Genomic DNA, 69,301 nt, shown 5'->3' with positions numbered 1-69,301 from the left:
AAGGAGAACAGAATTTACGCTGGATACTCGAACAAGTTTGGCACTTTTTGGGTCATTCTCCTCAACTGATTATGTGGCTTCTCAATGCATAAGGTGATCTTATGAATTAATTTTGCTCTTTTCCCTTATCTTGATTTATGCAATTGAGTTTAAACTATAAAGTATCTGTTGTTGACCTACTATGGCAATAATGACTGAGGGCTCCAGTTTTGCTGTAATTTTTTTCTCCTATATTGTGCTAATCATGCGCTTAGTGTACCTTTTGATGGGGCTAATATAGGAGGAGGATAATGCACTATCACATGGAAGCTTTCAAGAAGGTTGATTTCATAGCAACTCCTACAACTGGGTAATAATGTTACTATTTTCACATGGCAAATCTAAACAGTTATATTTCTGTATATTAGTGGTTGAACCTGTGTAAGTTTGATCTTGCAGAGATAGAGTATAATGCAAAAGTGGTCTTTTGAGTTATATTTTATATGGAAGCAAATCGGTGTGGTACCAAAATGGTCAGATATGCAGTTGCTAACTTAAGTGAAGTGCATCATGCTAGACAATATCCCTTAGTTCATATTTGTCAATCCACAAATAGACAGGAATAAGGCCCTGTTTGGATCCTTCCCAATTAATGATTAGCTAGCTAATTGATGATAGTTTCTATTAGCTAACTAAATATTAGTAAGCTAACCATTAGCTGGGTGTGTTTGGATCATGCTACACCTATGTTTCTTGGCGCCAAATTCAGGGGAGAGAGGGGAGTGGATCAGGGGTAAAAAAGAGTCAAAGACTTTAAACACCATTAGCTAGGATTAGCTGGGTTCAATCAGCTAATGAAATATTTTACTAAAAATTAGCTGAGGGATAATTAACTACTTCATTAGCTGACCTGTTTGGATCCTTAATAGCTAATTTTAGCTAGCTAATCATTAGCTAGAGGACCCAAACAGGATCTAAGTGACATCTAATCTATAAGTGTCTATCTTTGTTCCCTAGAAAGATGGTGCACCTCAAAGTATACATGGTTATTTTACATGCAAGAAGCTTTATATACCTTGCCTCTAAGGAAGTGCATTCTCTATTTCTGTAAGAACTAAGCAACTGTGCTGTTTTTCCAGCATGACGGCACCAAAAATACCACCAAGTGCTCTGAAGTCAGGAGAATCTGATTACGTTGTGTCAGGTATACTATGAGCAGGATATTGTATTTTGGGCATCTTACTTAGCTTTTTGACATGTGAAAAAAGAAATTATGACATGTCTTTGTATTCTTCACAATCCATGCTATCATGCTGAACATAAGATATTTGTTGTTTGGCAGCTTGTGTCTGTTGCTGTTTTACACTGAAGCAAGCTGGTATAAAAGAGAAACCAAGATGGGTTCCACTATAGGGCTGTAGTTATTTACCACTTTTTTGCTTGCTCGATAAGCCATTTAGCTTGAAGTTTGAACAAAACAGAACTTGGGTGGTTCCATTAATTTCGTTGTGTAGAAGGAACCGTGCCTCTTATGCTGTGTCAGTACTGGGAAGCTTTGTTCACCATCTGTATTACTTCTGAGCAATTTTCTAAGAAAAGTATTTATGCCTGCTTTTCTTTTAGCTCGATATATACATACTTTGACGCTCAGTGTAAGTATGGTTTGTTCTGCTGTGATCAGATACAACTTCTCTAACACTTGCCTTTGTTGCAGCTTACCTGATGCGATTCATCATAGCTGGGAACCTTCTCGGTCTACCAGCAATAACTGTGCCTGTGAGTGGTATCAATGTTTCATAACTGAGTACACATTGGATCTTCTAGTTACCTCTTGTGGTCTACACTGGAGCCTGACCATAACATTACCACTGGATATTATATATGAAAACTTTTGGATTATTGATGCCTATATAATTGGCTATACATTTGGCATTTCAGAGCTTGTATAAGAAAATCGATTATTTTGGTTTAATATAGGTGAAATGCAGAAACGTTATACTTTGGCGTTGCTGTTGTCTTGTCAGGTTGGTCATGACAAGCAGGGCCTTCCTATAGGTTTGCAACTGATAGGTCGGCCATGGGATGAGGCTAGCTTGCTGAGGGTGGCTTCTGCAGTGGAGGTACTGTGCTTGTGAATCATTTACTTTTGTTAGTTGTGGTTTCAGCAGGGAATCTGGTCATATAGTCATATTCACTAAGACAAAATTTATTTTCTGGCACTCATCTTTTAACATCTCTGTGATGAGCATGCACCACTCTGTATATTCTGGGTACTTAACTGATTACATAAAAAAGCTTATTTACAAGGTGGCTAGCACTTAGCATTGCAGTGTAAATAAAAGTAAGCCACGTAACTTTCTATTGAAAAGGAAACTTAATGGCAAGGAATAAATGCATATCTCACTCCGGAATATCTTGTTCTGCTTGTGGAATTCTGGGAAACCAAACATCTGAATGAGAATAATCCCGCTGCTTGCAGGAGCTGTGCCTGAAGAAACGGAACCGACCCTCCACATTTTATGACATTTTGAAGGCCTGAAATGCCATCGTATATAATTCCTCTGTTCGTGACGGCGTGGGTGGTGAGGTGTCACTGATCGTGACTGAGAAGAGTACTACCACCTCGAGTTGTCTGTAATCAGCACGATGGGGACGGCTGCAGCCTGCAGACCATTCCTGCACAATGTGTAATAAGTCTGATGTAGAAAGAAATCAATTTGTAATTGTGACATATCGACATGGATGTGCACAAGGTGTGTGAGAAACAGTGTGAATGCTGTGCTGTCTGCTGATGTCCGCCCCTTTTTCTGCAAGCTACTCTTGAATCTCCATCCTCTATCATATCGCCAAGGAGGGGCATTTTCGGGACAGATGATGGGCATGTCTGAGCGAGAACCACTCCTATCCACCAACTTTTTTTTTTCGTACGGGCGCCCTCGCCACCGCCCCATTGTGCAGCTGGTGGTGGTGGTGGTGGTGCCTCCACTTCCACCATTGATGGTCACCAGACTATCAGCACGATTCCTAAAGGCTCACTGATTGATATATCGCTGTTGCAAAGTCAGAGATTAACATCTGCGTGCTGATGTCGCAGGATAAGGATATCTATAGGCGTACTTGGCCTGTTTGTTTATCCTTGCACAAGGTTTTTGTTCAGTCCCAAATTTTATATAACCGTAGATGCTTGATCACTTTCTGTATCCTTCCATATACTTTTGGGTGAATTTTTGAACATTGAGAGGGTGCTACCATGTGTTGGTAATGGTAGCACTCTATACGTTCATTGTTTTGTATGGACAAAGAGCATCAATCAAGACTACATATCCTCACTCTAACATCATCTTGTTGTGCGCATACAATTTTTTCTTAGACCTTGTTATAAATCACATAGTCCCCTCCAATCCATTTGGTTGGCATTCTTGAGGTGAAAACTACTTTATTTTCCACTCAAATTCACGTGAATCATGATCAAAGTTATCTTTTTTTTCTCGAACGTGCAAAGGAACTGCGTATCAATATATTAAGAAGAAAGAGGTAAAGAGCCCCAAGGATCAAAGTTATATAAGCAAGCCGGGAAGAAGGCAGCTAGCTAGAGATGCTCTAAGCTTGCACAAAATTAAAGCTGACAGAAGTTTTGTCAGGGTTGATCGAGGAACAAAAGTTAAAGTTTGGCGACAAAATGCTTGGCAGAGGGAGAACCACGTGAGGAATAGTCGTACAGTACAGGACAAAACTTTATGCAAAGTAAAATAAAAGTAAAAATGGTGTGATAATTTAATTTTAAAAAATTGAAAAGGAGCGACGGCGTTCAGGTTGGCGTTGTGCGCGATCGAGCGGCTGCCGCCTCCACCTTTCCTGGCTCCGGCCTCTGTCTGCCCCCCGCCTCGCTCGCCGCCACCACGCCCACGCTCCTTCGGGAGGTTCCTCCAACTGGCGACTGGTGAGTTCCCGCCGCCGCAGCTGCCGAGAAAAGTGGAGGGCGAGGGGATCGACGGAGTAGGAAGGAGTCCGGACCAAGGGAGCCGCGGCGCAAGTCTCGCTGTCGACGTACGTGGTTCCGCTACGCCGTACAACCCCCCAACCCGCTGCTCTCTGCCCGCGGCGGCGCATCGGGTGGGCTCCGGCGGTGCCCAGGCCGTCCAACGACCGAGCGTCCTAGCCCTCTCGTCCGACGAGCTCAGTGGGCGCCCGATCGACCCCCTTCGACCAAGTGAGCGACCAAAGTACTCATTCACTACCGATCGATTCCCCTTTGATCTGTTCGTGGGTGGATGGGGGTAAAATGGATCACCGCTGTGGCTGTGGATGCATTCATGTCGTGGATTGCGGATCATTTTAGGCAAAGAAACTGCACTGCCACTGATGATATATGCTCTTGATTTGTTCATCAACACTTCCAAGTTCCAACTCTACTGATATACATGTTTATTTGGTTTCCTCAGATGCACTGCCACTAATGCTGTAGATTGCAAACCAATTGATGCACGAAACTGGACTGATCCTGTGATTTTTTCATACTTACTAGACCAATTGAACTGGATATACTTTTTAGTTGATCAATGGAAGTTATTCTTGTCATGTTCAAGGCCACATGGTTGCTCTGAACGTCCATGCAAGAGTTTCATTTTTTTTTTTTGCATCGTCGTCATCATCATGTGCTAATTCAAGGAAATAATTAAACCGTTCTTCATCAACCTTTCTCCAACTGTTTGAAGAAAATGGCTATTTTTCAGGCTGATCAGGCCATAGTCACTTAAGCTTCTCGCTTCCTTTTTCTCAGGGAGCAAGATGCCAAGATGAGATGTTGGATTCGTTCACAAATTAAGATGTAATAGCTTGGCTGTTTTCAGGTCTTAAAAGCCAATTCTTTCCAAGAAAAAGAAGAGCTGACAGATGCGGTATGGAAGAACTTTTTCAAAGGCAAGCTTGCCTTCATGCATTGAAGCAAACAGGATAAAGCTATGGCCCTCCTCACAGCCGCAGCTGGAGGAACCCTCCTTATCATAAAGCTCGACAATTTAACTCCCAGGTAACCACCTATGTTCTTTTCTCCTTTACTGTTTTTTTGGTTACCACTTCTCTGCTTTTATTATTGCCAGTTAGATTATGATTACTTGAGCTCCTCCCAACTCATTTCTCATGCACTGGGAGACATTGCCATCTATTGTTACCTGTCTTATTGATCACCTACTTAATTGACCAGCCTTGTTACACATTCAGTCCATTGCACATATCAAATATGTAAAGATCTAGTTGCTAATATTGTTGGGCTCTTTGACATGTTACTGTAGACATGATGAGGAGCGAAGTAATAGAAGCTGGAAGGCTAGTGAACCTGTGGAATGAATGGGGGATACAAATCCTGGTCCTTGTAAGCTTCTCGTTGCAAGTATTCCTCCTTGTCTTTGGAGGGATCCGCAGACGTAGCTCCTCCAGCATTCTGATGTTCTTCCTCTGGTCGGCATATCTGTTGGCCGACTCCACGGCGATATACACCCTGGGCCATCTATCAGTGGACAGCAGGTCAGATGAGCACGAGCTGGTAGCATTCTGGGCACCGTTCCTCCTGCTGCACCTCGGTGGCCCGGACAACATCACAGCATATGCGCTCGAAGATAACACGCTCTGGCTGCGCCACCTACAAACTCTTGCTGTGCAGGTCCTAGGAGCCGCTTATGTAATATACGAGTACATCGTCCGCAGCGGGACCTTGCTTCTGATGGCATCTATCTCCATGTTTGTTGCTGGTCTTCTCAAATATGGTGAGAGGATATGGGCGCTCAAGTGTGGCAACATTAGCAGCATCCGCAATAGCATCAGCGCCCGAAAGTTCAAGACTAACCCTTATCAGCTATTAACTTTGGGTACCAGTGAAGAGGAATTACTGCTTGGAGCCCACTCCCAATTCGATATCTGCAAAGGTGTCTTCGCTGATATCATAATGGCACCCAGTCACTTGGCCCGTTCACAATCTAATTCTTCTAAACAAAGTTCTGTAATATCTTATTTGGGAGAGGATCTATACAAATTGGTCGAGATGGAGCTGACTCTGATGTATGACTTCCTCTACACCAAGGCGGCGGTAATCCACACATGGTATGGCTTCTGCATCCATTTCATTTCGCTGCTTGGCACAGCCACCACGTTTATGTTGTTTCAGCTCAGTATAAACAGTAGAGGAAATGGGTACAGCAGAGTGGATGTGATTATCAGTTATGTTTTATTGGTTGGGGCTTTGGTCCTGGAAATCATATCCGTGTGCAGGGCTCTACTATCCACCTGGACATGTTCTTTATTGCACCGCAGGGGCAGGGGATGGGAGTGGCCTCTCCATGTTATCACTTCCCTTGGTCAGCGTGTCCACCCGGCAAGTAGGAGACTCTGGTCAGGCTCCATTGGTCAGTACAATTTGTTCCACTTGTGCACCCGCAACACGAATGAAATAGGGAGCAGACTAGCAATGAAATTAGGGCTCCAGGACTGGTGGAACAAGATGCACTTCTCGGGCACTTTCTCACACAGTGAAATTTTGTCAATACGAGATATCAAGAAATTGGTTTTGCAAGCATTGCAAGACAAGGAACGAGCACTGCAATACAAAAGTACTGATTCGAACTCACGGGGCAGCTTTATACTTAAAAGTATGGAAGCCTATGACGACTTTGCTCGCTGGAGTGTCAACATCGACTTTGACGAGAGCATCCTTGTTTGGCACATTGCAACCGAGGTGTACATCCGGAAATCCAAGGCCAAACATGCAAAAGAGCTCATTGAGGCTACCGAGATACTGTCCGATTACATGATGTTCCTGTTGGTGGTAAAACCCAACATGCTGCCTGGCGCTGCACGGCACAACATACATCTCACCTCCTGTGAACAACTAGAAGGACAATGCCGTGCGTTCTTTGGTGATAAGGACAACCCAGTGGCGCCATCTCCCATAAGCTGGAACCCGTACTGTATGTTTAAAGAATTGTTCCACCGTGATGGCCCTAATTGCTCCAGGATCCCACGGAGGGAGAAGCTTGCAGAGATGGCGTGGAGTTTCTCCCAATTTGCACTGGTATGGGCTGAGTGTGGGGCCTCAAGTTCATTCATATTTTGTTTGAAATCTATTTCTCCATTCTTGGAAAAAATGACCCAAGCTCTGCCTCACTGTTTGCAATTTCAATTTGCAGGTATACCTTCCATGCCAATTCAACTGAAACGCATTTTGTTGGTAAATATGTTCGATAATATAAAAGACCTTAAACAAGTTTCTATTTTCATACTTGCTGGCTTTACTAGCAGAACCAGCACATGCCTATATCCAGAGTTGCACCTAAAAGCTGTTCTATTTGAATTTCGTAATGTTCAGTTGAACTTTGTTTCCTGATTGTTTAACTACTATCCAATGAAATTGAAACGGGATCTTATGTTTTATTTTTTTAGACCTTAGTCTAAAAAAGTCAGAAACAAAGTTAAACTCACCATGCACCAATGCACTATGATAGCACACACATAGTTCATTCAATGTGCTCTGTTTTACCTAACCATCCTCCTCTGTCTCAGGGATCAGTAAGGGCACCAAATCCACATGGGGATTCCATCCGCGACAGTGCTAATATGTACGCAATCTTGCTCGCCAACGAGCTTCTGAGCATAGAGTTGCGCTGGCAAGGGCAGCGTGATCCTTTGGAACTGATCTTGGGGGTGTGGGTGGAGATGCTGTTGTATGCCGCGAACCATTGCAGCCAAGAGTCCCATGCCAGGCAGCTCAGCAACGGGTGTGAGTTCATTACCATCGTGTCGTTACTAGCACACCACTTCAAGTATTACTCAGGAGTCTCCAGAGGCACCGAAGACGGTGGTGGAAATAGCCCCACAGGCGGTTTAGATAAATTTGCATCATTTACACCTGAAACGGCCCCTCGTTCTTCAGGGAAAACTGAGAATTGACTACTTCAGTGAAACCATCATAGTTATCTGTAAATAAATATATTGAGTACTGGAATTCATTCATATAACAGTACCACATGCTGCAAGATCAACTTCCTCCCTGCATTCAAGTGTCTATTACAAGGTGAGTCTGGCGTGCTTATTCATGTGATGTGTTACTTCAATCGTTGTCTATGCTTATATGATCTTTTGATTTTCACTATCAGGATCGTGGTTGGCATTCATTCATAACCGCAAAGGGCGCAGGCTGGTGGAGCAATGCAAGTGTACGTGGTGCAGCATGTCAGGATCATGAGCGGCCATGGATCGATCCTCCTTTTTGTGGGCGTTGGTGGCCGGCATAGTGGTGAGGCAAGCCGCTAATGTGAAATCGGCAATTCTTATATATTTTTTTACATAGCTGTTGTGTAACCATAAGAAATTACACAGTATCCGAATACTGTTTCCTGCTCATGCTGTTGTCTTTCTGACATGTATGCGATCACTGTTCATTCCGTTGCTGTGAGAACTGAGAACAAGGAAAGTTGCTATCTTTTTTCCAGCATTACACACCAATGACCAACTAAACATATCTCGGCAGTTACGAGTGTCTGATTATGTTGTGGCAGGTAAAATTTAGCAGGGGTATTTTATATGAGGGCACGTGATGGTAATGGTAGGCAAGCTAGCAGAGCCAAAGAGCCTTGCTCTAAGATTGACTACTGTTCAAGGGAAGAAGACGTGTTTATAGCACTAATACCAGTAGTTTAGGTCCGCATTCCGTAAGGTACATATGTATCAAGTGTATGGCTTAATTTATTCAGACACCAGAGTAATAATAAGAAAAAGAGACATAGTATTGACGCAAGAACCAAGGATGGCTAATGACTTTGATGTTAAGGTACGATGCAACGACTGAGCCAACGACTTGTTTACTCACATATGGAAATTTCTCTCGTTGCCTGCTATTGCACCTAGTAGTTTTTATGTGGCGTAAGATTTTGAAGGAGTGGTTCCCGTGGCTCAATTGTTCAAGCACAGAATAAATGTCAGTTAGTCTTTTTTCATTTAAGCCGGTTCATTTCGTTTGGATTTTACAAATTTGGTTCTCCCAAATCCCAAAATGGCAAACAAACAAAAGAGTCTGTGGAAGCTGAACAAGATTTACAAAATTTATTATCACAGGCGCTAGCGATTTATGGCATGAAAGCATGGGCGAGAGATAGACATTGCTGTCAACCATGGGACCCACTACACCAAACTGGGTTTGCCTTGGCGGCTGAATTGGAATCGCCAAGAAATATGTTTTTTTTCTTGGTTGTACTAATAAACAACCAAAAAATATATATTACTTGGCGGTTCGAAAAAACCTCCAAGGAAACATGCAATTTTCTTGGCAGTTCAGCTATGCCGCCAAGTAAACATGCAGTTTTTTTGACAGTTCAGCTAAACCGTCAAGTAAAGTTGCAATTTTCTTGGCCGTTTGGCTAAGCCGCCAAGTAAACATGCAATTTTCTTAACAGTTAGGCTAAGCCGCCAAGTAATATGTTTTTCTTGGCATATTTCCTTGGCAGTTTGGTGGCCAAGAAAATACTTGATGATACTTATTTTCGCTTATTAACCATTATAATACATGCTTGCTATATACTTTTTCACTTGTTGAGTACCTATATTGACTTAACATATATAATATGGTTATCTTAACTTAAACATATACGACATATAGTCTTGATGTCTTGTTAAGTTCACTAACTCATGTGGCACAAACTTTAGTAGTGAATAGAAATTCATTTGTTGGCATAACAATTATTAATATAACTTCATATTTTCTACTACTATAGTAAATAAAAGGTTGTATTCAAATTTGAGGTGCATAAGAGTTCAAAATATTATGACGCATTCAAATCTCAAAATTTAACTTAAGTTAAAGGAACTATGTGAGGGATCTATCTTTTTTATGAATAATGTATACTTCAATTTTCATAAAATCCTTTGAAACTTTTATGTAAACTTTATACATCCATAAAATGATTTTTTGTAGAATTCTTTGAAACTTTTATGTAAAATTCTTTTTGCAAGAATCATTTTGATGACTTGGACAAGGAAGTTTGTTGCGGTTTGTAGTGAGTTGAGGGTAATTCTGAGTCTGTAGATAATTTTGGTAATTGATAGTGACTTGTGTATTTAGATGCATGGGTTTACTCGAGGATTATATCGTAGGGTAAATGAATTTGCAATGATCTTAGCGATAAGCCATTTTATTACTTTATCAATACATATTCTTCAAGAATGACATAAATTTGACTATATTTGTAAATTTTTTTGAATAATACGAGTGGTCAAACTTGATGTTAAAAAAGTCAAACGATCTATAATTTGAAACGGACAGAGTAGTTGCCATGCTTAGATCTTGTTTGGATACATATAGGCCCTGTTTGTTATAGCTATTATGAGAATCAATTTTCTGAGAATCCAGCTGTTCTGAGAATGTGCTATCCTGAGAATCTGTTGGCAGAATAAGCTAAGAGTTTGGCAACCTGATTATTTGCTGATTGATTGTCTGCGCTGATTGTATAATGACATGTATGCCCCTGAGCCTGATAATACCTTGTTTGGTAGCTGAATTAGCATAAAATGCAGTGATGGCATTAACCTTTTAACATTAGAGGATTAACTAAAATTTAATGAGTCATAATATATCATTCCCTAACCTATTACAATAATTTTATCTCCAAAGTAATAAAATACAAGTCATTGGACAATCATGCTATCAGAGCTGCAGCATTGGAATCACTGAAAGAACTCATCACCATCATCGGAGGATGCACTCCCATTGTCTGTGATACCCGTGCTCTCTTGTCCACCATTATCATCAACATAGTTATCAGAACGAGCATAATGTAAGGGGCTATGCCTTATAAAATTATGAAGAGCCATCATTGCAGACATTATTTTTGATTGCTTGTTGGATAGGTAGGCAAGTCCAAGAGAATACGCCACCTCATCTTTAGAACACCAAAAGAACGCTCGATCACATTCCGTAGGGATGAATGTGCATGTTGAACACCTCTTTGAAGCCCACCGGTTGTCGACCATGTTGACATTCAGGTATATGGTATCTTTGATCCTTGTAAGTTGCTAAAAACCCTTCCTATTATTAGGATACTCTAAATCAACCAGATTGTATTTTCCTTCTGTAGGATGTGGGAACTGTTGATTGTATGTCTGCAACGTATTAGCAATACACGTATTAGCAATTCCAAAATATTTAGGCTGTTCATTTGATGGGACTGTAACCCGTATATGTGTTCCATCAGTTGCATCAATACAGTCCTTAAAATGGGGCCAAAATTTAGAATTTTCCCTGATCCTAGAATGACAAGTAGTAAAATGACGATCTTTCGGCCTTATAATGTCACCGGTTCATATGTATTAAGAAGAATTGAGGTGGAAATTTAATTTCATTTTCCTCTCCAATCCAATACATATTGAGAGGGAATGGGTTGATCCTAACAGAGCCTCAAGAAGATTTGTCGCTATAGTAGAGTACATTATCCAAGTAATTTTTTTGATTTTTTTATAAGCGAAAATGAACCAAATCGAATAGCCGGCAATCTTATTTTATAAGATCATATTTTAAACCCACCAATCATTTTTAATCAAGGATAAATTAACTCCTACTCCCTCAATTTTAAATATACGATATTTAGGATGAGCAAAATGTGCGAGTGATAATCCTAGGTCATCACAACACAGGGGCTTTATGTAAAACATGTTTGTCGACACGAAAATCAGAAGAGCACCTCTAATCCTCTATCTTTTTTGAACGATATCTAATCCTCTATCTTGATCTGAGCCTTGCCCATCAGCCCTAAACAAAAAAAAAGATAAATCGGGAATGGTGGAAAAGGGCCCAACAACAAATTCCGACTGCATGGCCCCTTAGGGTAAACCCAGGAAGAGAAGAGGAAAAAAAAACCCCAAAAGATCCCAGCGTTCCCCTGCTGCACGACGCGGCCGCCGCCTGCGCCATCCCCTTCTTCCTCTCTCCCCAGCTCCGGTCGCCCTCACCGCACCTCGCCTCCCCGTTGTTCCCTTGCGGGGCTCCTCTGACTAGGGGACCTGGTGGCGCCAGCTTCCGCCGCCGTGCAGCCGGAAGGAAATCTCCCCGAGAAGGAGAGGGGATCAGTACAGGAGCAGCAGATAGGCAGCCGGGAGGAGGTTGGGGAAGGATGGTTTCGCTGTCAACGTGGTTCCGCTACGCCGCCCACAAGTTCGAGTACTCCATCTCCCTCACATGGAAGGTTCTAACTGATACATTCATCTCCCTCCCTCCCTCCCTCCCTCCCTCCCCATGCTTCCTCTCACTCCTCCGCCCTCGCTCTAGATCCATGCATGCTAGTACTAGTGTTTATCCTACCTTTCTCCCTAGTTACTTGCCCCCTATCTGCATTCCTGTCTGTTATTTGTCGATTCTGTTCGATTCATTTGCCGTTAACCGAAACACTACTACAAACTTCAATTTTGAGCCGTGGAGACGAACAGCTGGACCAACCATAGGAAATGGCTGTAACATTATGCATGATGTGCTTGCAGCAGCGTCAGTCCGACTTCATTCCTTCACAACTCCTACTTAGGTTTTATTATTGTCACCATGTTAATTGTACCCGTGGAACATCATTTTTTTTTTGTTTTTGTTTTTTGGGCCTTCATGTTTCAACATTTTCCAAAAAAAAAAAGAAAGCTTCAACTCTATTCATATATTTATCTTCACTGCATCTGTATCCAAGCAGAAATATAATGTCGGCCAGATCAACAGTACAGAGCTAACGGATGCAATATGGAAAAACTTCTTCCAAGGCAAGCTCACCTTCACGCATTGGACCAAAGGGGGAGAAGCCATGGCTCCCATCGTATCTCCAACTGGAGGAGCCCTCCTTGTCAGAAAGCTCGCAAATTTAAGCCCCACGTAAGCACTTTCTTTCCCCCCGCTGCACTCTGCTAGCTGCGCCCCTCTTTTTGATGTTGCCAATCACTAACATGATATTCCTATCCAAGCATGTGCCCAGTGTTTATATTGTGGTTGAAAATAAATATATGCACCCTAGTTTAAAAGTTGACTAACAGGGAGTACTTTAGGTGACAGTTTACTAGTTGAATTCTTGGAAGTACCATTTCTTAAAGATGTACTCCTATACTTTTTCTTTACGATTCACCCCTATCAAAATTTTATTTCTTTCCCAACCCTCCTGACATCTAAATTGCAATGAACTAGCCCGCACTACATTAGAACTAGGGAAATCTGCAAGTATGTTTTTGCTTCAACTGTTGCGTTGTTGAAGCCAAACATTTTGTGAGATTTGCATTGGTACTGCTCAATGCTCGCCATTTGTGTGCACCTGCAACCAGGGTGACTTGATCTATATGATGTAGAACTTTGAATACAATAATCGTGATGCGGGTGCGTGCCCAATCTCCTTGTCTTAGGATCATGGAGATCACTTGATCCATGTAACTGGCAAGTTGGTGGCATGAACTGTCAAACACCTGTTTGGACAACCACCTGTGATAAAGGAATTCGCCCAAGTACACACTTGATCCACACTGAACCGGTCAAGGTAGATGAGCTGCTGCAATCACAAGAATGCAAAAGAACACAAGAGTTAGAGAATAACTCCCAATTCTTAAGGGGGCAACTGTGGCAAAGAAGAAGAGCACTTGGCTTCTCTGTTTTTCTAAATTAGGTTCCTGGTTAGGTTTTAAGAGAGCATCCATCCCTCCTAATTTGGTTGGTTGGGTTTACTTACACAAAAATATGCATAATTCTTTCTATACAGTTCCAAGTGAGTGCCCATCTATTGCATTTGAAAGTAGACATGACAAGATTTCCATCCATATACAATACTCATCTTGGAAGCTTGTGAGTAATACAGAATTTGTCGTGCCGTTCATGGACAGAATCTGGGTGCCAGAATGTTGGTGGCAACCTGTTTATCTCTGTCTGTCTCATGGCTTAACCTTCCTTTGCTTGTATTTCAAACCTGATAACAGGCATATGCTACCTTTCTTTGTTCAGCAAAGAATGTTTGAGTGAAATTAGAGATGTTCTTATCAAATGAACTAATATTGTGTAATTTTTTTTTATAAAACTAACCCAGGAACCACTTAGTCTCTGTTTTGTGTTTTGACACTTTTTTTGCACACATATATTTGCTATTTCTAGATACAGTAATAACTATTAAGAAACTTATATTAAGATACCAACTCATTGACAAACTATATTGCACAGCATGGACAGATGCCCTTAGCCGCAGTTCTAATAGGGTTGATGTACCAGAAGCCTTTCACGAACCTGACCACAGTTCAACAATATGATTTTGAAATTTAACCGATATTTGTTTGTAATTATGTACATGAATTTTGTTATTCTGTTAATGACTGCAACTTGTCTGGTGAAGTTATTCACTGCTTCGAGCTATCGTGGAATTGAGGACCAGTGATTATGGTTTGTTGTAGATTTATCTAATGCTCAGGGTCCAAACCAGCTCAGGCCTAATCCTATAATAAACCATGCGTATAGCTAATATCAGCTAATATCATTTCCACATTTGCTAATCAACTCATGCAGTCAGTGCAAAATGATATGCCGATGTTGCCACATTCCTTTCTGGTAATACTCTTTAAGAACAGCAATTGATCATGGTCCATCTGTTTGTATGAAGCAACATTGTTTTCCAAGTTTTGACAATGTGAAGTTTAATTAATCTCAAGGTTTATGTACTGGACTAACCAATACCTGATACCTCCTTTTAAATCAACTGATGGATCTCATTGAATAACTATTATAAATTCTCAAGCATGAACATGAAGGAAGCCTGGTTCACTGGTTCATAAGGCTACTTCACCTGATAGCCGTAGACCATTTACAGCATCATATTTTCCTTGAAGCGTTTTTAATGGTCTTTTGTGCATCAAATTTATCTTCACAGGCAAGTCTTTGTTGGGGACGTCGTCTTGTTAAAAGATCCAGAGAAATCTGATGATCTAATTATTCGACGGCTGGCTGCCCTAGAAGGCTATGAGATGGTCTCTAGTGATGAGAAGGATGAGCCATTTGTACTCGAGAAAGACCAATGCTGGGTCCTGGCAGACAACCAGGCCCTAAAGCCGAAGGTATGTATGTTATTTATGCTTGTAATAATAACATGTGTAATTCTGTTAGGTGGCGTTGCACCAAGATATGCTCGATTTTGTTATGTAAACCTGAGATGTTACTATGCCCTCACTGAAGATTCTCATTGTCGTTTTGGCAAATAAGTGATTGCATTTCAACAAAGGCCTCTTTGTTAAAGTTTTTTCATGATTGTTTTGGTGACAGGAAGCTAGAGATAGCCGCTTGTTTGGACCTGTCCCTATGACTGACATCCTTGGCAGAGTGATATACTCTTTAAGAACAGCTGTTGATCATGGTCTGGTCGAGAACAGGTCTATTCCTACGCTATATTCAGCTCTGCTGCCTCTAATCTCATTCAATACCTGCACCCCGCATCAGCTAAATGTTTGTTTCTACCATCTGTGCAACAGTGGCATTGCCATGAACCAGGATGCACCTGTACTGGCAGTGGAGCTTGATGTGGAAGAGATGGCAAAGAATAACAAGACGTAGATACTTGATGCTTTTGACATACTGCGCTATAACTTATTGTCGTTATGGATTTTGTTATTTACAATTTGTCGCTTCAAGTAGAACTTGCATTGGACTGTTTGTTCACGGTTTGCCTGTGGAGAAGTCAATAATTGTCTTAACAAATAATCCAGAGGTTGCTGGATCGTGATCTTTCCAATTTTGTGTTGGTAACGTTGTGTGACTGTAGTGCCTGAATTTGAGATTACGTGCTCAGTCTCTGGGCTGTGGCCTTTCTAATTTTTTATCATTAGCAAGGTGAAATCAAATTGACATGATAAATTGCTGCAGGATTTGTATATGTGCATAAACGGATAAGCTGCTGCAAGAGTTTTGTAGCAAAGACAACTCCCCAAGAAAATTTTAAAATTGTCCTGACACTGACTGTAATTATAAAATTAAAAGCGATAATTGCATCAAAAATGAATTTTCAAGTTGTGCACGATATACAATGCAGGATATTATTTTCAGCAGGAACCGATTGAAACGTAGGTTGGTACGTGCTGGCACTTTTCGAAGCTGCCCTTTGCAATGAAGAACCTTGAGAATTCTTGTTTCTTGTGATCAATCCAAGAAGATACCCGTGAGAATTCTTGCTTCTTGTGATCAATCCTGTCCTCTCTACATCTCACATCTCAGTCATCATCATACATCAAAATACCATGTGTTTCTCACAATCCCCCAATTCCGTGCGTTACGTATTAAATTACATGCTATTGCCAAGCAAGTCAAGTCTGACTGGAATATTGCCTGGGTAGTTCAAACTGGGGGAGCCCAACCCAATCACACTGCAGAATGGAAAGATTGTTAACATTAGAAAAGAACTGATCGGTATCTGCAAAACAACTATTAGAGAAAACTAGAGCACGCCATACGTATACAAGGAGGCAGAGAACAGACCTCCTGTCAACAAGTATCATTGAGCGGAGCTCACAGTTTGCAAAGCTACATAAGACCAAACGGAAGTTAGAAGCAGATACCTCTGATAAAGATCTGATAAAGATAAGCACGGTTTGTTTAACTTTCAACATTTTACGTTCTTAATAAGTGGTGAAGTATAACTGTATAAGTGAGAGGACCTTCTTTTCACGTAAGTTTAAGTGAATGCACCGGCCAGTTCAAAGTTGGAGGTCTCTGAGTTCTAATCCTAGCGAGCAAAAATAAATATAAATAAATATAGTTAGCTCTTAAGTTTACCGTTGAGACATGCAATTGCGATAGCTTGCACGTAAGGAGGTGCTGAAGTGTAAATGAATTTTCCACCTCCCCATATGGTTAGGCGTTTGAGCTGAACTAGTCGGTGCATCAATTTAATAGCAAATATCATCACAACAGAAAAGTGAATATGCTTATTCTTTTATATTGGGCATATACACGAGGGGAGTGTTGAAATATAAATTAAAAGAATGTTGCTAGGTTGGAAATAGATTTCTTGACAGCTATGAGGCATGAAAGAAGTCAATGCCGAGTCACTTACCGCTTGCTCATTTCGTGTCTTATGGTTGGATGGCACTCCTTGCTGTACATGCGTTACTAGAATTCACCTGTTTCCCTAGGGTTGTTTTTTGTCCCTAGGAAATCTTGAGGAATCGTAGGGAAAGATTATTTCCCTAGAACCGTAGATCAAATTCCTAGGGAAATCTGAATTTGCTGTGATGCGCTGGCTAGCCAAGGACACGTTGGTGGCCAGATGGCAGATTTCCCTAGGAAACATTGTAGTTTCTAGGGAATATCTCCCCCATCCCGCCCACGAATCGACTAAAATTTCCTCCCCCGCGCCAACTCTGCAGCCCAAAACCTAATCCCGCCCTCCCTCCCTCTCCAACCGCGCCGCCGCCCAACCCTACAGCTGCCCTTGCACCCCAGCCTCCCTCTCCAAACGCGACTAAAATTTCCTCCCTCTCCAACCTTGTGCGCCGCCACCCCTCTCTCCCTCTCTCCGCTCCCTCTAGCCCCCAGTGAAGCGCCGCCGACGCCTCCATTTGCTCTCTTCCTCCCTCTCCAACCTATGGAGCGTCGCCGCCCCTACACCCCTGCGCCACGAGCTTGGGTCCGCCTGCCTGAGGAGCATGCACGGGTGCACCAGCAGGTCGAGGGCCCCCCACTGCCTGAGGAGCAGTCGCGGCCGCGCCACTGGTCGGGGGCCGCCCGCCGGTGGGGAGCACGGGCGGGGCCACCACCAGGTCTGGTGCCGCCGCCTGGGGAGCCTACGTGAGCCCGACCACCGCCAGGCCGCCGTCCGAATGCGCCGGAGGCCATAAAGGTGAGGCCGAGCTCCCGTACATCCCGATGCGTGCATATATATTTCTTGTAAAAATGATTGGTATGATCGATTGGAGCTGCGCGAACTTATAATTGCCCTTTCTATTACTCTGAAATGTGAAAGTTCCGCAACAGTTTTTCAGATATTGTTTCACACATGCCTCTATATTTGTTCATATGTCAGGAATCAGGAATCGATCAGCTTGTTAAATGATTTCTCAAATAGAATTACTTCCATCAGTGAGGAATCGGGAGCTGAAGCCTGAGAAACAGGTTCTGGAGAACCAACAGCACCACGTGCCCATGCCTCAAGCTGCTTAGCTGCCAGCTTCCCACCCGAGCTGGTAGAGAGAGGGAGTCAGGGAGAGAATGGGGCGAAAAGCTACCTGCAACGCCGACCAGCTTCCATCGCTACATAGAAAGCTTCAAGGTGAGATAAAAAATTATGTTCTATCAGTTCTTTCATACTATTGCATCACTTAATTTCTCTTTTGTACTGTGATTGTGATTTGCTTCTATTTGATAAATGATATTAAACAGGGGTTTATCCTTAGGGAGGGTTTATTTTTAGCAAGAATTAGCAGCAATGTCAGTGGCAGACCGTAGTTGGATGTACAATGGTTGGAATGACAATGGCTGTCATTCTCAGGATTGGGTGCACAACACAAATGCTTTTCTAGACCATGCTTTTAGTGCTATCCCTAATGTTGAAAATCGTGGAGTAGTTTGCCCGTGTTCAGATTGCTGCAATAGAGTTAGACGGAGGAGAGCCATAATGAGCATGCATTTGTGTAAAAGAGGATTCATGCCTGGGTATAATATATGGACTGAGCACGGAGAACAATTTGTTAGTGAGCCTTTATTGGAACATGAACATGATAACCAAACTGCTGATGGTTTAGATGAAATGTTAGCCGACTTTGGTGATGCAATGCATAGTGTAGAAGAAGAACCAACAATAGATGCTAAAGCATTTTATGATATGTTGGCTGCTTCAAAAGAGCGGCTGCATAGCTTTACAAGTGTTGCACAACTAACCGCAGTTGCCCGGTTGATGGCAATTAAGTCACAACACAACCTCTCTGCAGAGTGCATTAATAAATTGCTTAGTCTATTTGATGATGTGCTGCCTGAGAACCACAAAATGCCAAAGAACTTGTATGAGTGCAAGCGTTTGCTTAGTGGTCTGAAAATGCCATATGTTAAGATCGATGCTTGCATAAATTAGGGAGAGCTGTTTCTGAAGTGGAGGCATGGGTCCATACTCATAGAGGTCCAAATCCTGAAGATATGACTTCACTAAATACAGAAGAAGCCACAAAGTGCTTGGTATGTCCTAGATGCTCATCTCTTCACTGTTTCCACCTGCTCCTCTTTTGTATTATTCTGTATTTTGCAAATTCTCATAATAAATTTTTGTATGGGCAGGAGACATACAAAGCTACTGTCATTGAGTTAAATGAACCAGAATTTGATTGGCTACATTCACCGTTGGATGTTAGAGCTCTTTACCAATGCTCTTGTGGTCGGCAACATGGGAAATGGGCTACATTTAATGGGACCGTCAATGACAGTGAAGTCCTCCCTCAGTTGAAGGGAAGTCATGCTTCTGCTATGGCTGCAAGGCGTCAACGTCAGCAGGAAGAGGAACAATTGAGGAAGGAAGCTCTTGATAGTCGATTAGCTAAGGAATATGCCCAAACCATGATGGAGTGGGGTAGAATGGTACAAGATCGAGATGAAAAGATCCAGAAATTTATGGAGGTGAGATCTGACACAGATTCTTGGACATTAATCTTGTGGCAATTCCAACATAATAATGACATACATCATATATCATCAAATCTGCAGAGTATGGCTATGCACTGTGGCATGCCTCTAGAAACAGTTCCTTCACCCCTGCCTCCCCCGCCTCCGACATATGTTGTTTCACCATCTCCAAACCCCTCTCCTGATAATGTAAGTTTGATGAAAAGTAGCTTACACATGTGTCAAGTTCACTTTGTTTGACGCCTGATGTGATCCCATGAAATCTTTACTCATGCCAACTATTATTTTCCTGTTCAAATTAAAACTTGAGATTCTTTTTTGTTGTCCACAGTGCATTATATCTAGTGACATTATAAAATCAGTGAGCTTTGCATCCATTTGTTGCAAACATTTTGTAGGTTGCACTCATTTGCATTTCTAAGCAAACAATGTTTGAAACAGATTTGATAATGAATTAATATTTATTTGAGGATGGTGAGCATTGTGTCGTGAACTTTTAATGGGTACGGTCTGCAAGAACAGTTCCTTGTGATTTGGGATTACCATGATATATGCTATCTAGGAATAGTAGTGTAGAAAAAATTTATATTGATTAAGCCTTTATTTATTTATGTAGGCTGGTACGTTCGGATCAGCCATTAGAGGGGAAAGCCCAGAAGAATTGTTGAGCAGGATTGCCTATGGTCGATTTGGTGCTTATGTGAATAATACAAGTGGTTGCAATTATGATGCTGACATTTTGAATACGAATGCAACTGGCGGCGGCTTTGTGAATGGAACTGCAAGTGGTGGCGGCAACTACTCACCTCCTCAAGTTGATGAATTTCCACTCTTTTGAACTCATGCATGTCCTAGAATGTTTATTTTGATTCACTGTGATGTGCTGGACTTGTGAAATCCAGGCATATTTGTTTGGATACACTAAGTTGCTGCTGGTATGCATATATTTTGGGGAGAAATTGGTATGGATATTTGCTACCTGTTCTCTTTTGGACATGTCCATGTTGGACTTTTATATGTAATTTTGAGATAATATCTGTAGCAATGATGAATATGATTTTTGTCCCTGTGTATGTATTGTGACTTAAAAATTTGGATTCAAATTTCAAATTCGAATTTATGCTTATGTTGTATTTGAATGCAATATATGATTCAAACTATTTCCCTAGGAGAAATAAAACGTAGGGATAGTAGCTATGCTGGTAGTTCATGCAGTTTCCCTAGGAAACTTGAACCCTAGGGTAACAAACTTTCCATGTAGGATGCTACTCCATGTCATCATGTTTCCCTAGGAATCGAAATCTGTAGGGAATTTGGCTTTCCCTAGGAAAAATCGTAGGGCACTGGCTATTTCCCGTCGAAAATCTCCCTAGGCATATTTCCCTACCAAACTTCCTAGGGAGCATTGTTCCCTACCATTTATTGGACCTTTTCCTAGGATTTTAACCCTAGGGAAACGAGCAGACTCCAGTATATAAGGTATCTTGTAATAGGACGCTATGGGTGACGATAGCTATCTCTTTCTCTTCTCTCGTCCATAACCTACAAGTAACTTCAAGAAAAAAAGGGCAAATGAATATAACCACACAAATGTAAAACTGGTATATTCGATGGACCATTTAATTAAATCACTTTCTAGGGCCATAACCAGCATTCAAAATGACTATTAATCGCAAAGAAACAAACTCTGGCAATCCATGGCTATACAAAAAAGGAGTTACTAACTATAATGTCTAAGCAGTGATATGCTTCCATAATTTGTGTAAAAAGAATGAAAAGTATGCCATTATCAAAAGCCAATTATTATTTGCATAACACATGCAGCTGAAATATTGGTTATACAAGATGGATATTGATTTTCATAGTTGTACTCATGAAAAATATATTGATTGATCATAGAAAACAGAAGTTAATTACCAATCCATGAACTTCATACCCCTCGCTGCAACTGACTTATGTGCTTCTCTAACATCTGGTACCCAAAGAACATCTTCATCATTCTCTATCTGCAGTGAAAGCGACTTTATATATACTACAATACACCACGATGTTAGTATATATACTACAATATTGAATTGGAGAGGTCCACAAATTGATTTGTCAATTGACAGCAAGATGATACTTTCCAGTGAAAAATCGATGGCAGGAAAGATTGTTCGATACTCTGCAATGCTCCTCCTCTTATCACAGGGATGCCCACCTTGCTTTTAACAAAATAATTAAAAAAGTGAAATACAGAAAGTAATTAAGGTATAGTAGGAATGACCAATGTGGTCAATCTAGTGAACAAAAATAATGTAAATGAGTCACGGAGTTGCGGCATATATCATTGCTTTGCAAAACCCATGTAACCATAATATCTTAATCAACTGACTGTTTCTGTTTTACATGTATTCTTCAGGAAAAGGAAGTACCAAGCGCTCCCTGCAGTTCTCAACTGCAAGAAACGGTGGGCAGTTCAAACTTGAAATTGCCAGACGTTCACTTTGTCCAGCATTTTCCACCATTAACGGAGGTGCACCACCTCCACCAGTATAGCTTTCACCACCAAAACCCCCCACTGCAGTCTGCATAGTCCTGTGATCAATATTAATTCCAGGGTCAAATATATTGAGTCTCACTCATCAGTAGTTAACCTACTGTAATGTATCATCGGGAGAATAACATGGATGTGATTATCTTAAAACCTAACTTCGAACAATAAGGTAAAGTGGGTTTCTTTGTGCAACAAACTACGCACTCGACATGTTTCTCATCCTATGGTATTCCTGTATAGATCAAGTAGAGTAAAAAAAGGGTGTATGGTAGAGGTGAAAGTCAATGGTTAATTTTTTTTTCTCGAACACGCAGGAGAGCTGCGTATCTTTGTATTAATAAGAGAGTGAAAGATTGGTCCAATTACAAAGTACAAAGTCAATGGTTAATCTAGAACACCATTTCCAAACTAAAGAGGGGCTTAGGGTAATTATTTTTATACCAAGGGCTAAAGAGGAAAGTCATGTAATGGGCGTTGTCTTATCTCTAAGCTTGCCGGTGATGGCCTTTCATTTTAATGATCGCAACATGAATAAAGCTAAGAACATGAAGCTTTGCAATGTGCATTTGAGCAATTATCAAGCTTGAAAATAAAAATTCATAAAAACTTAAGCCATGTGTTGATATATCCCCAAGGCATTGCAATAAAGGCATGATTAATTAAGGCTGCATAAAATGGTTGAACCAAATAATAAACCCAAAGCACATAAGACGGACTTTAATAGACCCTTCCAAAATGCCACGCTGAGGTAAAAGGAGGAACAAGAGAAATACTCCAAAAATGTTAATGGAATATTATACCTTAGTAAAGGGGAACAAATAACCAGCTCAATCTTCTCTGCAAGCCCACAGTTTTTCACATGCTCTCGCAGATAGTCAACCTACACATTTAGGTAAATATTAATCATGGAGAACCAGAAACTCAACCAATGTAGAGAGCTACAAATTAAGACTTCGAAGTGGACAAGAGTTCAGTTGGCTATATTTTGGCTACAAATTTGGTGCAAAACCTTGGGACTTATAAGTTACTGAGAGCGATTTATGTGAGCAGATGGGCACATTGCCAATGAGATGTTTGGCCATTTCTGATCTGATGGTTGATACCAGCAGAGATTCATTGTTTCCGGATAAAAGAGGTGAGCAACTCCACCAGACCCTCTAAACAACATCATATCTCAAATTTAGAGGGTTAATTAAAAAAAAACACTCCGGCAGACTCTCTACTAGGTCCCACTACTACAGAAACGCTAATTTGTCCCGGTTGGGAAACCCTTGTTGTCCCGGTTTCCCAACCGGGAACGCCAGGCCGGGACAGGGGGGTCCTTTTGTCTCGGGTCTGGCAACCGGGACAAAAGGCTACCAACCGGGACAAAAGGTGCTGCCAGCGCCACGTGGCTGGCGCACCCTTTTGTCCCGGTTGGTGTTACCAACCGGGACAAAAGGTCCCTTTTTTCCTGTTTTCCTTTTCTCAATTCTTTTTCTATTTCAATTATACTTTTGCATTTCAATTAAACTTATGTATTGGAATTCAGTGTGTATGATCTCCACTAATATATATATATAGTTACTTATATAATATTTGTCCTAGATAGTTTTCATATATAAATTAATTCACTTATATATATATGTATACACATATCTATACATGTGAATTCCTTTACATATGAAAATGTCTAGGACCAATATTATATAAATATATATATATACACATATATATTATTGGAGTGCTTATATATATAATACATACATACTCATATATAGAAATTTAATACATACACATATATATATTTACATAGGTATATTCGTTCTTAATTACATATATACGCGTATATTATCATATTTGCTGTGATTTTCAATATTAGATAGTCCATCATAGTAGAATTCGCCTTTTGGATCGAGGACTTGCTCAACAATAAATCCGGACAATTGTTCTTGAATCGCCATAATCTTTTCCTCCGGTGTGAGTTTATCGCGCATCTCCTCGACCTATGGAAAAAAGGGGATAATTAATTTTGACTAATTAAAATACGAGTTCAAATATTAACAAGTTTTTTAATTACTTCCTCCTCCCAATCTGTCAAGGCCCTTGGAGGACCTACCAGACCATGGATGTTCTCGCATACATAGTATGCGCATAAATTAGTGTCTTGTTTTTGCCTCATACACTTTAAGAGAGAAGAAATTATCAGGTATTTACATGAATATATAATAAAACTAATGAATCGTGCAACGAATCATCCAAGTGCGTACCGCAAAATCTGTCTTGATCTTCAATTCCTTGTCAAATTTGCCTGGATGATTTTTAGCGAATTGTTTCCAAATCCTGTGCATGATTAGAACAATTATAGTCAAGTAACAAAGTGATTCAAATTATCGGTCATCGACGGAGTAGTGGTAGAATTACTTTTTCATCATGTTAAGAAGATTTTCATATTGTTCTGGATTTCTCCTCAATGAGTCCATAACCATGAGTAGGCTCTTCTCGGGAATTATGACAATTAGGACCCAATATTCACTGCAAGATTATACGGAGGCAGTTCTTGGTAGTTAAGATTTAAACAATTCGATTACAGAATAGAAAGAGTTAGACGGAAGGAATCACTCACGCAAAGTTGTAAGGAAACAATATCATTTGATTGTTGTGATGAACGCTTATGTACTTGAACAAGTTTTGGAATAGCTCATCGGAAGTGTCGCGTAGAATCCTCCAATTACAAGTAATTGGGTCGATGAAGCCGAGGTGAGAGTATCCCTTTCTCCTGCAAGTTTGTATCTCCATTCTACATGATACCGAATAAATCAAGGGATTAGTATGTTGAGATCATGCAAAACAATACGTAAGGAGAGTAAAATACTTACAGAACCCAAAAGCCGACCATAGAGATGTCGAGGTCCTTCTGATGGAATAGTTGGTAAATTTCTTCCCAGTTTATCCATATAATGCCCCCCCTAAGAAATCATCATCTTTAATCTTTGCGCCCTGCATGAAGATGCAATCGGCCATCGCACGCATGTAGTGCTGGTGCAGTTTATACATTTGCGTTGGAAGCACGGACACTACTTCGGGGGGTACAAGAGATTTGCCCAGCTCATACGTCCATTTGACGACCACATCGGCCTTTGGAATATCTTCTCCCCCTGCAATCTGAGCCGCCGTCAGGTTTGATTCTTTCAAAAATGTAACAAAGTCTTGTAGTTGCGTCGTCTGTCCCACTACGAGAGGCTCTGTTGATTGTTTCTTTTGGGCTCCGAGCTGTGGAACGTCGGAAGACGATGACTTTGATTGTCTCTTCTTTTTTTCAGTAGTTTTGATAATTGTGCGTTCGTAGTCTGAAGGGGGATCTCTTGGAATAAATTTTCTCTTATTTGCTTCGCACATTCCCTTAAAAAATTTCAAATCTATCAGATTTATCACTTTCTCGGGCTCCGGCTTTAGCTTGAAGTTCTCTTTAACTCTTTCTTGAGTTATCCGATCGCATTCTTCAAGGCTCATGTCCCAGGGTTTAATAGGAGCCTCCTTGGTTTTCTTCTCCTTTTTCTTCTTCTTTGGAGGCTCCTTAGCCGGTGCAGCTACCTTCTTTGCCAGTGGCTGTTTATGCTTCTTTGCCGGCGGCGGAGGTGGTGACCATGGAGGCGACGGTGACGCTTGAGTGTTCATCGGCGCATGAGATGATGGTGATGGAGAATGTGCCGGTGAACCTTGCCGAGACAGTGCTGCCCTTGGGGAGTTTTGCGGAGATGCCGGCCTTGGAGAGGCATGCTGAGATGCCGGTCTTGGTGTTTGATCATCTGACTTTAGGACAATGTAGCGCTTATCCCATAGGATGTAGCCATGAATGGCTTCTGCTAGTGTCCTCTCCCCATCGCCTCCAGGAATATCAAGCTCGAGCGTCTCCCAACCCTGGCACACCTGCTCCATGCCAACTCTTGTGTATCCTGGTAGAATTTGCTGCCCGTGGTACACGTCGCCTGGTTGGGTTGGCATGGCGGTACCGTACGTAACAGTGAACATTAAGTTCTTAATGGCAGTCTGCAGGCCATAAGGTGTCCGCTGGGTGATCTCATCCACTGGAAATCACTGCGGGGCCGTTGCTTCAACTGCGGCCTGGATCCCTGTTGGCTCAACGACGGCGACGTCTGTGGAAGCACAGCTGCTTTTCCGCTGAGACAGATGATCGGCTGCGACATTAGGCTCTGGAGGCACCGTTTGCGCTTGCTGTTGCTGGCTCATTGCTATGACCACTTGGCGTTGAACCTCTTCCTCTAGTCTTTGATCGTGTGACATGAGTCGTTCCTCCAGCCTTCGCAAGTGCTCCTGCTCATCATTCTTTCTTCTTTGCCGGCTTCTATATGATTCAATGCAATCCCTGAACCCATACTTCCACGAAACCACACCTTTGCCTCTTGTGCGGCCCGGATGCTCTAGATTCCCAAGGGCGTAAGTCAGCTTGTCCCTCTCTCTATCCGGCTGGAATGTTCCCTCGGCCGCTGCTTGTATGGCCTCTTGTAGTCTCTAGGCTGCTCGCTGGATGTTTGGCCCATAGATGCAGTCACCAGTCAATGGGTCCAAGCTTCCCCCGTGACCATAAAACCAGGTCCTTGACCTTTCAGGCCAGTTCATGGTCGCAGGTTGGATGCCTCTGTCAAGCAGATCCTGCTCCATCTTCTCCCATTTGGGTATTGCAAGCTTGTAGCCTCCTTGGCCTAGAGTGTGATTGTACACTTTCTTCGAGGCATTGTCTTTGGCCTTCTGCACCTTCTTAAGCCCAAGCTCTGAAGACTTGTATTCCACAAATACATCCCAGTGACCCCTGAGCTTTTCGAGCTCGCTGGTAAATAAGGGTGTGGTCCCGGTCTTGATATATTTCTTCGTCAAAATTTTCTTGAATGATTGCAGCTGTTCGGCCATCTTACTCAGGGTCCAGCGCTTGCATATCTCTTCAGATTCAACTGGAACCATGAAGTTTTTCTTAAGCTCCCGCCAGCACCATTCTATTTCTCTTTCGGGTACCGCATCCCGTTCCTCGCTTGGATTGGAAGCTTTCCAGAGCCTGAAGCTGATCGGGATGTGGTCCCTGACAATACATCTGGATTGTCTTATGAATTTTTTGGTGGCAGCTTCTGGAGCGATCGGTTCGCCATCTGGACCAACTTCTGTTATAATGAACCGCCCTTCCAGTTTTTTGGTTGGGCCTCGCTTCGTCTTTTTCTGCTGCGACGATGATCCAGACGGCTATAAAAAAACATTCATAGTATTCGTATAGATTCAGATGAAAATATGATTGTCACTACAAATAAGTATAGTTGTGATATGTACATTAGCACTTTGTTCAGCAGCAGCGTCATCCTGAATAGATGGTGGCTCAATTCCATCACCGGACATATTCAAATATATGTCAGTATTGCTGCCATCATTAGCTTGTTCAGCGACATCTCCTTGACCTTCGCCAATCATATTCAACAGGAACTGTTCGTCTTCCGCGTCTGTGTGTCGCGGGTCCATCGTAACTAAAATATGAATACAAATAAAACCCTTAAAAAAATTCTCTAAATAATCCACATTTAGATCGGTAACGATTCGGTCGGTATCGGTAACAATCGGAAACTAACAGAAATGATTCGCTCGGTATCGGTAACGATCGAAACTATCGGAAACAATTCGGTCGGTATCGGTAACGATCGGAAACTATCGGAAATGATTCGGTCGGGATCGGTAACGATCGGAAACTATCAGAAACGATTGTGTGTTAGCGCGAGTTTGCGAGCTCGAGAAGTAATATAAATGACATAATTAAATAATAAATACATGATAAATTAAAGGCTTCGAATGATATAATTAAATAATAAATACATGATAAATTAAAGGCTTCGAATGACATAATTAAATAATAAATACAAGATAAATTAAAGTCTTTGAATGACATAATTAAATAATGAATATATGATAATTAAAATCTTTGAATGACATAATTAAATAATAAATACATCATAAAAGAAAATCTCTCTAATTCTCTATTTCCTTCTCTATATCTCTATAAATTCTCTCTAATTCTCACTATATCTCTATAAATAAAGAAAACATTATAACCATAATTGCATTCTAATAATGTCTCTATAAATCAATTCTACTTAATATATAATAAATAAAACACTATATCCATAATATAATTCTAAAAATATCTATATGCATAATTGAATTCTAGTTAATATAAAATAGAATTACATAAACATAAAATTTGAAAAGAAAAAAGAAAATGCCGGCGGCCACACTACTCACACAGGGCGGGGAAACCTAGGGCGGCGGCCCTGGACGACGAGACGGGGAGCTGGCGGCGCGGTGGCGCGCAGCAGAGAGGGTGGCAGCGCGGCGGCGTGCAGTGGAGGCCACCGGGGGCGGCAAAGACGAGGGCGCGCGCGGAGTGGAGGCCGGGGTGGCGAAGACGAGGTGGCACGGGGCCGGGGATGGCGGCGCACCGGTGAGTGGCCTGGCGGGGTCATCGTCCAAGGCGGCCGGGGCGTGGAGGCGGCGGAGCTCGGGTGGCGCTCGGGGACGGCAGCGGAGCAGGAGGCGCCATGGGAGACGACGACGGCGCGGCGCAGATCAGGAATGCCCAAGTGTTGGGAGGAAGGCAGAGGTTAAGGGACATATATAGGGGGCCCACCTTTTGTCCCGGGTGGAGCCACGACCCGGGACAAAAGGCCCTTTTGTCCCGGGTCGTGGCTCCACCTGGGACAAAAGGTGTTTTTGGGCGGGCCGGGAAAATTCCCAGCCCGCGGCCCACCTTTAGTCCCGGGTGGATCTACCACCCTGGACAAAAGGGGCCCGTTTTCCCTCGTTCCCGCCAAATCTTATGTTTGGTTTTGTTTCTTTTTACTTCTCTTTTAAATTAGGCTTTCATTTGTTAATTCAGTTAATAAAATTATGATTCCAAAAATTATGGAACAAAATTTCTTATCTCTATATAAACTTTATACACGCAACAAAAATAATTAATTTTCATTCAAGTGATTGAGTCAACGAAATATCTAACTTTTTTGAAATCATATTTGTTATTTTGACCATGCAAAAATATATTAGGTGAACAAATTTTTTCAAACTTTTGCTTTTCGACAGAAAGTGGATTCTATCATGATATTAACGTTTAAAAAGTGAATTTTACATAAAATTAAGCAATTTCATGATATTAATGAGTAGTGTGTGAGTTTGAGAGATAGTGTGTGTGTTAGTGAGAGAGTATAGTGTGTTAATGTGAATGTAATTTCATGAAATAAATAAAATTAGTTGAGTAATCCATTATTGAATGAAAATTATAATTGAGTCTGGTAATTAAGTGAAAAATATAAAAAATGATATATATAACATATAAATTATAATTGTACAGTACATATATAATAAAAGTATTCGAATTGCGATTATGTTTTTATACAATAATATAAAATGAATCAAGTACATGAAGGATTAGCGGTAACATACTTTCTCTTCACAAATGTCCCTTGATTATGATCACGGCGCAAGTATGGAGCATCATCATTGGTTAGCAGGATGCATGGATCAGTATTTACTTTGAAAGGTGGAATGGCAACAAAATTATTATATTCTTCTGACAAGTCTGTCTTATCCTCCACTCCAACGATGTTTCTCTTTCCTGATAGAACTATGTGTCGCTTAGGCTCATCCTTTTGCTTGTTTATCCCCTTCTTTGGCTTGCTAGACATGTCCTTAATGTAGAAAACCTGAGCGACATCCTGGGCTAGGACAAATGGCTCGTCTCTATACCCAAGATTGTTGAGATCAACTATTGTCATCCCATACTCATCTTTTGTTACCCCTCCTCCAGATAGCTTAACCCATTGGCAACGAAATAGAGGCACCTTGAAATTGGGACCGTAATCCAGCTCCCATATCTCTTCAATGTAGCCGTAATATGTGTCCTTTTTTCCATTATTGTCCGTGGCATCCATACGAATACCGCTGTTTTGGTTGGTACTCTTTTTATCTTGGGCTATCGTATAAAATGTGTTTCCATTTATCTCGTACCCTTAGTATGTTAAGATATTCCAAGATGGCCCCCTAGCCAATAAGAACAGTTGTTCACTTATATCCTTGTTATGCATTAGATGCTTCCGCAACCAGCTACAGAAAGTGTTCATGTACTCACGTATAATCCATGCCTCAGACTTTTCCGGGAAATTGGAGAGCAGAATTTTCTTGTGTTCCTCGATATATGGGTCAGCCAAGGATGATTGTTGAAGAACCATATAATGCACTTTCTTGAATGAGAAATCATCTGTGCAGACATAAGATTTCTTTCCTAATATACCCTTTCCAGTTAGTCTCCCCTCATATCACGATTCAGGGACTCCAATCGGTTTAAGGTCATCAATAAAGTCAACACAAAGTCAATGACCTCCTCAGTTCCGTAGGCACTGGCGATGGACGAGCTCGATTACGAACACATTTCTTGAGTACCCCCATGAACCTTTCGAATGGGAACATGTTTTGTAGAAATACTGGTCCGAGGATATCAATCTCTTTCACAAGGTGCACTAGAAGATGTGTCATGATGTTGAAGAAAGATGGTGGAAATATCAGCTCAAAGCCAACAAGACATTGCACCACATCGTTTTGCAGCTTTATCAAATTCTCCGGGTCAATTATCTTCTGAGAAACTGCGTTGAGGAAGGCACATAGCTTCACGATGGTTAACCGAACGTTATCAGGCAGAATCCCCCGCAGCACAACTGGAAGAAGTTCGGTCATAAGCACATGACAGTCATGGGACTTGAGATTTGTAAATTTCTTCTCTGCCAAATTTAAGATTCCTTTTATATTGGATGAGTATCCAGATGGAACCTTTATATTGCTCAACCAGTCAAACATGGTTTCTTTCTCTTCCTTGCTAAGAGTATAGCTGGCAGGACTTAAGTATTGTCGTCCATTATCTCGCTATTGTGGATGTAAGGCATCTCGTTCTTCCATACGTTGCAATTCTTGACGTGCTTCTACTGTATCTTTTGTCTTTCCATATGCTACCAAGAATGCTATTAGGTTGACGCAAAAATTCTTCGTGAGGTGCATCGCATCAATTGAATGACGAACATCTAAGACTTCCCAATATGGTAGCTCCCAAAATATAGATTTCTTCTTCCACATGGGCGCCATTCCATTTTCGTTCGGAACAGGTTGGCTACCAGATCCCTTTCCAAAAATAACTTCTAGATCTTTCACCATGTTGAAGACGTCTTTACCACTACGGTGCATCGATTTTGTTTGGTGGTCCGCTTGGCCTTTGAAATGCTTGCCCTTCTTTCATACCGCATGCCTGATAGGAAGAAACCGATGATGACCCATGTATACAACCTTCTTACAGTGAGTCAACCATATATTATCGGTATCATCTAAACAGTGTGTGCATGCTTTGTATCCCTTGTTCGAATGTCCTAACAAGTTACTAAGAGCAGGCCAGTCATTGATCGTTACGAACAGCAATGCTCGTTGGTTGAAGTTTTCCTGTTTGTATTCATCCCACATCCGTACACCTTCATCGCCCCAGAGCAATAAGAGTTCTTTGACCAATGGTTTTAGGTACACATCAATGTCATTTCCGGGCTGCTTTGGACCCGGGATAAGCACTGGCATCATGATGAACTTTCGTTTCATGCAGAGCCATGGTGGAAGATTGTACATACAAAGAGTCACAGACCAAGTGCTATGACCACTGCTCATCTCACCAAAAGGATTCATGCCATCCATACTCAAACCGAACCTTATGTTTCTCGCATCCAAATCAAATTCAGGGTACCTTCTATCTATTTTTCTCCACTGTGACCCATCAACGGGGTGTCTCAACATCGAGTCTTTCTTGCGTTCCTCTTTGTGCCATCGCATCAACTTAGCATTATCTTTATTTCTATACAGACGCTTCAAACGTGGTATTATAGGCGAATACCACATGACCTTCGCAGGAATTCTCTTCCGGGGAGGCTCCCCCTCGACATCTCCAGGATCATCTTTTCTAATCTTGTAACGCAATGCACTGCATACGGGACATGCATCCAAATTCTCGTACTCGCCTCGGTAGAGGATGCAGTCGTTGGGGCATGCATGTATCTTTTATACTTCCAATCCTAAAGGGCAAACAAGTTGTTTGGCTTCATACGTTGTGATAGGCAATTCGTTGTCCTTAGGAAGCATTTTTTTAACAAGTTTGAGTAATTCACCAAATCCCTTGTCGGATACACCATTTGTCGCCTTCCATTGCAGCAACTCCAAGGTGGTGCCAAGTTTCTTCAATCCATTTTGACAATCTGGGTACAACAACTTACGATGGTCCTCTAACAACTTCTGGAACTTCAATCTCTTCGTTTCACTCTCACAGTTTGCCTGCACATTGTGCAATGCCTGCCCCAGATCGTCACTGGGATCATTTTCTGCTACATCTACTTCGGGTTCTTCCATGGGAATATCGTCATCGAATGCACCGATTCTAGCATTCCCGGGAAAGTGGTCGTCAAAATCTTCTTCTTCATTGTCTTCCATGGTAACCCCCTGTTCTCCGTGCTTCGTCCAACAAACATACTTCTCCATGAAACCATTTGCGAAAATGTGGCTGTGTAGGATTCTTGAAGATGAGTAATCCTTGTTATTGTTGCAATGAACACACGGGCAGCACATAAAACCATTCTGCTTGTTTGCCTCAGCCACAGACAAAAAATAATGCAGGCCATCAATGAATTCTTTCGAACGTCGGTCAGCATTGTACATCCATTGCCGGTCCATCTGCATTTTAAATAAATCGATTTGAATTCTTTACACGTATCGAATAAATAAAATATATCAAACCTAAATTAAACTAAATGTAATATAACATGATTAATTAAAAGATCTGCAATATCCATCATACATCTTGATTAATTAAAAGGAGTACTTAATCCATTACAAAACTTAACAAAGGAGTACTATACATGAAACTTAAAAATTCGGACAACAACACATAGGTTTTCAACCGTCCTTGCGTTGGAACGCAGAATGCTCTAACGGATTTCTTGTTGGCGTAGAACAAGATGGCGGAGCTGAAACCTCCGAGTTTGGTGGTGACGAACCGTAACGCCGCAATAAATCCTCAAGATCAAACGGAGGTTCCTCGCCCCCTTGCCATGCATTCTCTATATTCTTTTTCCAAATAACGGAGCGCTGCCCTATGAAAAGCACTAGGTTTTTTGCACCGACGACCTAGTCGAGTTGTGCCCTTCTCTCCAGAAGGACAATGATCACCCCCACCGGCGCCACTCCCTCCAGCTGCTGAAGCCATATTTTACTGAAAAATACCTTTATTTTCCACAAAATTATAAATTCTTACCATTACAATGCAAATATTATTTACTATTACAATTACAATGATCAGATTAATAACTCTTGCAATTAACAATGAAATCATATAAAAAAGATGAAATGTATCATTAATTGAAAGAAATCTCTAATTAATTGAAAGAAATCTCTATAACTTCTAATTACTTTGACACCCTTCAGTTCCAGGAGTACACTCTTTTCAATATTCAGAAACCCTCTAGAAGAAAAAAAACCTTTATTTCTGAAAATGTATATGTCAGTAACCTCAACCCTGCGGTGATGACACTGCCTTTCGGGGGGACACGGTGCGGTACAAGGATGTCACCAATCGGCCAGTCGCAGCACCAACATTTACGATTAATAGGCACAGCACTTGGCACAGGCAGTGTGCTCGTTGATATGCTCTCAGTGCAACAACGGCCATACTGACTGCGTCAAATGCTGTCTTCTTATCAATCAGAAGTGCTGGTGATGCGACCAACCGATTCGCGATGTCTTTATAGCGCATCGTGTATCCCCGAAAGGTAGTGCCATCACCGTTGGATGGAGATTAACAACGTATGCTTGTTTCGAAATAAAGATTTTTTTAGCTTCTAGATGGTTTCAGCGCGACTAGGCATGAGGGGGGAGACGTTAGTCTAGATGGGCAAGTGGTGGCCCAGAAGGATACTTTTCGGTATTTAGGATCGGTGCTACAAAAGGATGGCGACATTGATGAAGATGTTAGGCATAGAATTTCAGCTAGCTGATTGAAATGGCGGCAAGCTTCTGGCATCCTTTGGGACAAGAGGGTGCCACAAAAAGCTAAAAGGCAAATTCTATAGGACAGCAATTCGTCCGGCGATATTATACGGTGCTGAATGTTGGCCTACAAAAAGGCGACATGTGCAGCAACTGAGTGTAGCAGAGATGCGGATGTTGCGGTGGTTTTGCGGGCACACAAGGAGGGATAGAGTCTGGAATGAAGTTATTCGGGATAGGGTTGGGGTGGCACCAATTGAGGAGAAACTTACTCAGCATCGGCTGAGATAGTTTGGACTTGTCCAACGAAGGCCTCCTGAGGCGCCGGTGCGTAATGGGGTTCTTGAGCGGGTCGATAATGTAAAGAGGGGTAGAGGTAGACCTAAACTGACATGGGATGAGTTGGTTAAGAGAGACCTTAAGGATTGGAATATCTCTAAAGAGATAGCTTTGGATAGAAGCGCTTGGAGACTAGCTATCAATGTGCCTGAACCTTGAACTTATTTCTTTCGGGTTTCATCTCTAGCCTACCCCAACTTGCTTGGGAAAAAAGGCTATGTTGTTGTTGTTGTTGTCTAGATGGTTTCAATGTGAGCCTGAATAAATACATCACTAGAGTGTCAAAATAATCCATTCATAATACAAAAAATTCTAATATACTCGTTTCATTAATTCATTCATGAATACAAAAATCAACTATCCACAATATGGTCATATATACAAGTACATCACATGAAGTGTCTACACTCATTCTAAAAATTTCTACTATCCACATACTCATCTAAATCTAAAAGAAAATCACACCTACATATGCAATCTAAATGTCCAAGAAATGAGCTAGCTACACATTTTCTCTATTTCTAAAGCATGAAATGAGCAATACAAGCTAAGGAAGAAGAGAAAAACAAGCCCCCAAACCTTTAGCGCCGTTGGATGGACGGGGAATCAAAGATCTTCACAAATGTGGTGAAGAAATGAGCAAGAACTCATCTCTCCCGAGCCAAGAACAGCAAGAACAAGTGAGCTGAATGGCTCGGGCAGGGGGAGAGAGAAGGGGATAAGAGGGCCAAGGAGTTTTGTCCCGGTTGGAGACACGAACCGGGACAAAAGGGGGGCCTTTTATCCCGGTTGGTGGCTCCAACTGGGACAAAAGGCTGCGCAGGCCTTTTGTCCCTGTTGGAGCCACCAACCGGGATAAAAGGCCACCCTTTTGTCCCGGTTGGTGCCTCCAACCGGGACAAAAGGCCCTTGTCCCCCCCCCGCTGGCCCGGCTAGTCATTGGACCCGGGACAAAAGCCACCTATTGTCCCGGGCCCAAAGGCTGCCGGGACAAATAGCCTGGAACAAAGGCCTATTCTGTAGTAGTGTCCTCTATTTTGGGAAGGTCTACAAATCCCCTCCTCCACCCACCATTCCTATGGGTCTCTAGGAGCCCTCTATTCTATAAGTTAGAATTGAGGGTTATTGCTAGAGTTGAAGCAAATTTAGCAGCCCTAAAAATAAACACAGCTTCCCTTTAGCATTTAGAGGATCCAATTTAGAAACTATTGCTAGAGCTGCTCAATGTGATTCGAGGCAAAAAAATCCCTTCCCTTATTTTTAATCGCCCCCACGAGCTACCTTATCTCTTCTTTCCATTTCATATCCTCTCATTATTTTGCTGGGTGCCAAGCTCCACCACATCTTGTAGAAAAGAGGGGGAGATGGCTCTCCATCGTAGCTGTGGCTCTGTCTTCAGCCCATGCTGATCCAACGCGGCCTACATGGGTGTCTGATGTGTAACACATGAAGGAAAAGCTTCGTTTTCTTCACCGCCACCACAAGGGTGGTGAGCCCATGCTGAGGGCTAGTGGCTAGTGCCCCACCCCTCTGGCTTCAGCAACGTGTTCGGCATGCTCACACTCCATGTTACATGATACGTCTAGTGTCATTTCCATAGATATTGGTCCAAGAAAATTCTTTCATTTTTGATCAAGAAGAAACTGTTCATGGGATTTGTATTGGGGATTTGAAATAGAAAAAAAATAGTGTGGTTATTGATTATTTTTGCGATGGGCTTGGTGTTTAGATGATTTCAGGTTGTCCATGGTGATTTGGGATATAAAAATGCTAGAAATCAATCTGGTCAGAAGCTACTTGCTGGGCAAAATGTTACAAATCAGTAAAAGGAGCTAGAAATAAGTCTGGTCAAAAGCTATTTGTTAGAAATAATGCCAGAAATCAATAAACATAGAAATGAATCTAGACAAGCTATTACCTCCAACATCCTTAGACAGGCTCCATACAAGTTCATGGATCTTAAAGTGAGACGCACATAATTAATCATAAGAAAATAGAAAAACATATACCTTCTCTACACCATCGTCTACTTTAGCCGCATCCTTCATGCCTGCTGGAGCTCCCCTACCCGCTACCCACCAAGTTCATGGGACCAATAATGATTATGGTGCCATAGTAGACATGCCTACACGCTACGTGATCGAGACAGAGTTTGGATCGTACTTTGTAACCCAAATATGAGGGCACTACTGTTGTAAATGAGAGATGATTTTGGCGGCCGTTGTATCGGCGGTGAGGCTGTGGTGGTACTCGGATGGCAGCGGCAGCCATAGTTATACCCCGAGGATGTATGAACACATGGCTAAATCTCATTAAAAAAATCATGCCTCGATATCATTCTCATTTCATTTGATCTTATAATTCGATTTCACATTCTTGGGTTATTGCTTCCGCGCAATTACTCTAACAAGTGGTAACAGATAGAAACTTGAGAAGGCTTAAACATCTAGAGACTACATTGTGATGGAGGAGCACAGTATATAAGAAGGGGCAATCCTCACATATCATGCTAGTTTTTTGAATTGAGTCACATCCAAGATCCTGAACTTAAGTGGATATGGAGTTGATGAGGTGCTGGCTGATAGGTATAGCTGATCAGACTGGAATCTTCTGCGCTCCCTGACAAGACTTGTCCATATACACAAAGGAGGTTTTTCCCATAGAGTTGTCGTCGTCGTTGTAAGATGATGAGTTGGGCGCTTTTGCTAGAAGTTGCCGACATGTGTCTTTGCAAGACAATTCTGGTATGCCATTTTGCAGCCTCTCAACTTGGAAAGATTGACACCCAATAGGATTGGTGGAACAAAGCTGAGAGGAGGATCCAAAAACAGCATAAAAATGGACTCAATTCCCTCTGCATTCTAGGAGCTTGGACGCTATGGAAACATAGGAACACTTGTGTTTTTGATGGATCACCCCCAAATTTACAAGTGTCAATCCAAGCTTTCAAGGATGAGGCCCACCTGTAGCAGTTTGCTAGGGCTAAGGGGCTTACTACCCTATGCCTCAAGTTGGGAGGAACTTAAGCATAGGTTCCTGGGGTTTAGTGGTCTGGTTCTGCGTGTTTGTATTTTTTTTGTAATAGCCTGCTTCTAGAACTTTGCATTACTCACTCTGGTCCAAGGTGAGGGTTTTTTTTGTAATTGGCCCACTCTTTCTCTCTTAATATAAAGATACACAGCCCTCCTGCGTGTTCGAGAAAAAAAACTTTTGCATGAAGCATAAGTTTTAGTTTGACGCGCTACAGTGTTCAGCTTGTGTTAGTAAACGGCGCAGAGCTGATTAAGAGCAGTGCATTGTCGCGTTTCAAGATCGAAAAGTGGGAAAGGAACAGGGGGAGGAACTTACATGTCTCCAGCCTAAAGGAGCAATCGGAGCATCAAAGAAGGAGGGTGACGTGTAAGCACTATGATCCTTCTCGCCTTCCACGTTGTGAACACCCTGGGCGTGCCTCACCTGCGAATTGAAACAAGCATTTTTTTCCTTGCAAATCTGTGATGCAATGCCGGGAAATTAAAGTGAATTACCAGTGTCAGTACCCTGTAGCAGGGATACCCACTCCTACTGCAGCAAGGCAGGACTCGCGTAGTCATCTATAACTACGCCCTAAGGGGCGGAGCAACCCGGGCCCCAGGGGTCCGGCTCTTACCTCACCGGGCCAACGGCCCCGGACCCGTTCCCCGCTCTGGGAACGGGTCTGGTGACGCCACGTGTCCCTGAGGAGGGGAAGCTCCGCGCCAACAGCCGAGGGCTCGGACCCCCCATATGGGTCCGGGACCTCCCCGCGTCCGTCCGGACCTCCCACGCGCGTAAAACCAATATACCGCCGGGGCGGGGTCCGGGGGCGCCACGTGTCCCACAGGCGCAGGCGCGGGCGCGAGTCTTCCGCTGGAAGACTCGCCCACCCCACCACATTTAATGCGGGTGGTTGAGGCATGCTCTGCCGCGGCGGCACGCGGGGCAGCTTTTGTCAGGCCTCACTGTAGATCGCATATTACCGAGGTACACAGTGCAGCCGCATGCGCCGCATCCGCGCAGAGCCCGTCTTCCGCATTAAATGGATACGACGGCACGGCACCCTTTCATCATACCTCTTGCGCCGCAAGCTACACGGCCCATTCAGCTACACGGCAAGCTACGGCAAGCTGCGCCGCAAGCTACGCCCTGGTGCCGTTTCGACAAGACAGGGCATGGCTATGCCGGACGGAAGATTCCCACGGGCAAAGCAAGGAAATCCCGGAATAAGATCTTTTCCAGGCGTAGCACCATAATAGGGCTAGGCCATTCGTATTAAATACAGCATCGTTGGGCCCACCTGTCGGGGACTCAACGGCCATGTACGCGCCTCCCTTGAGATATAAAAGGGAGGCGCTCGCTGCACACTCTAGACAGACTCGACACTCTCTAAGGCCAAGAAAAGCCAGACACAACACAAGCTCGGATTCACTCCGAACAATCCTGCTCTCAACCTCTTGAAAGCACAAGTAATACAACACACAGTGGATGTAGGGTATTACGCTCCGGCGGCCTGAACCACTCTAAAACTACTGTGTTCATCGTGTTCTTGCATCTAGATTGGGCTAATCCTAGCTACCCCCGAGTACTCACCCTCTGGCTTTAGGCGGGTGCACTACGCCACCCGGCTGTGGGTTTGCACACCACGATATTTGGCGCGCCAGGTAGGGGCACTTTAGCTAGTTTTAGTTCATCTCTTACTCATCTCCATGGTTCGGGTGGTTGAGCACTCCCACAACGACGACGACGTGGAGATGACAGAGGGTGTGGCGTCATCCGCGCCACGTGCCTCTCGCCTTCCTGCGCCAGGGGCAACCGTGCCCGTGGAGCAGCCACCGTCGGCAGTGGCGCGCGTTGCACATCGGCGAGAGCCAGGGCGCCCGTCAAGGGCCCCCTCACAAGCTGCGAGCGGCGGAGCACTGGCAGGAGCTAGGGAGTTGCTTCGCAACCCTCCGGCTGCTGCAGCCTCGCCAGACGCCCTGAGGCAGTGGCGGGATGACGTTGACCGTCTCCTCCATCTGGCTCAGGCCTCCCCCAGTTCTGCAAGGACTGGGCAACGACCTCCACCTGGCAATGCGGTGGTACCCTACCACCAGCGACAGGGCGGTGTGTCGGCTTCCATGCACTCCCCACGGTGAGGGGTGCACGAACAGAAGACCTGTGGGCGGAGCTCAACCGTAGGCGCGCGGGTGAGGACGCCCACATCTCCGTGGAAAGGGCGCGAGAACACCGCCTCAACATCGAGGGCAGCAACCTCAACGCAGACTTGGATGCAGCGACACCCAAGCCTCCGGGAAACGCTCGGATACAGGCGGGCACCCCGGTGGCTGGGGTGGGTTGCGCTGTGCTGGCGGATCACCTCCGCGCAGTGGCATGGCCGTCCAAGTTCCGCCCGCACCTGCAGGAGAAGTACGACGGTACTACTAATCCATCGGAATTCCTGCAGGTGTACGTTACCGCCATCACAGCAGTTGGTGGTAACGACACTGTCATGGCGAGCTACTTTCATATAGCCTTGACTGGGCGAGCCCGGACTTGGCTCATGAACCTCACTCCTGGGACGATTCAGTCCTGGGAGGAGCTCTATGCGAGGTTCACTGCGAACTTCGCCAGTGCGTACCAGTAGCATGGTGTGGAAGCTCACCTCCACGCCGTGAGGCAGAACCCCGGAGAGACGCTCCGGGCATTCATCTCGCGCTTCGCCAAGGTACGGGGTACCATTCCTCGTATCTCTGACGCATCTATCATTACTGCTTTCCGTCAGGGGGTACATGATGAGAAGATGCTCGAGAAACTGGCGACGCACGAGGTGGAAAGCGTTACCACGCTTTTCTCCCTGGCTGACAAGTGTGCCAGGGCCGCTGAGGGCTGCGCATGGCACTCAGCCCCCCAAGACGGAGATGCCAGGGCTGGTGGCTCCGGAGCTACCGTCCAGGGCGGTGGCAAGAAAAAGAAGAACAAGAACCGGGGTCGCGGGGAGCCACAAGCCGGCGGTCCAGTCGCTGCAGCAACGGCACCAGCTGCTGCGGCAGCGGCTGGGGGCCAGAATGCACATGGCAAGTGTCCGCGCTCGTAAGGTGGCAACGGAGGTTCATGCCCAGTTCATCCCACCGCTCGCCACAGCGCCGCTGACTGCCGCAAGATCCAGAAACTCGCGAAGCGGGTCAGTGGGCGGCATGAGCAGGCTTCCAAGGACGGCTCGCCCCCTCCTCGCCAGCAGTCTGGCAAGGAGAAAGCCTCCGATAGTGAGGCCGCTGCCGGGGAGAAGGAGCTGGGGTACCAATCCCCCGCTCGGGAGCTGAAGGGCGTTTACAGCCACGACAACTCCGACTCTGACAACGAGGAGCACCGCAAGAAGCTGTACGTAATGTACGGCGGAAACTGGGAGCTTGTCTCCCGGCAGGACGTGAAGACCCTTCGCTGAGAGGTCCTTTCGGCGAAGCCGGGGGTCCCAAAGGCGGCGCTACACCACAGGTGGAGGAACACCACCATCTCCTTCAGGTCATCTGACTGCCCGGAGAACATGGCCGGGGCTGGTGTACTACCTCTAGTCACCGCCCCTGTCATGGCCAACATCAGGCTCTATCACGTGCTGATTGACGGTGGGCTAGCCTCAACGTCATCAGCTATGCAGCGTTCAAGCAGCTGCAGATCCCGGAGTCCAAGCTGACTCCCTCTCGCCCATTCTCTGGAGTGGGCCCACATCCGGTGTTCCCTCTGGGGAGCATCACTTTGCCGGTCACGTTCGGGACCGAGGAGAACTTCCGCACAGAGAGTGTCCAGTTCGATGTTGTGGAGGTGAACCTCCCGTTCAACGCCATCATTGGCAGGCCGGCTCTCTACCGCTTCATGGCCATTGCCCATTACGGGTAGTTGGTCCTGAAAATGCCTTCCCCTGACCATGCGGGGTGACCGCACCGCTGCCATCGTTGCAGTTGAGAAACTGCATGCTATGGCGGCAGAGGCTGCACGTTCCGAGGAGGACCCATCCACCTCACGAGCCAAGGTGCCTGCCAGGGCACATAAGGTTCAACCGTCCGACCTGGACAATGTTCCCGTGAAGACCGTGCAGATCCGAGCGGACTCCTCCAGGACCACCCGCATCTCGGGAAACCTGGAGGAGAAATAGGAAGACACGCTCATCACTTTCCTCCAGGCAAATGTGGTCGTGTTCGCCTGGGAACCGTCACAGATGCCTGGGATCCCCAGGGAAGTGATCGAGCACAATCTGAGGATCTACCCCGATACCACGCCAGTACGCCAGAAACCTCGAAAGTAGTCCGTGAAGCGGTAGAACTTCATCCGCGAAGAAGTCCGCAAGCTGCTACACACTGGCTTCATCGAGGAGGTCCACCACCCCGAGTGGTTGGCCAACCCGGTCGTCGTCCCAAAGGCCAATGGGAAGCTTCGGATGTGCATCGACTACACCAGCCTCAACAAGGCATGTCCCAGAGACCCCTATCCTCTTTCACGTATCGATCAGATTGTGGACTCCACCTCCGGGTGTGACCTTTTGTCTTTCCTAGATGCATACTTTGGTTTCCACCAGATTCAGATGTCTAGAGAGGATAGGAAACATACTGCTTTTGTAACAGTGAATGGACTTTATTGCTATATTGTCATGCCATATGGTCTGCGGAATGCCTTGCCCACATTTGTGCGAGCTATGAATAAAACTTTCTGTAATTTAATTAGAGATATAGTTGAGGTATATGTCGATGACATTGTAGTCAAGACTAAGGTAGGGTCAACACCAGTTGAGGACCTGTCCCTCGTCTTCGACCGACTGCGAGCCACACGCATGAAGCTGAATCCCGAGAAGTGCGTTTTCGGCGTCCCGGCATCGAGGCAAACCCAGCCAAGATCAAGGCAATCGAGGAGACGAAGCCTCCTGGCCGCATCAAGGACATCCAGAAGCTTACTGGATCTCTGGTCGCTCTTAGCTGCTTCATTTCGAGGCTGGCTGAGAGGGCCCTCCCCTTATTGAAGCTATTGAGAAGGTCCGGTCCATTCTCTTGGACTGAAGAGGCTGAACAAGCCTTCCAGGAACTGAAGCAGCACCTCACCTCACTGCCAGTGTTGGTGGCTCCAGAGCCAGGTGAGACGTTGTTTTTGTATCTTGCTGCGTCTACAGAGGCGGTCAGCATGGTGCTGGTGGCCGAGAGGACGGAGCAAGCTCTCCAGGGGGACACCAGGGTCTCCCCGGCCAAGGGTGGTGAGCAGGACCACGCACATGGGGGTCTGGCGGCCACTGCTCTGTCTGAAGGTCCGGACCCCGGACAAGGGGGTCCGGAGGAGCCTCGACCCAATGGGAACCCAGAACCGCTGGGGGCCCAACGACCTGACGTAGTGGACAAGGGTGAGCCAGACCCGGTGGCCAGGGTCCGGACCATCCAGAAGCCAGTCTACTATGTTAGCGAAGTCCTCCACGAGGCAAAGGCCAGGCATCTTGAGACGCATAAGCTTATCTATGCCATACTTATTGCTTCCAGGAAACTGCGCCACTATTTTCAGGCACACAGATTTGTCGTAGTGACCTCTTATCCGCTGAGAGCGATCCTGCACAACTCCAACGCCACGGGCAACATCGCCAAGTGGGCAGCAGAATTGGCTGAGTTCCAGCTGGATTTCCAGCCCCGCCATGCAGTCAAAAGCCAAATCTTGGCTGATTTCATAGCAGAATGGACTCCTTCCCCATGAAATTCTGGGGGTCCGGACCTCAACGCCGGACCCCCGGAGCCGGAAGTCAGGACACCAGTCTTCACCGAGCCCCACTGGACACTCTTCTTCGACGGGTCCATCTGCAAGCAGTGGGCTGGAGCTGGTGTGGTCCTCATCGACCCAAACGGAGATCAGCTGAAGTACATGGTGCACCTTGATTTCAAGACCACCAACAACATGGCAGAATACGAAGCTTTGATCTTTGGCCTGACACAAGCCCTGTCTCTGGGGGTCCGGCAGCTCTTGGTGAAGGGAGATTCTCAGCTGATCATCAAGCAGGTCCGAGGGGATTGCAGCTGCAACAATCCCCAGCTCGCGGCATACCTCATTCATGTGAGGAAGCTCGAGAAGGACTTCGACGCCTTGGAACTGCAACATGTTCCCCGCGAATTCAACTCAGCAGCAGATGATCTCTCCGTGAGAGCATCTACCTGGGCACCCATGCCCGAGGGCATCTTCGAAAGACGGTTGTTGAGACCTACCGCCTAGCCTACCGAGCTGGGTGAAGGGGATCAAGCTAGCACCTTGAAGCTAGCGGTCCCGGCGGCATTCCATCCGTAGTGCCTGCCCAGGGTTATGTGCGCTGTTGAGGACCCTGGAGACCTCATAGAGCCACTCCCACCTGCTTAGGGAGGTCCCGATGCATGGATCTCCGAGATCCGGGATTACCTGAAAGACAATATCCTTCCTGATGACGATGTGTCCGCTGAGCGCATAGTACAATTGGCTAAACGCTACGCGGTGGTAGAAGGGGATCTCTACCGCCGTGGCGCCAATGGTATCCTCATGCGGTGCATTCCCTAGGAAGAGGGCCGTGAGTTGCTCGCGGAGATCTATGGAGGCGAGTGTGGAAGTCATTCCTCATCTCGCACGCTTGTTGGTAAGGCCTTTCGGCATGGCTTCTACTGGTCGACAGCACTCCAGGATGCAGCTGAGCTGGTAAGGTCCTGCAAAGCATGCCAGTTCCATGCAAAGTAAATACACACACCGGCTCAAGCTCTGCAAATGAACCCGCCCTCATGGCCATTTGCCGTATAGGGCGTGGATATCCTGGGGCCGTTCCCCCGGGCCGTCGGCGGGTACCGGTTCCTCTACGTCGCCATTGACAAATTCACAAAATGGCCGGAGGTTACCCCTGTGGTGAACATCACCAAAAAATCAGCAGTCGCAATCCTCAAGTCCATTGTGTGCAGATTTGGCGTCCCAAACCGCATCATCACGGACAACGGGACCCAATTCAAAAATAGACTCTTCCAAGAGTACTGCGAGGACATCAGCATCCAGCTATGCTTTGCGTCCGTGGCACATCCCCGCAGCAATGGACAGGTCGACAGAGCGAATGCAGATGTCCTTAGGGGACTCATGACCCACATCTATAACTGCTTGAAGAAGCATGGTGCAAAATGGGTTGATGAGCTTCCGTGTGTGCTATGGGGCAGCCGGACCACACCCAGCCGAGCCACCGGGGAGACCCCATTCTTCCTGGTCTACGGGGCTGAAGCATGCCTTCCCCCGGAAATTCACCTGGGCTCACCACGGGTCCAGGCTTTTGACGAATTCATGCAGGAACAACTACAGCGTGACGATGTGGACTTTGTTGACGAACGAAGGTGGCGAGCAGCAATTCGAAATGCACGCTACAACCAGGCGCTCAGGCGTTATCATCAACGGTTCGTGCACAGTAGAGAGCTCTGGGCAGGGGACCTCGTCCTAAGGCGGATTCTGAACCAAGCAGGGCTCCACAAACTCTCCCCCAACTGGGAGGGTCCCTTCAAGGTTACAGAAGTATGCCGGCCCGGATGTGTTCGCCTTGATACAGAAGAAGGGGTGCCGCTACCCAACCCATGGAACATAGAACATCTGCGTAAGTTTTATGCTTAGACAGAGCAGGAAATGAATTTTTCCTTTGTAATAAGATAAGATCAGCGTGCGGTCCAGAGCAGTGGGGGTCCGTCCTCGTAAACCCGGCCTCTGGCATCAATCGCACCATTGGCTAGCATTAACACGCGGCCCAGAGCGGTAGAGGTCCGCCCTCATAAACCCGGCCTCTGGCATCCATCGTGCAAGCTATGTATATCAAGTTGCAAAGGAAAGATTTGCTCCTAGTTCCGTCTTTGTGTCAAAATTTTATTTCGCATTTCGATTCTCGAGCTTTTCCCTTTCTAACCCCCGCGCGGACTTCCACTCTTGTCGCTACAGCTAAGATCTGTATTGAGTTGCCGGACTGCCGTATAGGTCCGGACCCCCTTGCTGCTGGGAGAGGGGTCTGGACCCCTAGGGACCTACTCTGGAGAGGGGGTGCTTATTTCCTGGGGTGGTCCGGAGTCCTGTGTAGCCGCTTAGCCGGTTCCGTACCCAAAGCCTACACACTCCACCACCCTGTAACGAGTGCTCTAGTACGCGAAGCTGGGTAATTAGGGGCCCGGACCTCGTTCTAGCTCAAGGGTTGGCTTCCTAAGTCCTACACGGCAGGTCCAGCTCCATATCTCAAAGGATCGGGTACGACAGAATGGCCTCACCCACTGCTAGGGAGGGGTCCAGAACCTTGGAGCCAGGTCCGGTAAAGTCGTGCTTGTTTCCTGGAGTGGTACGGAGCTCCGTGTAGCGGCTTAGCCTGGTTCTGTACCCTAAACCTACACACTCCACCACTCTGTAACAAGCATCGTGCTGCCTGGACCTGCATATCCGGAGCTCCGGACCTCATACTAGCTTGGGGGCCGGTTCAGAATAGGTCCCGCAGGCCTGCTACTAAGCTTTGACTTTGAGTGGTATGCAGGTTAAGCCTTGATTGGTGGTAGCTAGCCTCAAACCATTGAGCCTACCTACCAGGGGGGCCCGCCATCCGCTTTAAGGCTTCATGCAGATCGAGGTCCAGTCTCGGTGGTAGACAGACTCAAACAACTGAGCCTGCCTCCCAGGGGGCCCAGAGCGTTCGCTTTGAGCTAGATACCAAGGATCGATTCTGCATGCGTCAAACAGCAAAGTTGCAGTATCATTACTACCATCCCAGCGAGTTTGATTTTTCTCTCTGTAGTTTTTTCTGCTATTCAGGGAATAAGTCGCTCATTTGACTTACAATCTGTGCTACATCTATGCCCAAGAACACTTGTTCAACCTCATAGGGGGGTCCGGAGCGTCTTCTCGGCTCGGATGGTAGATAGGTTCTAACAACTGAATCTATCTATCAGGGGGCCAGGGCGCCGGGGTGCTGCATACCGCAAACAAGAGCAACTGACCAACAACAAAGTTGATGGTCCAGCTCGACAATGTTTTTACAATGTTTTTACATAACACAAAAAATAAAAGTTCTACTGATGTGATGGTCCAGCTCAGGAATCTGCAGGCTCCCGCTTGAAATAAGCAGCTACAAAGTCGATGACCTCCCACACGCCTTCCCGAGCGGAGGCTTCCGTCTCCGCCACTGGACCATCGACGACGGGGGCTAGAGAGATGGCAGGGTCGTGGCACCGGAGGCAGGTCAAAATGTACTCCACCACCATCCAGCATAGCTCATGGCCCTCGACTTCAAGGTGGCCGGCGAGGATCGGCTCCAGGCGCCGGAGTCTATCTGAAGCAGAGTTCAGCACTGGGAGGGCGTCAGCAATTGAAGCTGGCGGCTCCGCCACTTGGATTGGACTCATTCCAAGTGGCACCAGAGCTGAGCTTGCTTCGCTCGCCCAGTCGATGATTCGCTGGGGCCCCATGCGCTGGTCCTCCTGCAGCTTCCGGGCTGCCTCCTGGACCGCCTCCTGCACCTGGGCATCCAGTGCCGCCTGAGCCGCTTCCAGCTGGCGGGTCTTCTCCTGGAGCGAGGCCTCCTTCCGCGCCGCTGACTCCTTCAGGGTCTTCCTCTCCTCGCGCTGGCGCACAAGGGCCCGCTCCATGCTGGTGGTGAGGGATTCCCGCCGTGCAAGGGGCTTCCTCTCCTCCTCGAGCTCCGTCTCGGCAACAGCCTGCTGGCTGGCGGTCTCCTGCAGCTCCTGGCGCCATTGATGCAGGGACTCGGAGATTTTGTCGAGCTCCTGCTTGCGGACCTCGAGTCCCTGGCTGCGAGACTCGAGCTCAGATCGCTGGGCTGCAAGGCTGGCCTCCTCCTTGGCAATAGCCTCCTCCCGCAGTGCCAGGGCTTTCTCCAGTCGAACACCTTCCAGAGCCCTTTCCTGTAGGACTCAAGGTCGGCCTCAAGCTCGGACCAGGCGGCGGCAGCACGGGAGGCCTCGGCCTTTATGCGCTCCTCCAGGCGGATGTGCCAGTCGCCGAGGTGCTGACGCTCGCTCTCTAGAGCTGCCCACTCCCACTGGAATGCTGCCTTGGTGGTAGAAGTCGCATCTTCTATCGTCCGCCGGACCCGGACCAGCACCCGGGGGAGGGGAACCGCATCCTCCTCTAGGGGACCCTGCAAGAGCCCCCTACCAGAGACCACCTCCAGCTCTTCCTCTGCTGCAGGTTGGGAGCTGGGGGTGGGGACATCTGGCACAGATGACGGGCCCACGGGTGCCAAGGTGCTTGCCGCTGCTGCATCCGCTGCCTCTGTGCTCGCCGTCACCAAGCCCGGTGTCGGCGTGTCTGCCATCGTAGCCGGGGCCTCGGGGGCCACCGCATTGGGCATTGCTGCGCCTGGCACTGGCGCATCTGCCGCCGCCGCGTTGGGCGCCATCGGGTTAGCGGAGGTCGCCGCACCCAAGGTTCCCACATCCGCCGTCGCTTCCGCCATTGCCGCCGAAGCACCGGTCGCCTGGACCCCCGCTAACGAGCCAGTGGCAGCGGAAGAGCTGCCTGGGCGAGTGGCCCTGGCAAACGAAGAGAAGAAACTCTTCTGCAAAAAGCAAAGCACTAGGAATAAGGGGAGTGAACGGAAGAACACTTACCCCGAAGCACCGGGTCTCCAGCGTCCACAGAGGCTGGGCGACCATTGCTGCCGTGGTGGTGGCGGAGGCGCACCTCATGGCTGCTGCTGCTACCCTGGTGGTGGCGGTGGTGGTGGAGGCTGCTGCTGCCCTGGTGGTAGCGATGGTGGTGGAGGCTGCTGCTGCTGCTGCCGGGGAGAGGCACCTCCCGGCGGTGGTGGTGGTGGCGTGGCTACTCTAGGGGTCCCGTGTGAGCCGGGGGCCCGGGAGCTACCCTGGCCCGTGTCCTCAGCAGCCCTCTGACGCTTTGTAGCGGGCTCCTCAGCGGCCCTGTCGCTACGTTGCAACCTGCGCCGGCTCGCCTCCTCCGGCGATGCGCCGGAGCTGCTTCGGGCCTAGCTGGGACCGCTCGCGGCGGAACTACCAGCCACGGCCTGCTTGCCCTTGGCAGAAGGGCCTGACCCTGCGGCGCTTGGCACGGCTTATTCCTCGAACGCACCGGGGATCTGGATCCCACGGTCCGGGTCGCCCCTAGTTTGGCGCGCTGCTAGCCCACTGTCGTCGAGGGTCGGCAGAGTGGCCAGCACCGCAGCCCTCAGGCTCGAGTCCTTGCAGAGGGGAACGACTCCCTGAGGGAGGATCAAGTGCTCCGGGACAAAGATCTCCCCCGTCACCGCCCGCACCACGACCTCCAGGCCTTCCTGGGTCAGATCGCTGCCCTCCCCGCGGTGGGTCCTACTGCAGTCTTGGAGTCCGGTGAAGCTTCACGCAGGATGCGGCCGCTGCTACAGAGGGGCGATCCGGTGGTTCAGGAAGTCCCCGAGCACGTGCAGCGAGGTGAGGCTGCTCTCCGCCAGCATCCTGATCTTGCTCAGCACGGGGTCAAACTCCGACGGCAGGGACGGCTTGGCCCTCCAGGACTGGCGGTCGGAGGCGGGTCCCTCGGTCGGCATGACGAGGCGCTCGTTGGCTTCGGTGGTGGCGATCACCCACTCCTTGCGCCAATCCTCCCACTTCCCGCCAGTAAGCCCGGGGATGTAGGGCGTCTGCAGATCGTTCCTCGTCTGGAAGTAGTACGCCCCCACTTCATCCTTGCTCTTCCCGGACTTCACCAGGACGAAGAAGTGGCGGAAGAGAATGACGCAGGGCCACACCCCCATGAACATCTCGCATAGGTGGACGAAGATTGACGTCATGAGGATTTAGTGGGGCGTCTGATGCTGGAACTGGAGACCGAAATCCTCCAGCAGCAGCAGGAAGAACGAAGAAATCGGCAGCCCCACGCCGGTGGAAATATGCGAAATAAACAGCACAAATTCCCCGGCGCGCAGATCGCCGAGGGGAACCGAGCCTGCTCGAATTCCCCAGGCGGTCTCCTGTAGACTCCACCCGAGCAGGCAGCGCACCACGTTCAGTTCCACCTCGGTTTGGAAACGACGGGGACGAACGAGGGACGCCATCTTGCTATGGAGGCGAGGAACAATCTGCGCAGAAGAGCAAGGGGCGAGGAGGCTCGAAGGCAAAGGAGTGCAAAGGTTTGGAAGGAAGAAGGCGAATGCGGAAAAGTAACCGCGGTATGCGGTTCGACCCTTTATGAAGCCTGATCCATCCGGCGTGCCCCGGAACCGTCACTGGAAGCCAAGCGACGCTCACGCCTTGTGTTAGCCACCCGGTCCATGACAAGGGGGCCCATGCCCGCCTATCAGGAGAGGCGGGTAACAAACGAAGGTGTGAAAAGGCGGGATTCGAACCGTCGCGCGTGCGCGGAATGAGGCAGAAGCCGAACCGACGTGCCTGTACGAGCGCTGACAGGGTCAGACCTTTCGGAAACCGCGCTGGCGGAAAAGAATTCCTTTTACCCCGGCGGCAGTACTACCGAGCGACGTACGCGTGACTAGGCGCTCCACTGTGCGTGGGGGCCTTGAGTCAGTGAGACGTTGCGTCGTGATGGGCCAGTAGGGAACCAGATGGATGGTCAAAGCCGGACAAGACTCCTGCAGCACGCACAGTCTAATGCTGAAGGCTTCAAGTTATGCAGAGCAAGATCACAGTAGTGGCCCCACCTGTGGTTTCGTAGCCTTTCTCGAGATGGGCCCGGGGGGCACTGTCGGTACCCTGTAGCAAGGATATCCACTTCTACTGCAGCAAGGCAAGACTCGCGTAGTCATCCATAACTACGCCCTAAGCGGCGGAGCAGCCGGGCCCCAGGGGTCCGGCTCTTACCTCACCGGGCCAACGGCCCCGGACCCATGCTCCGCTCTGGGAACGGGTCTGGTGACGCCACGTGTCCCTGAGGAGGGGAAGCTCCGCGCCAACAGCCGAGGGCTCGGACCCCCCATATGGGTCCGGGACCTTCCCGCGTCCGTCCGGACCTCCCACGCGCGTAAAACCAATATATCGCCGGGGGCGGGGTCCGGGGGCACCACGTGTCCCGCAGGAGCAGGCGTGGGCGCGAGTCTTCCGCTGAAAGACTCGCCCACCCACCGCATTCAATGCGGGTGGTTGAGGCGTGCTCTGCCGCCGCGGCACGCGGGGCAGCTTTTGTCAGGCCTCACTGTAGACCGCATATTACCGAGGTACACAGTGCAGCCGCATGCGCCGCATCCGCGCAGAGCCCGTCTGCCGCATTAAATGGATACGACGGCACGACACCCTTTCATCATACCGCCTACGCCGCAAGCTACACGACCCGTTCAGCTACGCGGCAGGCTACGGCAAGCTGCGCCGTAAGCTACGCCCTGGCGCCGTTTCGACAAGACAGGGCATGGCTATGCCGGACGGAAGATTCCCACGGGTAAAGCAAGGAAATCCCGGAATAAGATCTTTCCCAGGCGTAGCACTATAATAGCGCTAGGCCATTCGTATTAAATACAGCATCGTTGAGCCCACCTGTTGGGGACTCAATGGCCATGTACGCGCCTCCCTTGAGATATAAAAGGGAGGCGCTCGCTGCACACTCTAGACAGACTCGACACTCTCTAAGGCCAAGAAAAGCCAAACACAACACAAGTTCGGATTCACTCCGAACAATCCCGCTCTCAACCTCTTGAGAGCACAAGCAATACAACACACAGTGGACGTAGGGTATTATGCTCCGGCGGCCCGAACCACTCAAAACCTACTGTGTTCATCGTGTTCTTGCATCTAGATTGAGCTAATCCTAGCTACCCCGAGTACTCACCCTCTAGATTTAGGCGGGTGCACTACGCCATCCGGCTGTGGGTTTGCACACCACGACAACCAGGTGTATGGTCTTGCAGCGGTGCAGAGGGTACATAGCAGTGCCGGCGCTGGACTTCATTCCTGACGACGATACAGGTGAAGGCATGGAAGCGTTAGGCAGAGAAGACATGGCGTTTTTGGAGGGAGACGTGGAGCTTTGCTTTGCTTTCTTGTCAATTCAGTCCTCGATCGTAGCAGACTAGGAGTAGCGAACGATGAGAGTGATGACTGATTCAGCAAACGGAGGAGAGTAATAGATTTGTCAATGGTCTGATCTGATTTGACGAAGCAGATCATGGACGGCCTCCTCAAGTCAAAAGCAGCGCCTGGGTAACCGTTAACTCCATCTCCTCCATGTGTACCCGCACCGCCCCACTGCCCCAGTTGACTTCTGAAGGTCCAGTAGGAGCGAGTGACGAGGGAACTGATCAGGTCCACAAACCTGTTTGCATCTAATCTAATCTATACAGAAGCTTCACAGCAACAGGGAGGGACAGTAAGCAGCGTATTTAGTCTGGCTTCTTTAACATTACTCTCAATTATATCGATCCTCTTGAAAGAAAAGTATAAAAAAAATCTCATCACCAGAAGTGAAAAGAACATTTCATTTCAGTGAACTTCAGAGGAAACATACGTAATAACAAATGGTCAGTCCAATATGCAGGTTTAGCTTCCACTGAATGCAACTAGGGAGGTGTCAAGATGGGTTCACAAAAGAATCAAGGAATCAGGGTAAAACACGAAACGAGCCTCAGACAGGCTCAGTTCTCTCTTGAGCTTCCTCCTCAAGTTGCTTCTTGTCAGCGACATCGCTAGGCAGATCAACACCATCTGGGATCTTGCCAGGGTAGTTGTAACTGGGGGAATCTGATCCAAGCATGCTGCATCACCGGAAATTTCATTACGATTCTTACAAAGTGTTTTTCTTTTTTGTGATTCTAAGTTGCAAGGAAACACACAAGGGTATAGAACTAACCTCCTATCAACCAGCACCAACGACCGGAGCTCACAATTTGCAAAGCTTCATAAAACCAATTGAAAGTCAGCAACTCATTCTCCTGATGGAGTTTAACGTGGTTTACATATTTTACTGTTTTGTGCAAGGACAATATGGCAGAGAGATTAAGAGTGAGTGAGAGGAAACAGAAAGGGAATTCATAATGCTTATCCTCTTGCACATATTATCATGTAACGTTGGGCAAGAGTTGTGAATGTAATAATATGATGTCAGTAGTTCATCTGCAATAAGTTTGAGAATGTTTCTGTGTTGATAATTCATTAATTGACAGCTACACGGAGGAAAAATAAAAATGTCAAAAGAAACTTACTACTTGCTCACTTCATGCCTTACAGTAGGATGACACTCTTTGCTGTCCATACGTAAGGTATGCCACAACAAACCACTATGGGTGACAATGGCTATCTCTTTCTCTTCTCTTGTCCATAACCTGCAGGTATGCAATATCTTCAAAACAATGTAGACGAATCGAAGTGGTTTATACTCAATTCTATAACAAAATCAAAGGACGAACAAAGAAGTCAGATATTTGCCAGGAAATCGTTAATTTGGTTTGTGTCAAGACATATGACAAAGATGTTGAGCATGCAATTATCCACTACCACTTTAAGGAACAAGTTTCTTTAATGATATAGGCAGCCCGAATATAGGCCATACCAGGCGGCCAAAGTGTTTCAAGATCATATACGCAGAGAAAAGAGATGGATTGATCTCAGAAAAAAATACCAGTCGATAAACTTCCTGCCCCTCTCCCCTAGTGACTCAAAGGTTTCTCTGACATCCGGTACCCAAAGAACATCTTCATCATTCTCTATCTGTAAAGAAAGTGCGTGCACATATCTTATGTTACACTGATGGAAAGTAACAGGTGCAAAATGGCTAACAAATACAATACAAGATACTTGCCAGTGAAAAGTCAATGGCAGGAAACAGAGTACGATACTCTGTGATGCTCCTCCTCTTGTCACAAGGATTGGCACCCTGCATTATAAAAAACAAGAAAAAATGGAAACATGAAGAAGGTATCATGGGAACAGCCAAAGTAGTCTTTTTAGTTAACAACAACCGATATAAATGAGGGATTATATAACCATTATTTTGCAAGATGTATATAACAAAAAATCTTGATCAAATGATTGTTCATGTTTTACATGTGTCCTTATAGGAAAAGTACCAAGCGCTCCCTGCAGGTCTCGACAGCAAGAAATGGTGGGCAGTTCAAATTTGAGATTGCCGGACGTCCACTGTCTGCAGCATTTTCCACCATTAGTGGAGGTGCACTTATTCCATTAGTATAATTCTCACCACCAAAAACACCCACTGCAGTCTGCATAGTCCTGCAAGATTATCTCAGGATTAAAGAGTGTGGTTCATTCTATAAATTACATACCACTGAAATTTACTTTGCCTCAGCACTGGAGTTCTGATAAAAATCTAGACTGACAGCTGGTTGAGCAACTATTGAGAAGAAAAGGCATGATAAGGGTTTAAAGTAAACATGAGGCAATTCTTATCTGTACTGGATCAAAGAAACACGCCTTACACAAATGATTCAGCAACAATACACAGACCTGTTACATGAATGGTCCATGTACATATTTTATCATTGTGCACAAATGTCTTCATATTATGTTCATCATTTCCATTAACAAAAGTACACAAAACAAAAAAAAGTGATATTATGATTAAACCATTCCATGGAAGTCAAGCTTGTATACGAGACTGAACATATAAAATTCTTATAATTCTCCACCATGTTTTATAACAAAAAAAAAATGCAGAGTTTTGACTGTAACCCCCAAATATTGAAAGTGGGGTTTAAACCAGGTTTTGGTGCTAATGACTGAATGTGTACAGCTCTACGGTAAAACTGACATACTCACCGTGCAACTACAACTGGCATAGATAGCAGAGAAGCAGTTCAAAAAAAAATGTGGATCTGTTATACCAAGTCTATCTCTTTTAAACAGAGCTGCAATTTATCCTAGTAGCTGTATTTTTCTTAGAAAGAAGAATAGCAATTTCAATGGGGAACAACACCATTTCTCAAAACATAAGGAAGCTAGACGCAGGGCACGAACAAAAAGGTTAATACACATCTGTACCTCAGTAAAGGGGAACAAATAACAAGCTCAATCTTTTCTGCAAGTCCACTTTTTTTCACATGCTCTCGTAGACAGTCGACCTATAATTTCATTTAGTAAATCTTAGTCATGGAATCTGGACCTGAAATGTCATATGGAAACAACTGCCTTTGGTATATCGATAATGAAAAAAAACTACAGGCCCAGAAACTCAACATATGTATTTGCACATCAAAACTTTTGAGTCAAACAGGACGTGAAATGGGCTCACAACCTCCGATTGAACACATGAATTCATATACTTAAGGGCAATCAATTTATCGAGACAAGGGCATTGTTGTTCCATTTTGTGACGAGGGACCATGGTGGTGATTGCAGTCACCTTGATCTGTACATTTTTAGCAAATAAAAATACCACTTTTAACAGAACAGAGCATTTTGTACGCAACTTGATGTGTTTAGACCACCGGAAGCAAAATTTCAGGAAAGAAGCACCAAATATTTAGTAGGCCAAGATGTCTAGATTTTGTTATTGGAACCAATAATCACCCAAATCTAGAGCAGTGATCGCTGATATATTTCTGGGAAAAAAAAGAGAGGAAGAGCAGAAAGTTACCTGGTTCCAGCCCAAAGGAGTGACGCAAGCATCAAAGAACTCTGGTTTCATGTAGGCACTGTGATCCTTGTCGCCTTCGACATTGTGAACACCCTGGGCATGCCTCACCTGAACGATGCATCAAATGGCTACGTGTAAATGTTGTTGGTTTTTAAAAAGAAGTTTTTCCTTTTATCATTTACAGGTCTGGATTTCAGTATTTAAGGGAACCAGGTGTATGGTTTTGCAGCGGTGCAGAGGGTAGATGGCAGTGCCAGCGCTGAGCTCCATTATTCCTGACTCCTGAAGCAATGCACATGATAGATGATCGTCCATGGAGGTTAATAACATTATTAACTGATTCAATAATTGGGTAACGCAATAATATAATGCCCCTTAATTCTCGGGGGGGAGGAAGGACTAGAACATGAAAGGTACATGAATCGAACCCGAGAACAGAGAAAGAGATGGGAAGAAACACGCGGCAGCAAACTGCAGGCAGCTAACAGATGGATGTAGCCTACGCACGCGTGTGTTATCTACTAACAACAAGGAGACGCGAATTCAGAGGCGGGGAACCGAAGAAGAAGAAGAGCATGGTTGCGATCTAGTAGTAAGTTTCTGACGTTGATGGGCGGGCATGCGCGCGTACCTCGGTATGTATTAGCAGCAGGAGGAGGAGGATCGTCGGAGATCTGGTTGCGGCGGCCGTCGATGACCCTCCCTGAGGACGAAGGAGGGAGGAGGATGCGGAGCGGCGGAGGCAGCGAGCTGAGGTGGCGGTAACCGCCCGTGATACGGCGGCGGCTCACAGGTTTACTATTGGGTTGCCTTCCTCTCCTCTAGTGGGGTAGGGACACGGTAAAATGGTAAAATTTGTTTACTCCTCGGTTAGTCGGTTGCTCTGTTGTCCTATTATCGGAAGAAGAAGAGGAGCCACCACGTGGAGTGGAGAGTCTGCAAATGGAAATATGGAATGCTTGCTGGCTGCGACGACATGAGCATGACATGGTGGATGTTGGGAGTTGGGACACGGCACGGCACTACTTCACTTGGTACTTGGGTCGTGTTTGGATGGCCTCTGAAAAAATTTTCATGAAATTTTTTTAGTGCTTTGACTATTAATTAGAAGTATTAAATAAAGTCTAATTACGAAATCACCTCCACAACTATGGTACCGTAGCAGTACTGTAGTTAATGAGGCCTTTGACGTACGATTGGAGGATGATTATGCGTGGTTACTGTAGCATCACTGTAGCCAATCATAATGGAACTTGGCTCATTAGATTCGTCTCGAAAAGTTATACTCATCCGTGAAAAGGTTTCGTAAATAAACTTCGTTTAATACTCCATGCATGCGTTCGTCTTTTTGTGAAAAAATTTTCAAGCTGTCAACCAAACACGGCCTTGGACAGGCTTCTGCATTTTTTTTCTGTACTTTTTAGTTTCTTTTTCCCAAACAAATAAGCATATGCGACACCAATGTAATCAGTTTATAGATTAGTATAAGCCAGCCGCGGTGACGGAGAAAAATACATTTGCGAATTAGAGAAATAAAAAGAAAGTTCAATAAATTCTAGAACAGTAATCTTGCTCGCTTGTACTATTTCCATTCCAAAATATAGGTTGTTTTGATTTTTTTAGGTTCATAATATTTGCTATGCATCTAAATATAACATATGTTTAGATTCATAGCAAAATATATAAATTTAGAAATATCAAAACAACCTACAATTTGAAACGGAGGGAGTTACCATCATTAAATTAACACATGCGAGCACATGCACGCAGGCCATCTCATCACGCGGTCTCATATCTCGATGCATCAGCACCCCTCCCTCAAACCAAAATGTACCAAATTGTCCACTTGAGGATGTGCCCGTACTAAATCACTCAAATAATGAATACACTTGCATTGGGATCACAATTTGTTATCTCCCTCTAGAATAAATTAACATCTTAATGAGGATATATTTTTCTTACCTTAGAAAACGTGACAAAATCAGTACTTCCCTCTATTCGTAAATGTTTGTCACCATTGACTTCTGACTTATATTCTGACGTGTGGCCACTTGTCTTATTCAAAATATCTTTTTCTTCTTCTTCTATTATCAAAGAAATGTACTTCAAGCATGGCTTATATTTTAATAATTTCCCCAAAAACTTGAATAATAATACCAACGGACAAACACCATGCATGATGAGAAACCTAGCTAATGGTGACACATTCAGAAACCGACGAGTAGGAAGCAGGCAGCACCATGGATTGGGATGTGGATCGTTGGAGGCCAAGTTAAAGGGAAAGTAAAGTGTGACAAGGAGGGACAGAGAATAAAACTAAATGGGCTCTTTTTTTTTTGGAACAAAAAAACTAAATGGGCTCCCGCCAAACCCCAAACATATAAAAATGGATACGAAGGCTCCGGTCAGCCAAAATATAATATTCTTATGCTAAACAGCTTAAGGGCAGAAACAGTTAGCCGTTGTTCTAGGTGTTCTAAAGCAAGTGGCAGGTTTATATAATTATATATAAAAGAGTATTCCCTCCGTTCCAAATTATAAGACATTCCAACAATTTTGGAAAATCAAAAATTTTTATGTTTGACCAAATTTATATAATAGAATAATATTATTTATTATATAAACTAAGTACTATTAGATTTTTTTATTAGTTATATTTTTGTAGTACACCAATTTGATATCATAAATCTTTATATTTTTCTCTATAATTTTGATCAAATTTGAAATTGCTTCTACCCTCCAAGATTCTTGGGATATCAAATAATTTGAAACGGAAGGAGTATTAATTAAAGTAACCCTCGTCGTATAAGTTTTGCCGCCGGACAATGTTTCATCCGATGCCACGTGCAAGTTTTGTTCTGATGCGGCAAACAGCTTTATGCCTGCTCCACGCATGTGTTCGAGGAAGCAACTGAAAAATATTGTTTATGTGACGTGTCATATTCAGTTGTTTTGAATCTTTCTGTAGCAGTCAGAACTCTATTTCAAACTCCAGTAGGTTATGGCACGTCATGACTCATGCTAGATCACAAGTAGCATGTTAATCATGCATCTGCCACATTTTTTCCCCACTTTGGTAACCACTGTAGCCTTTTTGTATATAACTGATGTGACAATATAATCAGTGAAAAATATAAACAAGCTATAATCCGAAGCTCCTCCCAAATTTAAGATGAACAAGCCACACACATTTCTACTACCATCTACGAGAGAGCAGGTGTGCAACCCTTGCTTGGGTTTTAACCAAGAACGAAGAACACAAGCAACCAGGAGAATTTTGTCATGTAGCGTAGGTATTATTGCTATGGATTTCAATACCCTGAATTTCAATATGGGCTGCGATAACAAACGTAATACGTAATACATTCGTAATTCATGCTCAATTAACAACCGGCAAGTCCTACCTGTAGATACTGTTTAGCTTGTCTTCTTCAACTGCAGCTTGAATGGGGTCAGAATGAGTTGATAAAAGAATCAAAGCGGCAATGCTCAATATCCTCAGACGGGCTCATCAGTTCTTCTGAACTTCCTCTACATGCTTCTTATCTGCAACGTCACTAGGCAGATCGAGTCCGGCTGGAAGCTTGCCAGGGTAATTGAAACTTGGGGAATCCGACCCAAGCATGCTGTGCCATGGAAAATATAATTACTGTTACAACAAATGCAAAAGGAATTCTTGCAAACCAAGCACCAAACACAACTAGATTACGCTAAGTCCACGACTGAGGTGGCAAAACTGACCTCCTGTCAACCAACACCATCGACCGGAGCTCACAGTTTGCAAAGCTACATAAGACCAATTGAAAGTTAGCAACACGTCCTTCTTGTAAACATAGACATGGTTAAACATTCTGAGCACATGAATCATCACAATGGGGAAGAAAAACAGGGAACTCAAAAGGTTACTCTATGGAAAATATTGTAGCATAAAAAGGAATAAGAGCTTGCGGATACACTAATCTGATGTGTCGTAATATATTGTGTAACTTTGAACAATGTCGCTGGCTTGCTAATGGAGTGGCTGACAATTACCAAGGAAAAAAGAAGTTAATGTCGAAACACTTACTGCTTGCCAACTTCGTCTCTTACGGTTGGATGACACTCCTTGCTGTACGTGCTCAAGGTATGATACAAGAAACCACTATGACTGACAATAGCTATCTCCTTCTCTTCCCTTGTCCATAACCTGCAAGTATGTTCAAAAGATGGGCAAATGAATCCAGGTATACCGACAAGGCAACAAGTCAGCTTATTAACCAAACTACAATGCCTTTATAGGCCCTGGCCCACATGAAACAGGTTCGAGCATCCATGCTTTACAGCCTTTCTAAATAACAAATGCTCAACCCTGTCAGTCTAATGATACATGAAAACAAGCAGAAGCAATAAGTCTACAGTATAGGGGAAGCAAGAGTATATTTACAGCAAGAAGTTCAATTTGGGCATTATGCACTCTGAACTCCTGTAAATTTTGTCAAAATCGCCAGATAAGTGTACACTTGGGAAAAAAAGACATGCTCATTTCAGGCCCTAACTTGAGAGTGAAGATGAACAAAAATGATCCTTCCAAGAAAAAATAATTTGCCTTTTATCTGACCGATACATTTATGACAATAAAGCTAAGCAAGATACTATCAAATCATGCTAAACAGAACAAATTGCTTTGTGATTGTGGCCATATGAGATGGTAGTTTCATGCAAATATAGTCATAGAAAGGCAATTACTGCTCTTAGAAAAGAGCATTACCAGTCAAAGAACTTCATACCCCTCAGCGCGACAGACTCATTTGCTTCTCTAACATCTGGTTCCCAGAGAACATCTTCATCATTCTCTATCTGCAAATAAAGCAAGTACATATACACCATTGGAAGTTTAGAGCACCATCAGGAATGGAGATGTCCATGAAATGTCTCATTAATTAACAATAAGAGATACTTGCCAATGAAAAATCAATAGCAGGAAAGAGAGGCCGGTATTCTGTTATGCTCCTCCTCTTGTCACAGGGATGGACACCCTGATTTACCAAAAATCAAACAGATCATAAAATATTAAGAAAGTGTATTGAAAAATTATAAATACATTACTAGTGTGAAGAAACTATACCAGGAATGGACAAACTAATTTACTAAGTTAACACAAACCACTTTGAACTACAAGATCACAAGAAAAAGATTGTTCATGCTTTTCATGTGTTCTTAAGCAGAGTAAGTACCAAGTGCTCTCTGCAGGTTTCAACTGCAAGAAATGGTGGGCAGTTCAAACTTGAAACCGCCGGACGTCCACTGTGCCCAGCATTTTCAACCATTAGTGGTGGAGCACTTACACCATCAGTATAGTTTTCATCGCCAAAGACCCCCACTGCAGTTTGCATAGTCCTGTGAGATTCAGGTGAAATATAATGAGAAACACTTAGTAACTACCCAACATGCGCAACATAGCATAGTATATTATGCTGCAAAACAGGAGCTCTCATAACAAAATACTCCCTCCATCCCTACATAAGAAATTGAAGTTTCTAAAATGTGTCCTAAATATAAACATTTCTTCAAATTAAATATCAAGTTCTCCCTGCACTGCGCTTGTAGATGAGAAAAGGAGAGTTGGGAGAAGATGAATCTTATTGCTTGATATTCCAGACACATGGCCTTCATTAATATAGGCCGATCCTTGCCCGTCAACCAAGCTCTTCACAAACTCTAGATAAACCGAATCCTTAACAACCAGAAATCCTCCACCGCGAGCAAACAGAACTAACTAACAAGCCAAATTAGGACTCTAACTAATTACCCTGCGTCTTCTTATTCTTCCTAGAGTATGTCTTGCCCCACATAACACGCACATATAATCTTACACGACCTTAGTCATTAGTGCTAGTGCTGCACTGATTAACCCCAAACGAGCCAAGTTGAAATTGCTCTTCTAGGTAAAACCATGTTTCTTTGTGCATTACTGATGCTGATTGTGTGCATCTGTTATTTCACTAAGGAATCAATGATGGGCACAATACATAAAAATCAAAGAGGATACAAACAGATCAAATAAACCTTACAAATACCATGTTCAGTTCAAGAAAAAAATATAAACAACTTGGTCTCTTGTTTTAACCATATCTATTACTTGTCCTAGAAGCTGAGATACAGATAAGACATACCCAAAAGATAGTGATGGTAAAAAGCCTAGCAGTTAGAGGACCCAGAACACTACAAGTACACATAAATATATTAAGACGAGACTATACCTCAGTAAAGGGGAAGTAATAACCAGCTCGATCTTTTTTGCAAGTCCACTTTTCTTCACGTGCTCCCGCAGACTATCAACCTACAGCAATTGCAAATAAATTTAAAAACTCATGAATCTTGAAAATGTCATATGGAAACAATTATGTGAAGGCCCAGAAAGAAACTCAACTAACATACAGAATTAACCATAAAACTTGGAATTTCACATCATAATCAGCTCAGCTCAACAGATCATGAAGCATTACAGATGGCTTTAGGAGTGAGAAAATGATGTTGCATTTTGGTGCAGATTGGGGAAGGGGACATAAACAATATCAGAAGATAGTGTAAACAACATAGGCCCTTAGAAATTCCTTCCAATTGTTCTTGCTTAACCTTCCAATTGTTTGAGTACAAGAATATATATAGGCACTTGGGCCCAAAAACTAGGAAACAAAAAAATCTAACTCAATCCCTAGCCGGCCCTATCTGTTGCCGCCGCTGGCTGTGGACATGGGCGCCGCCTATAGTGCTGGCCCCACATGACATCTCTCCCCCCCCCCCCCCCCCCTTGACGAGCAATTCGTCCTCGAGCTGGAAAGACGGATGGCGCTCGCGGAAACTGTCAAGGTCTTCCCAAGTAGCAGCTGAAGCAGGCTCCCCCTTCCAATGAATGAGAATCTGACGCACACCGCGGGCAAGACGGGCGCGCACGGCGCGTTCCGGCTCCTGCACAGCCACGCCATGGTGAACAGGCGGCAAGGGGCGGGGGAGCGTCCGGCGGAGTGCCCACGAACTTCTTCAGGAGCCCGACATGGAATACATCATGTAGACGGGCGCGGGCTGGAAGAGCGAGGCGGACGGCGACGTTGTTGATGAGCTCGGAGATGCGGTACGGCCCGTAGAACCGAGGCTTCAACTTCCCTTTGGTGACACTGGGTAAGGAAGCCGGCGCACGGTGTCGGAGACGAAGCCAAACCCAGTCGCCGACAGCGTAGGAGACCGCGCGATGGGCCTTGTCATAGTGCGCCTTTTGCACCGCCTGAGCCTGCTCCAAATGGTAGCGCACGTCGGCCAGGAACTCGTCCCGGTCCGCCATGTTCTTGGCCACCGCTGCAACTCGCGTCTCGCTTGATTCGTACGAACGGATGGAGGGAGGATCACGCCCGTAAACCACCTTGAATGGCGTCTCCTGCAGCGAGGTCTGGTAGGCGGTGTTGTAGATGTACTCTGCCCACGGCAACCACCGGAGCCACTGGCGAGGACAATCTCCTGTGAAGCAGCGAAGATACATGATGATGACCCGGTTCGCCGCCTCTGTTTGGCCATCCGACTGCGGATGGAATGCAATGGACATGTGGAGCTTGGTGCCCATCAAGGGCATCAGCTCCCGCCAGAACGCTGACGTGAAGACAGGGTCGCGGTCCGAGACCAGCGACTGTGGAACGCCATGCAAGCGGACGATGTCGGTGAAGAAAGTCTGCGCCACTGATTCCTCCGAGTATGGGTGAGAAAGCGGAATAAAGTGGCAGTACTTACTGAACCGATCGACCACTGTCAGGATCACATATTTGCCCCCGACTCGAGGAAGCGCCTCCACGAAATCCAAGCCCAGGTCGGTCCATACGACCGACGGAACTGGCAGGGGAAGTAGCAAACCCGCCGGATGTAAGTGCTCAGACTTGTAGCGCTGACAAGTCGAACAAGCACGTACGAAGTCCTGGACGACGCGGCGCAGTTTGGGGGAGTGGAAATCCCGCCTGATCCGGTGTAGCGTGCGCTGTACACCCTCATGGCCGTCCTCGTGGACGGCGGCCACCAACTCGGGCAGCAGGGGCGACGTAGAGGCGGCCGGCGTAGGCGATCATGTTGTCGATGACCGTCCAAGGCGCCCCACGCTGGCCCGCACTGATCTCATCACGGAGGGCTAGCAGTGCGGGGTCGACGTCCTGTGCTTGGCGAAGGCAGTCGATGAAGTCGAATCGAAGTCCGGAGATCGCGAGGATCGATCCCTCGTCGGTATCACGGCACGAGAGGGCGTTGGCGACGACGTTCGTGGCGTTCGGCTTGTACACGACGGAGAAATCGAAGCCTAGCAGCTTGCCAACCCAGTGATGCTGCGGGATCATGGCAAGGCGCTGGTCCAGCAGGAACTTCAAGCTATAGTGGTCAATTCGCACCAGGAAGCGGCGTCCCCAAAGGTACGAGCGGCAGTGGCGTATGGCGTGGACGAGGCCGATCAGTTCCCTCTCGTACACCGCCAGGGAACGGTGGCGCGGCGCAACCGGCCGACTGAAGAACGCCACGAGGTGCTTGTCCTGCAGGAGGACGGCGCCAAAGCCGTAGGTGGAGGCGTCGCACTCGACGATGAAGGCTGTGCGAAGTCCGGTAGGCGCAGCACCGGCCCCGTGGTGACCGCCAGCTTGAGGGCGTCGAAGGTCGCGCTGCCTCCTCAGACCAGGAGAACCCCTCTTTGCGCAAGAAAGCCGTGAGGGGCGCCGCGATCGTGCCGTAGTCGCGCACGAACTTGCGGTAATACCCGGCGAGGCCGAGAAAACCGCGGACGGCGCGTCCCAAGCGAGGTTGCGGCCAGTCGCGCACCGCCTGTACCTTGGCCGGATCCATGGCTACGCCGTCGGCGGAGATGATGTGCCCCAGATACTGGATGGAGCTGACGCCGAAAGCGCACTTCGAGCGCTTGACGAAGAGCCGGTGCTGGAGTAGCATGTCGAGGACGGCGCGGAGGTGTCGAGCTGTATATGAGAATATCATCAAAGAAAACCAGCACGAACCGACGGAGGAAGGGGCACAGGACATCATTCATGAGTGCCTGAAAGGTAGCCGGGGCATTGCACAACCCAAACGGCATCACCAGGAACTCGTAGAGGCCGTCGTGTGTGCGGAACACCGTCTTGTCGATGTCGGCCGGATTCATGCGGACCTGATGATACGCCGAGCGCAGGTCAAGCTTGGTGAAGAACCTGGCGCCGTGGAGTTCGTCTAGGAGCTCATCGACCACTGGTATGGGAAAAGCGTTCTTGATGGTGATGGCATTCAAGGCACGGTAGTCCACACAGAAGCGCCACGAGCCGTCGGCCTTCTTGACGAGGACCGGCGAGGAGAACGCGAGCTTGGGAGGAGGACGATGCTGTGGTCGCGGCTGCGCGGGGGAGGCAACGCGTAGGGCTCGGCGAAGACGGCGTCGAAGGCGAGGAGAAGAGCGTCCAGTAGAGCCGCATTGGCGGATGCCGCGAATAGACCGGATGGCGCCGGACCGGCCACCCCGCGCCAGCAGATTTGGCGCCCGTGTCGCCGGAACGTCAGCGTGTGGGCGCGAAAATCCCATAAGATGCGTCCCAACGTCGCCAGCCACTGGGTACCAAGGACGACGTCATACCCAGTGAGGGGGAGGACGAAGAGATCGGTGTGGAAGGACTCCTCGTCGATGGTGAACGGGGCCTGGCGAATGGCGCCCAGGCAGGCGATGCGTTCGCCGTTTGCCACCGTGGCCGCCAAGCCGGAGCGGTGCTGCAGGGGAAGACATGTCCGCCGCGCCACGTCCTCGGCGATGAAGTTGGGCGTGGAGCCCGAGTCGAGGAGCACCACGAGGGATGCCTGGCCCACCCGAAGACGGATCTGCATGGTGTCGGTGCGGCGCAAACCGGCGATGGCGTGGAGGCAGACGTGCGGCGCGGCCTCGCCGGTGACGTCCTCCTCTCCCAGGGTGGAGTCCTCCTCCTCTTCCACAGCGCCTTCAAGCAGGAAGAAGCGCTTGAAAACACGGTTGTGCCCGCGGCCGAACTTCTCGTCGCAGTTGTAGCACAACCCTAGCCGATGGCGCTCCTCCTGTTCCGCCTGGGTGAGGCGCTTGACCGGCCGGCCCTCCACGGTGATCGTGGTCGAGGCTGCTGCAGGGGCCGGTGTTGTTGGCGGCGCTGGCAGGGGAAGTCGCGCGGAGGTCGCCGGAAGGGGGACGCGACCAGGTGCGTGCGACGGAGGCGCCGTGTACTGGTCCCGCAACGCCAGCTTACGAGCGAGGCTCATAGCCGCCGCTAGCGTTTGCGGGTTATGGATCTCGACGTCGAGGCTTAGGGGCGGCTGGAGACCGATGGTGAAGAGCTGGACCCGTTGTGCCTCGTCGAGGTGCCCGGCGCGTGGCAGCAGCGCCTGGAACCGATCTTGGTACTCCCCGACAGAGCCGGTGCGCTTGCACGCCGCCAGTTCACCGAGAGGGTTGGAACGGAGGGGTGGGCCGTAACGGAGGTGCAAGAGCTCCTTGAACCGGCGCCAGGACGGGGTGCCCTCGTCCTGCTGCACTTGGATGTACCACATCTGGGCGCCTTCCTCCAGATTGTAGGAGGCCATCCAGACCTTCTCCTCCATGATCCTCTGCTGATGGAAGTATGATTCACATCGATTGAGGAAGATCAGGGGGTCGGACCTGCCATCATAGCACGGGAAGTCGAGTTTTTGGAACCACGGGGGACGATCCTGATGGTGTTCGCCTGTGGCGAACCGGTTGCCGGAGGAGGAGGACGACGGCTGCTGAGCGTCGCTCAGGCGTTGGATCGCCAGGGAATTGGCCTCCACTGTGGCTTGGAGCGATTTGAGGGTTTCGGCCAGGGCGTCCAGCGTCGTCTGGAGGGCGTTGGCGTCGGCCATGGCGGCGGCGCGGTGCGGGGTGGGTGGGCGGCGCAGAACTGGAGCGGGGCGGTGGTGGTGAAGTCGAGTGGCGTGGCGAGGAAGGCCTGGATCGTGATACCAGGTTGTCATGGGCGTCGAGGGATAGGGTAGGAGGACCCCGGCTACGGAGTTCGTAGCCGCGACCCGTGGTTGGATGCGAGGTTTTGCCCCTCAGCGCCTGATAGAAGAGATTAGGGTTTTGGAATAATTGTTCTTGCTTAACCTTCCAATTGTTTGAGTACAAGAATATATAGGCACTTGGGCCCAAAAACTAGGAAACAAATCAATCTAACTCAATCCCTAGCCGGCCCTATCTGTTGCCGCCGCCGGCTGTGGACGTGGGTGCCGCCTATAGTGCTGGCCCCAGATCTGTCGGTGTAGAAGGTGAAACTAATTGAAAAAATGCGATATTTTTAAAATCGAGGTGGGAAACAAGTAAAGCTTCAAGATATGGGGTACATTCATAGTTTTCAACTTGAACTATCTCCACAGTTAATTCTATTTTTTCATGAATGTGCTCTCTTTTATGTATTGATAGTAAAAGAGATAGCATGCATAATACAACAGAATCGAGAAGAGCATGAGCAGTTACTATTTCAGCAGTTGAGAGTTAACAGACTTATGGTGGAGAACAAATGGGAAGAAACTTACTTGGCTCCAGCCGAGAGGAGTTAGCTGCGCATCAAACAGGTCCTGTGACATGTAGGCATTGAAATCCTTCTCGCCGGCGACATTGTGAATGCCCTGGGCATGCCTGACCTGCAATTTTGCAAGCCGGTAGGGGTCATACTATGCTGGGTTGTCTCTTGCGATTTCTGTTCCGTGCTTGTGATGATTGAGTATGGGGGAAGGAAAAGTAGAGTACCAGGTAAATGGTTTTGCAGCGGTGCAGAGGGTAGAGGGCAGTGCCAGCGATGGGCTCCATTCCTGAGCGTTTATTCAGACAGACAGAGATTGGAATCAGTTGTAGCCAGTGTTGGTATTGGTACAGGACAAGTGAGGCATGGCCCTCCTTTAATCGTCAATACAGATGGGATGAACTGCTGTTCAACTGATTAATGACCACGTGCGGCTCTAAAAAAAATTCGATTCGATCGGATTGGCCCGTACAAGAAGGCGATCGGAAGGAACCGCGGGTTGATCGCCATCCGTAGCGCGACTACTGCATCTGTGGAGGAAGGAGCGGATGGGTAGCGAGATAGAGATCTGCAGATCGCAATGGCGCCGGGGATCCGCTCCGTCCTAAACGACACGCGATGAGAAGAGGGGAGGAGGGACGGACGGCGTACCTGAGGATGCGCAGCGAAGCGGAAGGGGCTTGCCGCGGCGGCCGGGAAGAAGGCCGACCCGGACCCGGACCCTGGCGGAGGAGGCGGCGGCGGCGGCTGGTGCTGGTGGGGAGGATGATTGGGTGTCAGCGGGAGAGGAGGAGAGGATGGTGGCACTGTAGCTCGTAGTGCCGTTTTTTTTTTTTTGAGTTAAAGCTCGTAGTGCCGTAGACCATCGCCATTAGTATTAACTCGTGTCCACTAATTTAATTTACGGATTTGTTTATTTATTCACAACCACAACTTTGTCTCTCTCCACGTGCGGTGGCTGCCCACCCAACCCATAGACAGTCAACAGCACACCACGAATGAAACCAGCGCCTTCCGACTTGCGTCACCACAAATGAATCGGAGTATATCGTACTTACAACTCAGCTGTGGAACGAATATTCCACGGGAATCGTGGAATATGCAGTGTGCAATAATATTGTTGTTTATCTATTTTATCTATCTATTTATTTTGCGTGTCCAATTATAGAATTATATTTATTTTAGAACGGACGGAGTATATATCTGTCCCTCCATAATATAAAGATAAAAAATAATTAAAAAAGTTTCTCAGGATCCACTCCATGGATTCATAAATAGAAGCTGACAGATCCTTTAATTGATGCTTTCCAAGCTAATGAAGAACGGGGCATAGGAAAGTTACGAAAATTTTCAACCAGCAGCTCCAACCGAATATGAAATTTTATTCACCGTATCTCTCACACTAGACCTACCTATTAAGGTCGAAGGAGGTGGAAGAGGGATACACCCATAGAATTTGTGAGCTAGAGTATGTTTATGCCCAAAACTTATTTACTTTTTCACCGCCGCCCGCACGTACCCGCCACGCATACCCTTACCACGCTTCCCCGCCTTGCACTAGCCTAGGCGACAACATGGCACCGGCCGCGGACGCTAATGGCAGCGTCTCCCAGCCCACACACCTGGTGCCGGCGACGGCGGCCTCCGGGACACTCATCATCTCTTGCACATACACCACCTTGGCGAAGTCGAGCCCATCGCAACCGCAACCCCACGCTGCGTTGTCGCCGCGCCCGCGGATCCTGAACAGGAACAGGTGCGCACCGGTCCCGCATACGAGTACGACAATTGCTCCCGATCTCGCGTACGAGTACGACAACGTGGTCTTGCGGTTGAACTCCACGTCGCTAGGTTGGGCACAAATGGTAGGTCCACAGCGGAGGCTGAGGACACCGTCGCCCCCACATCGTTGTTCATGGCTTCTCACTCCCCCCGGTGCGCCCTTTCTCCAACCTCCCATCCCCATTCCGCACCCTATCCATGGCCTCGGCAGCCGACGAGCAGCGCCCGCGCTCGTCCCTCCACAAAACATCACGGCCTTCGACGCCATTGGGTGCTGCGGTTCGCGACTTTGCGGAGCGCATGGTGCCTACATGCAACCGGCGTCGCCTCTGCCGATTCCGATGCATCGGTGCTGTAACATCCCAAAATTCACTAAATTAAATCGCATGCTAAAACCGTTTTCATCGTTGAGCTCAATTAGCCCCAAACCCTAATCCTCTCCCAGTTCACCCGCTGTTCTGTCATCCGACTTCAAAGCACCGACCAAACCCTTCCTCTTTTTCCTCGCCGCCGTCCCATCCCGCGCCGCTCGGCTGCCTGTCGCCCACGCGCGATCGCCCGCCGCGAATCCCGCCGCGCTCCCCTTTACTTTTTCTTCCCTCTCTTTTTTTTTCTCTCCTCCTTTTCCTTTTCCTTTTCCTTTTCTTTTCTTCTTTTCTTCTCCTTTCTTCTTTCCCCTTCCTTCTTTCCCCTTCCTTCTCCCTTGTTTCCTGGCTGTGCGCGCGCACGTCCCTGAGCTTGCCACGCGCGCGTGCTCGCCCTGCCGCGCGCTCGTACCCACGTGCAACGCGTGCCCAGGACGCCCGCCGCGCCGCTCGCCGCTGCTCGACGCGTCCCGTCACCTGCTTCGCCGCGCCGCCCGCCGAGCGCACTGCCCGA

At 46.6% G+C, this 69,301-nt stretch overlaps 6 protein-coding genes across 14 annotated transcripts in view; 3 read left to right on the top strand and 3 right to left on the bottom strand.

Moving 5' to 3' along the window:
- The window catches only part of LOC120682808 (fatty acid amide hydrolase-like), a 9,551-nt gene extending 6,702 nt beyond the window's left edge, over positions 1-2,849 (top strand). The window contains exons 14-19 of the mRNA XM_039964828.1: positions 1-93; positions 281-349; positions 1,119-1,183; positions 1,694-1,755; positions 2,004-2,099; positions 2,459-2,849. Coding sequence (XP_039820762.1) covers positions 1-93; positions 281-349; positions 1,119-1,183; positions 1,694-1,755; positions 2,004-2,099; positions 2,459-2,518 — 445 coding nt within the window. The 3' untranslated portion in view covers positions 2,519-2,849. The remainder of the gene's footprint in view (positions 94-280; positions 350-1,118; positions 1,184-1,693; positions 1,756-2,003; positions 2,100-2,458) is intronic.
- Positions 2,850-3,791: 942 nt separating this feature from the next.
- On the top strand, positions 3,792-8,464 carry LOC120682807. 7 transcript variants are annotated; one of them, XM_039964827.1, is made up of 6 exons: positions 3,793-4,202; positions 4,830-5,008; positions 5,271-7,042; positions 7,158-7,198; positions 7,531-8,041; positions 8,124-8,464. In XM_039964827.1, the coding sequence occupies exons 3-4, from the start codon at positions 5,273-5,275 to the stop codon at positions 7,182-7,184; spliced, it is 1,797 nt and encodes a 598-aa protein (XP_039820761.1). In that variant the 5' UTR covers positions 3,793-4,202; positions 4,830-5,008; positions 5,271-5,272; the 3' UTR covers positions 7,185-7,198; positions 7,531-8,041; positions 8,124-8,464. The 7 variants fall into 7 exon arrangements, with proteins under 7 accessions (XP_039820760.1, XP_039820761.1, XP_039820759.1 ...); XM_039964825.1 differs by lacking the exon at positions 7,158-7,198 and having other exon boundaries at positions 3,796-4,202; positions 5,271-6,075; positions 6,244-7,042; XM_039964826.1 differs by lacking the exon at positions 7,158-7,198 and having other exon boundaries at positions 3,792-4,202; positions 5,271-7,157.
- A 3,386-nt stretch (positions 8,465-11,850) lies between these two features.
- LOC120682352 lies at positions 11,851-15,769 on the top strand. Its single transcript, XM_039964200.1, has 5 exons — positions 11,851-12,200; positions 12,690-12,865; positions 14,886-15,069; positions 15,275-15,381; positions 15,481-15,769. Exons 1-5 carry the CDS (start codon positions 12,129-12,131, stop codon positions 15,560-15,562), a joined length of 621 nt encoding a protein of 206 aa, XP_039820134.1. The 5' UTR covers positions 11,851-12,128; the 3' UTR covers positions 15,563-15,769.
- A 481-nt stretch (positions 15,770-16,250) lies between these two features.
- LOC120682685 (phosphoglycerate mutase-like protein) lies at positions 16,251-51,489 on the bottom strand. Its single transcript, XM_039964666.1, has 10 exons — positions 51,402-51,489; positions 37,926-38,033; positions 22,949-23,028; positions 22,027-22,189; positions 21,735-21,816; positions 21,530-21,614; positions 21,087-21,154; positions 17,058-17,109; positions 16,481-16,525; positions 16,251-16,368 (listed from the first exon to the last, which is right to left on the bottom strand). Exons 1-10 carry the CDS (start codon positions 51,486-51,488, stop codon positions 16,287-16,289), a joined length of 852 nt encoding a protein of 283 aa, XP_039820600.1. The 5' UTR covers position 51,489; the 3' UTR covers positions 16,251-16,286.
- A 460-nt stretch (positions 51,490-51,949) lies between these two features.
- Positions 51,950-55,891, bottom strand: LOC120683413 (phosphoglycerate mutase-like protein 1). Of its 2 annotated transcripts, XM_039965491.1 has the most exons (10): positions 55,732-55,891; positions 55,311-55,382; positions 55,101-55,208; positions 54,506-54,585; positions 53,575-53,737; positions 53,307-53,381; positions 53,127-53,215; positions 52,711-52,830; positions 52,359-52,403; positions 51,950-52,263 (listed from the first exon to the last, which is right to left on the bottom strand). In XM_039965491.1, the coding sequence occupies exons 2-10, from the start codon at positions 55,368-55,370 to the stop codon at positions 52,134-52,136; spliced, it is 870 nt and encodes a 289-aa protein (XP_039821425.1). In that variant the 5' UTR covers positions 55,371-55,382; positions 55,732-55,891; the 3' UTR covers positions 51,950-52,133. The 2 variants fall into 2 exon arrangements, with proteins under 2 accessions (XP_039821425.1, XP_039821426.1); XM_039965492.1 differs by lacking the exon at positions 55,311-55,382 and having other exon boundaries at positions 55,732-55,889.
- Positions 55,892-58,191: 2,300 nt separating this feature from the next.
- Positions 58,192-67,484, bottom strand: LOC120682735 (phosphoglycerate mutase-like protein 1). 2 transcript variants are annotated; one of them, XM_039964735.1, is made up of 10 exons: positions 67,292-67,484; positions 66,868-66,929; positions 66,654-66,761; positions 61,340-61,419; positions 60,314-60,476; positions 60,041-60,115; positions 59,848-59,936; positions 59,167-59,286; positions 58,842-58,886; positions 58,192-58,726 (listed from the first exon to the last, which is right to left on the bottom strand). In XM_039964735.1, the coding sequence occupies exons 2-10, from the start codon at positions 66,925-66,927 to the stop codon at positions 58,612-58,614; spliced, it is 855 nt and encodes a 284-aa protein (XP_039820669.1). In that variant the 5' UTR covers positions 66,928-66,929; positions 67,292-67,484; the 3' UTR covers positions 58,192-58,611. The 2 variants fall into 2 exon arrangements, with proteins under 2 accessions (XP_039820669.1, XP_039820670.1); XM_039964736.1 differs by having other exon boundaries at positions 58,810-58,886; positions 67,292-67,477.
- Positions 67,485-69,301: the final 1,817 nt, after the last annotated feature.

Source organism: Panicum virgatum, chromosome 7N (assembly GCF_016808335.1).
Source record: "Panicum virgatum strain AP13 chromosome 7N, P.virgatum_v5, whole genome shotgun sequence".
Classification (NCBI taxonomy): Eukaryota; Viridiplantae; Streptophyta; class Magnoliopsida; order Poales; family Poaceae; genus Panicum; species Panicum virgatum.
This window is presented reverse-complemented; position numbering and strand designations above follow the sequence as displayed.

Bases quoted from the DNA above. Each gene is read 5' to 3' on its own strand.
- LOC120682807 (XM_039964821.1), top strand. From the start codon at position 5,273: ATGATGAGGAGCGAAGTAATAGAAGCTGGAAGGCTAGTGAACCTGTGG. The intron at 7,043-7,530 runs GTATGGGCTGAG...CCTCTGTCTCAG, and splicing joins GTTTCTCCCAATTTGCACTG to GGATCAGTAAGGGCACCAAA.
- LOC120682352 (XM_039964200.1), top strand. From the start codon at position 12,129: ATGGTTTCGCTGTCAACGTGGTTCCGCTACGCCGCCCACAAGTTCGAG. The intron at 12,866-14,885 runs GTAAGCACTTTC...TTATCTTCACAG, and splicing joins CTCGCAAATTTAAGCCCCAC to GCAAGTCTTTGTTGGGGACG. The intron at 15,070-15,274 runs GTATGTATGTTA...TTTTGGTGACAG, and splicing joins ACCAGGCCCTAAAGCCGAAG to GAAGCTAGAGATAGCCGCTT.
- LOC120682685 (XM_039964666.1), bottom strand. From the start codon at position 51,488: ATGCCTTCACCTGTATCGTCGTCAGGAATGAAGTCCAGCGCCGGCACT. The intron at 38,034-51,401 runs GTTGTCGTGGTG...TTCAATTCGCAG, and splicing joins GCTGCAAGACCATACACCTG to GTGAGGCACGCCCAGGGTGT. The intron at 17,110-21,086 runs ATACTGGAGTCT...AATTCTAGTAAC, and splicing joins CCTATTACAAGATACCTTAT to GCATGTACAGCAAGGAGTGC.
- LOC120683413 (XM_039965491.1), bottom strand. From the start codon at position 55,370: ATGGAGCTCAGCGCTGGCACTGCCATCTACCCTCTGCACCGCTGCAAA. The intron at 53,382-53,574 runs GTACTTTTCCTA...TTTATAATGCAG, and splicing joins AGACCTGCAGGGAGCGCTTG to GGTGCCAATCCTTGTGACAA. The intron at 52,831-53,126 runs GTATTTTTTTCT...GCATACCTGCAG, and splicing joins GGCAGGAAGTTTATCGACTG to GTTATGGACAAGAGAAGAGA.
- LOC120682735 (XM_039964735.1), bottom strand. From the start codon at position 66,927: ATGGAGCCCATCGCTGGCACTGCCCTCTACCCTCTGCACCGCTGCAAA. The intron at 60,116-60,313 runs GTACTTACTCTG...TTGGTAAATCAG, and splicing joins AAACCTGCAGAGAGCACTTG to GGTGTCCATCCCTGTGACAA. The intron at 59,287-59,847 runs GTAATGCTCTTT...ACATACTTGCAG, and splicing joins GGTATGAAGTTCTTTGACTG to GTTATGGACAAGGGAAGAGA.